This window comes from Antechinus flavipes, chromosome 4, assembly GCF_016432865.1.
Source record: "Antechinus flavipes isolate AdamAnt ecotype Samford, QLD, Australia chromosome 4, AdamAnt_v2, whole genome shotgun sequence".
Lineage (NCBI taxonomy): Eukaryota > Metazoa > Chordata > Mammalia > Dasyuromorphia > Dasyuridae > Antechinus > Antechinus flavipes.
In genome coordinates, this window is record NC_067401.1 from 181,330,674 (window position 1) to 181,402,762 (window position 72,089).

At 36.5% G+C, this 72,089-nt stretch overlaps 1 protein-coding gene and 1 pseudogene across 3 annotated transcripts; both read left to right on the forward strand.

The window, feature by feature from the left end:
* The first annotated feature begins 8,778 nt into the window (after positions 1-8,778).
* On the forward strand, positions 8,779-47,564 carry ZNF496 (zinc finger protein 496). Of its 3 annotated transcripts, XM_051995671.1 has the most exons (8): positions 8,779-9,474; positions 18,458-19,370; positions 20,317-20,560; positions 26,528-26,566; positions 27,454-27,539; positions 29,324-29,456; positions 30,033-30,173; positions 43,992-47,564. In XM_051995671.1, the coding sequence occupies exons 2-8, from the start codon at positions 18,981-18,983 to the stop codon at positions 44,780-44,782; spliced, it is 1,824 nt and encodes a 607-aa protein (XP_051851631.1). In that variant the 5' UTR covers positions 8,779-9,474; positions 18,458-18,980; the 3' UTR covers positions 44,783-47,564. The 3 variants fall into 3 exon arrangements, with proteins under 3 accessions (XP_051851631.1, XP_051851634.1, XP_051851632.1); XM_051995674.1 differs by lacking the exon at positions 26,528-26,566; XM_051995672.1 differs by lacking the exon at positions 8,779-9,474 and having other exon boundaries at positions 17,813-19,370.
* Positions 47,565-66,846: 19,282 nt separating this feature from the next.
* LOC127561411 (olfactory receptor 13G1-like) lies at positions 66,847-68,091 on the forward strand (annotated as a pseudogene).
* Positions 68,092-72,089: the final 3,998 nt, after the last annotated feature.

Here is a 72,089-nt window from a genome sequence, read left to right on the forward strand (position 1 = left end):
TAATCTATGACCCAGGAGAAGAAGTAACATCAGGTTTATTGATTTACACTCCTGAAATACAATTTGGTGATAGTTATTCAAACTTTGACTTCTGGCAACAGAATTCAGGGATATTATGGACTGCAGCTGTTATAGCTGAATGTCCTTTGCTCATTATCCATACGAAAGGCATACTTTTGAAAAGGTTGGTAGATACAGATGTAGATCGTATAGCTACTAGAGGTGCCAGCTGGTCTAGTCATTGGCTAAAAACTACAGCAAACATCTATATGTCTGGCATAGCCTGTCTGGAATTAGTGCTACTCCTTTGAGATGGGAATTTGATGATAAGAGAAATTTTTATTTCTTTTACAGTTGAAAGGATCCCTATCAATCTGTGAGAAAGAAACATCTTACAAAATGAAGAAATTCAGGCCTCATATCTAATATAATATAGGACAGGAGTAACTTAACCAAGGACATTTACAAACTTCTCTAAGTTCTTGAAATTCCCCTGAATTTGCTATAAAAAATAAATTTGGAGAATGGAGGATGCTGATTGATTTAAGAAAAGTAAATGGACAGATGGAGACAATAGGAGCTCTTCAGCTTGGGCTTCCAGCTCCTACTCAATTGTCTAAGGAATGGTCTTTTTGAATTAAGGATTATTTCTATTATATCCCTGTAGATAAGGAGGATATGAAGGGATTTATCTTTTCAATGCCCAGCATTAATTTAGCTGAGCCTTATAAAAAAAGTTGAATAGACAGTTTTGCCACAGGAAATGAAGAATTTCTGCTGATCTTACTCCTATAAGAAAAGCATCTCCAAAAATTATGTTGTTACCACCATTCTATGACATTTTAAGAGGAGACAGTGCTTTAGACTCACCATGCCAGCTTACAAAAGAAGTTTTAGAGGCTCTTAAAGAGATTGAATTGGCTCTAATATGGCAGAAAGAATAACTCAAAAAGTATTGAAAATATCAGTTTTTGCTACAAAAGAGGCACCCACAGCAGTCCTTCATCAAGGAGACAGTATGATGAAGTGGGTAAACTTCCCATTACAACCAAATCAAAGTCTTTCTCCTTACTAGTGTTTGTGGCTAGAACTTCATTAAAGGCCATTTAAAAAGTAATACAATTATCTAGGATAAGACCTAACAAAATATACACCTTTTGTACCAATACACAAATTTATGTGTGTTGGGAAACAATCCCAGAGTAGAAAAATTTATTGGCCACAGCTCCAAACCTTGCACATGGGTCTCCATTAAAGATAAACCAGCTATTATATAATTGGCAATGGATTTTTGATGTAAATATAATATTTGATTCGGCTTATTCAGTAGATGTGGTACAAAGAATTGCCACAGACCAAATAAAATTTGTAGTTTTTAATATATCAGCTCTTTAAAGAACTTTGAGAGCAAATGAGAAGACATTCAGATAAATATTATATCCTGCATGTCCATTTTCTTTCTTTCTTTCTTTTTTTTTAATTATAGCCTCTTATTTACCAAGTTATATGCATGGGTAATTTTACAGTATTGACAATTGCCAAACCTTTTGTTCCAATTTTTCCCCTCCTTCCCCCCATCTCCTCCCCTAGATGGCAGGTTGAACAATGCATGTTAAATATGTTAAAGTACAAATTAAATACAATATAAGTAAGTATACATGTTCAAATAGTTATTTTGCTGTACAAAAAGAATCGGACTTTGAAATAGTGTACTATTAGCCTGTGAAGGAAATCAAAAATGCAGGTGGACAAAAATAGGGATTGGGAATTCTATGTAATGGTTCATAGTCATCTCCCAGAGTTCTTTCGGTGGATGTAGCTGGTTCAATTCATTACTGCTGTATCGGAACTGATTTGGTTCATCTCATTGCTGAAGATGGCCACATCTATCAGAATTGATCACTATATAGTATTGTTGTTGAAATATATAACCTGCATGTCCGTTTTCATAGTGGACTTTCACATCCTACCTTTTATCATCAGGCTGCTAGAGCTTTACATTTACAATTTGGGATAACAAAAGAGGAAGCTAGGAGCATAGTAAAAGACTTGCCTTCCTTTCCACACTCCCATGCTCCCTCCAGGACAAAACCCCTGTGGTTTGAGATCTAATGCTTTATGGGAAATGGACATCACCTATGTTAAAAGGCAGAGCATCTATGTAACCATGGATATACATTCTCAATTCCTCATGGCTTCACTGAAATCCGGAGCATCAGTTAGGCATCTGATCAGCAATCTTTATCATTATTTTTTAATTGCAGTAGTCTCATCTCCCAGAGTTCTTTCGGTGGATGTAGCTGGTTCAATTCATTACTGCTGTATTGGAACTGATTTGGTTCATCTCATTGCTGAAGATGGCCACATCTATCAGAATTGATCACTATATAGTATTGTTGTTGAAATATATAACCTGCATGTCCGTTTTCATAGTGGACTTTCACATCCTACCTTTTATCATCAGGCTGCTAGAGCTTTACATTTACAATTTGGGATAACAAAAGAGGAAGCTAGGAGCATAGTAAAAGACTTGCCTTCCTTTCCACACTCCTATGCTCCCTCCAGGACAAAACCCCTGTGGTTTGAGATCTAATGCTTTATGGGAAATGGACATCACCTATGTTAAAAGGCAGAGCATCTATGTAACCATGGATATACATTCTCAATTCCTCATGGCTTCACTGAAATCCGGAGCATCAGTTAGGCATCTGATCAGCAATTTTTATCATTATTTTTTAATTGCAGTAGTCTCACATGCACTTAAGATATGTAATGGACCAGCTTATACATCTTCTGCCTTTTGATCCTTTTGCATTGAATTTGGCATTGCCCATTCCACTGGCATCCCATATAATCCTTCTGGCCAAGCCATTATTGGACAGCTCAAGATGCTCCTGTCTAAGCAAGAAAAGAAGGCCATACGACTCACGCAGGCCCACTTAGATGCGGTGATATATACATATAATTACTTAAAATTTTCACATTCCTTGGATCTCACCCCAGCAATATGCTTCTGGCACACACAGAAAGCTTGGCTAATAGATTGGCTAACAAGGACAAGAGCCCTCTCTCCACAGTGATGTGGAAGGGTTTAGATGGCATCAAGAAGAGCCTGGGTTGGGTCAAGGTTTGGGTCCTGGGTATGCTTTTGTCATATGTCTTTTTTGTCACCCAACAGCAGAGGAGTGGATCCCAACCAGAAACATCTATGACCTAGGGAACCAAGAAGAGAAGGACCAGACAACGAAGGTGTCATTGCCACTGCCAACCCAGAAATATCGGCCGAATGTTACCAGCCCTTCAGACACTGATGACAGCCATGTCCCTCCTGACTGTGACAACAGAGATGGCAGACATAGCACCAGTGTAGCAGATGAATTGGACTGTTCTGGGGGATGTACAAGACTTAGAGACTGACAGAACTGAGTAAGGACTTGTGCACTTCTCCCATGGCTATCTGACTCATATGGTGGCCTAAGGGAAAGGCTTTGCCCTATTTTCCACTTATAGACAATGCCTCTAAATTAGTGGGTGAAAAATCAACATACCCACCTGCCAAAGTTAATGAGGCAGTGCTATAGGACATGACTTTTCTTGTATAGACCTTCCTCTTTACCTCTTTACCAAAAGGTGTATACAATTGAAACCACAGACTTATGACATCCTACAAAATTGAACATGGCTTTCTTGAGTGGGTTAAACATCGCATTATCTTTGCTTGGTTGTGGCCCCTGTTGGGCCCAGTTCTTACTGTTTTACTTTTGTTTGCCTTTGTTCTGTTATATACACTCTATAATTTCATTGATCAAGAGAGCTATTGTTGCTGCTAAAGTTAGTTTGATGTGATGAGTGGTCCCCCACTTTACAAGAGAAAGGAATTGTAAGGGTCAGGAGAGGAGCCATGCACAATGCAATCAGGAAGTAACAAGGCCTTAAAACCTGAGATCCCCAGATGTGAATTTCTGTGATCAGCATGGACTGCCTTGTGGGCGGGAGCTTTGATCATATTGGGATCCACATCATCTACGGGAGGCATCTCCTCTAATTGGCTGTGTGTGTGACCTCATAGACCCTATGTAAGCTATGGGGACCAGGAAGTAAGAGGAGTTTTACTAGGAGTCCTACCAGGAGTTTTACTAGGAGTTGACTATGAGTGAGCAGGAGGTCAGAAGGGTAGGATGTGAACACGTGGAATAAAAGATCTTAAGCTTGCATGTGACTGTCCTTCAGTACTCTATTATACAACCATTGCTTGATCAAGTGGTGGCCAGAGATCTTTGAAGACCTCTGATTGAGGTAAGATTGGTAGAAGCATTGTACTAGACAGTGGCCAGAGATTCTTCAAAGGACCTGGGAATTAGGAGTGACTGATAATAGTGGTTTCTGAGGGAAGAGCCACAATTAGTGAGTAATTAATTGACTTGATTAAATGATAATTTACTAGCCTTACAATTACATCATTATTAATTACTTTGTATTTGCACCTCAGTGTTTTTTTTTTTTTTTAATTTCAGATACTTAATTTTAAATTTGTTGCATATTCTTAGGGCAAGGTAAACTTTGTGTTTAAATGTTCAATAACTTTTTAGTGCCTGATTTTGTCCAAACATTGAACCTGAACTAAGAGTTCTACCTCTAACAGACCAGGAAATGACTCTAAAAAACAGGAATTGAGTTAATTCAAGGAATCTAGGGAAACCAGGGGACAGAAATGTGGAGGGAGAGCATTCTAGACATTTATATCACTGTAGTTTGGAGTATTTTCAACTTTCTACAACCCCAGTTATTTAGTCAGAACATTGTTGGCTCCTATTCCCTAGAAAGCTCCCATGTGTGAGTTTCCACTGAATTTACCCTTTCCCTTCAAACCTCAGTGTTCCTGGAGCATCTCTGATCAAAGTGGTAGCAAACCTGTATTTATCCAAGATGATGCTAGCTTTGCTAGTGATCTCTCTCCTACTGACAACAAGCTTCTGCCTTTTTCTGTGATTTTGATCTGGATGAAGGCATTTACTATTTTGGATTTTCACTAGCAAGGAAATGTGGACTTTTAAAATCACTTTAAATTCACTTTTCTAACCACAATTTTTCTCTATAGATTTTAAGCTTGTTGATAACTGTTTATCCCCATTCTTGGAAGATTTATCAGTAAAGTTCATGTTCTGCCTGTTCTACCAAGTTGGAAAAAGTTACATTAATGAAAACCTGTGACTGGAGAGTCAATTTAATTAAATTTACTAAGAGCCACTGGACTTGGGTTTCTGTTTGAGTTGACAGTGGACAACAGGCTTTCTCCCACAAAGAGAGCAAAGAAGAAAAGGCAACTGTTTCAAGAAAATTACTTTCTTAAAGGGCTAATATAAGATTACTATAAGACTTGGTAAAAGAGTATGATCTTATCATTTTGAACTTGAATCTAATCTGATGTTAACAAATTTATTAAGATGGAAATCAGTATTGAAATTGTGTACATGTAGAATTTGAATATAATAAATCAAAGTATTTAAAAACTTGTCATTATTAGAAAAAATTCTTATTAATTAAAAAATAAAAATTCAGCATATGGAGTAATAGTCAATTTAAAGAGAATATTAGAATTAGGTCCAGCACAACAGAAATGGAAACCACGGCTAACTGACTCTTTCCAGTAGATTATGAATGTCTTAACAATTAGATATGAATAAAAATTTCTGAGAATGATACTTTTTGAAACTAGTCCTCATGAATGAGGAAATCAGATGATATTTCAAACAGTAGGAGATCATTTTATGGATAAAAGCTTCTGGAAAACTGAGGAAGCAAGAGAACAAACTTTTACCAGAATTCTGAATCTTCAGAACCACAGGTGTATGCTAAGCAGTCTCAACTATGAATTAAAGTTGAAGGAAAACTGTGAATATTCAAAAAATTCAAGCTGATTGTAGTCTATAAGGGAGATATAGGCCAAAATTTTATTTATAATTGTTATTCTTACTCTGATCCTACTATAAATTTTGCTAAATTACTAAATGTTCTTTAAAGTATTTTTTTTCCCTGAAAAACTGGATTTTTCTCAAGCTGCTAGGGTTTTCTTTTTTTTTTTTTTTTAACTACACACTTTGATTTGATAATATTCTCTCTTAGATATGCATGAACTTAATAGTTAAATATTTTCATGTGTATCAATCAATGTTTGTAATTTTATTTTCATTCTATAGGATATAGATTATAAAGTTTCCTGGCCCAATCCATTTCCAGGTCATTGACATTCTCTCCAACATTTAGATGATACTAGAAAATTCAAGTGGTTACGGTGTTATTTAACATTTAAAACTTGGGATTTTCTATGTGTACTTTTTTGAATGGAATATTCTTTTAGAAGTCTTGCATGTGTTTGAGAAATTCATGTATAATTTTTTGTTCTAAGTCTCCCATTCCATAATGTTTTAAATTCATAACTTAATTACAACCTTGCAAATTAAGGAAGTATATAACATGATAGATTGATCACAATTTTAGTTCCATTATCTCTTTTTGCCATTCTTTGCCTATAGCAGGGCTTGTTAAACTTTCCACTTGTGACCTCTTTTTGCACAAGAAATTTTTATGGAACCCCAAGTGTAGATATGTAAAATAGGTATACAACTCAAACATTTACTGATAATAAATCATAATTTCATGACTCCTCAATTCAGTTATGAGATCATATATAACTATATAACTTATATAACCCACAGTTTACGAAGCTGGGTTCTACATATTAATATTTAAAAATTTTGGATTTTTATATAAGATTTTCCCCTGTACTTTAAGGCATTTTATTTCCTAATTATTAGGAAAATTTTAGCTGTGTGTGCAGAAAACACTAATTCCTAAATTCACAAGTCTAATCATTAGTAGAGTAGATGAATTTTGTTTCGTCCCTGATTTATATGTGGTTAAAGATAATTGTATTAACTTGTAGCTTTAATCAGTCACAACTCAGATTTCATAAGCTAACCTTTTTAGAAATACGTATAATCTCCGTCTTAATTTTGTTAAGTCTTCATATGTTTGAATTCTAAAGAAAAGTTAAAGTTGTGAACATATGTTCACAAGTATGAGTTTAATTCTTAGATATGTTTGTACACATATATATAGAACTACAACTATATATATGTATGTATATGTATACATAGATATAGATTTCTCATCTGATATACAGAAGACACTTGCTCTTAAGGTTCATGGACCACCTAAGATTTTTTTATGCTTCAGTGCAAGCCTTGTCAATGAATTTTATTTATAAATAAGCTAAATCATCTGGATTACATTTCTGTAAGAACTGATTTCCTATGTCACTCTGACAAAATAGTATTTAATTCTTCTTACTGGAAAAAGACTCTATCTACTGTATATAGGAATATCTATTAATGTGGATGTCCAGGAATGGAAACAGACTATTTTTTTTCTTCCTCATATAAGTGCTTATTAAGGATTCTTTTTTCAAATGGCAAATATTTTCATGGCAACTTGCATATTGTAAACTAAAAATGGTTTTAAAAAACTGTGAAAACTGTATTTAACCTGTTTCAAGTTGTGCACTTGTGTATAATAAAAAAATTTAAAACAAGTATTGAACTATGTGAATGATTAAAAATAGTAATATTCTCAAAAAATATTTCACTGAGGTTAAAAAAACAGATCTACACATTAACTTTTATTACTATTATTCTTGAAGTAAATATTCCAACTTATTTTCTTTCCCTTACCTCAAAAACAGTATCATTACACCTGTAATAGCTCAAAAAGTGTTTTTGTATAGAATAGTCTTTACCACTAAAAAAGCACATGGCCAAACTGGTTACAGTCTGATTAATTTTTCAGCTGTTACAGCTCTATTCAAAACTGGAAAGAAGACTCCTAGTTCAAGTCTCTCATTTTACAGATGCTGAAACAGGCTTGAGAATGCTATATGACCTTTAAGGACACACAAGTAGTGGGAGATACCCATTGGTGAAAGCCATAACAAGGACTTCAGGGATGCTATATAGGGTCCCTTTGGGGGTGTATGGGGTCCCTATACCAGTGAAAGTCATACCAAAGGAGGTGAAAGACATAATAGGAAGGTAAAAGCCATTACAAAGATATAGCATACAACAAATAACGTTGTGTGTATTTGGGAACTTACTCACCAGTACATGGCCTTCAGTGTCTGAACATCAAATTACCTGCACTGGCCATGCACCTGAAATCTGGAACCAGGCCTAGTTCCCAAGCAACAAATAAAAACATTAGCCAAACTAAATTAATTTATGCATGATGCTCCATAGGTCCTCCTCTCTTTTTCTGATTTCTACAATTACCATGGGTTTTGGGGTATCTTTCTGGTGATCCACTGAATAAGCTGACCCATGCCTCCACACAGCCTCTATGAAAGAAACCCTTATGATTATTAAACTATTTATATAAACATAATGGAGCTCCCTGCCTTTTTCTTCTGTATAATTAGCTTGATTGGAGGTGGAGTGGTGAAAGCTCAGACTTCACTTGGTTGGGAATTTCACAACCCTCCAGGTAGTAAATACCACAGGATTTGAACCCATTTGAACTGTGATCACTATTCCTTTCAGTTTCCCAGCTAGTTGCCTCATCAGAGAACAGAGATTACTGTGCCCTGGTTACACAGTTAAAGTTGGAGGGATTTCAATTCAGTATCCTTTCTTGTAATCCAGAACTATCCATCATGTTTCACTCCAACTCTGAACTCTTGCGCTTAATGAATACCTTGTTTGTGTTCACCAATCTTCATTTCAGAAATGAAACTAAGGACTAGAGTCTGTGTCTTTCTACAAAGTCCAGCTTTAATTGCAACTAGACATCTAATAATGAATGATTAGCAATACTGTATAATAATCCTACATTTGTATTTTAGCATCTGATTGTTCGCTCTGTGCTTGATATCCAGATGACAATGGTAGAGAACCTGCAATATTTCTTGAAGCAGTGAAACATTCATATTCAGAAAGCTTCTTCCCCAAGACTGGGATTGAGAAGATCTAGACTCCTCAGCAAATAAATACTAGGGTTTTCAAGGGGGGAAAATGACTATTTGACTGCTTTGTGTTCTCCTTTTACCACCCACCAAGTTCTTCGAATCCCTTTCTTTTTCAAGAGACTCTTCTAGATCAGTCTATGCCAGTGTACTTCATGTCGAAGCTTCCCCAAACCGTGTAAATATCCTTCAGGAAGGATTTAAAAAGTGAGGCTTTCGGACAGGTGGGATACATTCTTTTAACAAACTTCTGTCTTCTGGCCCAGGACCTGCAGCTGGGCTGCGCCACCTATCGGGCAGAGATTTCTTCTGTTCCCAACTTTTTCCCGTGTGACGTCACCTTCCGAAGCCAATCAGCAGTTCTTCTCTGGGCTCTCCCCAAATCCTCACCAAGTGAATGGAGATGAAGTGAAGAAGCTCCGAGACTGAGTCCAAAGATTCCGATCAATCTGAGGTGGAAGGTAAGAAAGAGCTACAGGCAAAGGCGACCGTGTGCGCGGGAGGTGCAGTGAGGCGAGGGGCCCAGAGGAGGGGGAAAGTGGAGTAGGCCCGTGGCCAGCACACGCCGCCGCTACACCGAGGTAAATGGGGCCGGGAGGCTGGGCAGGCCCCACTGTTTGGGGGAGAGGCTGGGTTCCAGGCCGGAAGTGGCCGGGGCCCCGCCTCACACACACTCTGTCATTCCTGGGGACAACTGAGCGCGTTTCCAATCCCGGCCAGTGGCTGCTACTCCAGAGTCCTGGAAATTATAGGGGTCCTCTCCATTCCGGACCCCGGACCCACGCAAAGGCTGCCGGGCCTGGGTATCCGTGACTACTAGAGAAGCAGCAGCAAAGGAGGCTTCTTCCCACCATTCTCATCCTAACTCGAAAAACTCGGCACTAGCCCTAGCCGCCTCATTTTCCTCTGCCTCTGTGGTGCCCTTCCTTTATAGTGGTGCAGTGGCAAGATGACCATCGGACGCCTGAAAGCCTGACTTGCCCACTTGGTCCTGTGGCCTTAGAGAAATCCCTTTTTCGGTGGGCCTCTTGTTTCATTATATACAAAATAGCGTGTGTGTGTGTGTGGGGGGGGGGGGGGTCGGAGGGGGAGGCTGGATTTGCTGACCTCTAATGGTCCTTCTGACTCTAAATGTTTATCCCGATTCCTCTAACATTCGTAATGTCTTCTGGGATTTCCTGAAACTTAGCCTTCTCTTGTAAATATCAGATGTCTTTATATTCTTTCAAAAGCTCATTCCTTTCTTACTGCCTAGGAGGTGGATGAGTTGGCTTATCATTATTCTTCCACAAAACTATCTCACAATTACCTAGCAACCATCTTTAAAGATCTTGTCAGTTCAATTAGTCAATAAGCATTTATTAAGTACCTACTTTATTTCAGGCACTATCTCTACAAAGACCAAAAGAGAAAAACTCCCTGGCCCTCGAGGAACTTGCATTTCACCTGGGGAAACATGTTTACATATAAATAAATGTAAAATATGCAGAAAATAAACATAGGTCATTTTTGCTATTATCTATGGATTCACTGATCATAAGTACCTCTTTTGCCCATTTTGAAGTGGCTCCATAACCTACCCAATATTCCTAACTTCTTTCCCATTTTCCTTCAACCGTATACAAAAGATGTCAGAGCCAAGACTCTTCCCACTCTAATGTGCATCTACTTCAAATGTTAGAATTTCTGATTATGACTGTGTCTTGGATGTTTGTTGAATTGCTTAAGACCAAAAGGAATTTTGACCATGACATACTTGTTACTTTATCAAGAGAAGTGGAAAGAATGGGTTCTGCACCCTTCTGCTGTTTGTTTCTTGGTGAATGAAGCAATTTAGAAACAAAATCTAAAAATGGAAAGAACTGAGGGTAACAATGGAAATCCAGCAGGATTAGGAATTTTGTTACTCTTTGAATAGCTTGACTCAATCAAAGAAAGTTAGGTCTTAATCCAAGTCTTTCCACTACAAAAGACTGCTTTTCTAATGCATTGTAAAGTCCCTTCTAGAGCTAACATGATATGATTAAATCTTGTCTCTTCCACCAAGTCTATAGTTATTAATGGTCCTTTACTAATTCAAATGTTTGTATCTGCTTCTCCTTATCTTTTTTCTTTCCTGTCTTTCCTCAGTTTCCCTTCCTTTTCTTTCCCCATTTCCTCTTCTTTATTTTTATTGTCACGCTTAAATTATAACATGAGAAAAAATACCCAGTAAGTTAGTAATTATTTCTAGAACAATATTGCCTTGATTGTTCTCATTTCCCTCATCTCACATATGCAATCAGTTTCAAAATCTTGTTATTACTGAGTTAACATTTTTTCTAAAATACTTTTCTCGTATTTTCTTTTATTTCTGTGTATAACATTATTTATTCTTCTCTAACAGAGTTACTACCTTAATTCAGTCCCTTAACACCTCTAATATTCCAATAACATCTTATTTGGTCTCTGTGCCTCAGATTTCTCCCCATTTCCAAACTCTACCACAGTCATTTTCTCAAGTGAAGTACTTACCTTGTCAGTCCTCTTCTCATTAAAATCCAATGGTTCTGTTATCTGTAGTATCAAATATAAAGTTTTACCTGACATATACAGCTGTAATTAACCTAAGCCTTTTCTACATTTTTACTCTTAAGTATTATTCTCTTTTGCCTAATACATGCTCCAGTATTTCCGGAATGCTACCTTTTGGAATCTGTAGTTTCCTTCGAAATCTAGCTTAATTATTACTTTTTCTAGAAATGCTAATAATGGTCTTCTTCCCAAACTATTTTATATTCATCTAGTCTTTATATACTTTTATGTCCATTTTTCTTTTCCCCAAATAGAACTCAACTCCTTGAGGGCAGGAAATATTGGACTTTTGTCTTTGCATCCCCAGAGGTTAGGACTGTATCTGGCACATAGTAGGAAGATATTGATTGAACAACTGATTGAATACATAGGTACATGTGATATATAGGATATTGAGTACATAGGTACATAGGATCTGATCTATTCAAATGCAATGGGATTTGGAGCTTTAATTCAATGGGACTGGAGCATGAACTGAAAAAGAGGGGGATTAGATGGCCTCTAAAGTCTTTTCCAGCTTTAAATAGCTAGTTGCCAACTTTCTACAAACATTTTCATGTTTTCCCTTCTTCCTAACTTCTCTAACACTGTTGCTGTCCTTACATATCATTCAGACTGAAAACTTAGGTGCTTGTCCTTGATTCCTTATCCTCCCTTACTTCCCATATCAAATCTTTTCAAGGTTTTTGTTACATTTTTCAAATATTCTTCCTCTTTGACATTACTCCCAAAATGGAGAAAACACTCATCACCTCACATGGATTTTTTGCAATAACTGATTAGTCTCTTTGACACAAACCTCTCCACTCTAGTCCCTCTTCCACTCAGCTGTCAAATTGATCTTCCTGAAGTGCAGGTATGGCCATGTCAACCCCCTTCCTGAGAACCCTTCCATGCATGCAGATGGGCAGACACATACTTGAATACATACATATTCAACAAACTCCAGTGACTCCCTATCATCTTCAAGATCACAACATAAAATCTTTTTTGATGTTCTTTATCTTTTGTAATCTTCCCCCTTTCAATTTTTCCAATCTTCTTACATTTAACATGCTTGTGCCCCCAAATTCTTCACTCTGGTGATAGTGCCCTCCTTGCTCTTCTTCTATAAGACATTTCATCTCCTTTCTCCCAGGCATTTTTGCTGTCAGTCTAGGATTCATTCCCTCCTATTTCTGCCTGTTGATTTCCCTGGCTTCAAGTGCTGGATAAAATCCCATCTTTTATAGTAATCTTTCCCAATCTTCCCTTAATTCTAATCCTTTTCCTTTGTTGGTATTTTCAATTTATACATAGTTGTTTGTGTGGTGTTTCTCCATTAGATTGTGAGCTCCTTGAGAGCAGAGATTGTTTTCCCCCAGGCTTAGCATAGTGCCTGGAACCTAGAACATACTTAATAAAGATTATTGACTGGCTGATCCTATTGAGGAAAATAATATGTAGAGATGTAAGGAAATACAAAATAACTACAAGATATATACAAAATACATACAATTGGGAGGAGGACACAATCAAATAGAGATGGAAAATTGGGAAAATCTCCTTGAAAAACATGGTATGTGAACTCAACTTGAAGAAAGTTAGGGATTTGAAAAGATACCAATGAGATTGAAGTGCAGTGCCAAGAACTATGGATAGCCTGTACAAAGACAGTGAGTCTAGAGAAAGAATGCAGAATTCACGAAACAAGGAATAGATCTCTGGCTAGAAGCCAGACTGCATATAGGGGAGTAATTTGTAATAAGCCTGGAAAGACATGCTAGAGCTAGATTATAAGGAACTTTAAATATCAAACAAAAGTTTGTATTTTATTCTATAGGAAAATAGGAAGACTCTGAAACTTCTTTTTCAGGATTGTGGTGTGTCAGTATCTTCTTGAGTACCATCCAGGTAAATCCTATTCAGGCAGATACTATATACTCTTTAGTTTTGTATTATCCACATCTAGTTTGGCATATATTAGGCTCTAAATAAATGCTTGTTGAATATTGAATGAGTTGCCCACAATTTCTAGGAACTAGCATAGCAGCTCTGTAGTATGTAATTTGGAGAGAGGAGTTCCTTCCTACTCTAAATAGGTATTCTAATTTGAGAAGTTGTCAAGTGTTAATTGTAGTTGGATGAAATTAATCAGTAATTCATGCTAGGAATACTCACTCCATATCTCCACCTGTTGAAAATTCTACAGCCTATGTCAGGTAACTCATAGCTGGGACCTTTTCCTAGGTATCTTTTCTTTCTCTACTCTCTCCATCTCCAACTGTAAAAAATATCAGTCCTCTTAAATAATATTAATAAGAATGAAATTTAGAGGCAACTAGGTGGCATAGTGGGTAGAGTAACAGCCCTGAAGTCAAGAGGACCTGAGTTCAAATCCGGCCTCAGACATGTAATACTTCCTAGCTGTGTGACCCTGGGCAAGTCACTTAACCTTGATTGCCTCAGCAAAAAAAAAAAAAAAAAAGAAGAAGAAGAAGAAGAATGAAATTTATATTGGGTTCAAGGTTTATAGTTTATTGTCCCCTTAACTTAAATGACTGGAGGAGAAAGTGAGGCTCACAACTTTGCACAGCTCTACAACTCATCCAGTTCACAAGCAAGTCAAGACATCACCTTTATAATGTTAATTGGTCCTCTTCAAGATATAGTGATTTTTACAACACTCCTGTCTATCACAGTTGGAACATCTACTACATTATGTATGCACTTATAACATTTATAATGTAACATATTATACTCTCTATTAAATTCCTTGAAGACAGTTTTATTTTTGTGTTCATAACATGTAACATTGCACTTAGTAGGCACTTAATATTTATTTAATATATTTGAAGAGACTTGCATTGAGAAAGTTTGTTTCCATAGGAGGAGGTTAAATTAGCATTCACTCCATAGTGAATTAGAAAGTAAGGAGATTCCAGAGAGATGACCTTGGCTAATATAGTTCCATTAAGCCACATTTCTTCATCTACTAGATAGTAAGATAAGAAATGTTTGTGGTTCCCTGATTCATAAGAGTTAGAATAGGGACTTTTCAATTTGGAGTATTTGGCCCTCAGTGAAAAACAGCTGAATTTTCCATAGTATCTTGAAGCTTAGGCTGCACAGCTCCTCAAAGATGTGGATTGTACTGGAACCTTATTTTCTCACGCAAGGCCATAAAAACATAAAAACCAGAAGCCTGGAAGAAAACGGGCAGGCACACTTGTTACTAATGAGCTTCCTAGAGGGAAATTCATACTTTCTAGCAACTGGATCTGCGATTGACCTCTCTGTGGGGGAAAGGGATGAGGAGGGAGGGAGATAAAGAAACGGAATCTGTATAACTTGCAGAGTTTCCCCTCCCCACCCCCTCATCAGTTTTTCCATTCGTATTGTTGCGGGGGTGTTTTCTTCCTAGGAGTGGTGGTTGGGAATTTGGCTAGAGGATTACATCCTTCGTTGGCTCTTCTTGGGGAGCTGAGTGTAGATGCTGAGGTATCAGAAGAGCCAAGAGCTGGGAAATGTATTTCATTCACTTCATGTGGATTATGGAGTGAAGTCTTCCCTTCGTTCCTTCTTCCCGTAGTTTTCCACCTCTCCCATCAGATCTTTTCCCTTTCAGTTCACCTTCGCTCCTATCCCACGATAAGAAATTTGAAAAAGACTAGGCTGGTAAATTGGGGGAGGGGAGAATCATTCCTTTGACTATCTGATCCTTTACGCCAGTACTGTCTTTTAATGCCCACACTCCTTTCGGAAATTTTCTTTGGCTATTTCTTCACTGATCTGTGCAGATCATGCAGATTACTGATTTGTTGTTTCTTTTCCTTTCTTTTACCCTAATCCTCCTATAAAGTGAGGATTGTGTCTCTCCTCTGATATAATTCCTTATCCAGGGTATGAAGTTTGGGAGTACAGAATATAGATCCGACGATTTTGTCTGCTAGAAAATAAAGATATTTAGCACTTCCCCTCACCCGCATCTTCCAGGAGTATAAATCTGGCTGAAGAGATTGATCTCTCTTGGAATGTAGGGCGACTGAAATTGTAGTGTGAACGTGATGGAACTGGAGGTACCAGCGTCATTGTATGCTGTGGACTTGGGGATTTCAAATGTCATTCCCGCTCCCTTACCTCCAACCCACACCAAAGAGTGAGGAATGGGGTGGTGTAGAGGAAAACCACTGAGATGCTGAAACCTCCAAGGTCCTAGAGAGGAGCAGGAAGTGTCCCTAGGGAGGGAACTGGAGGACTCGCTCTGTTCTTTCCATCCACCGAGGCGGTGCACACGGCTCTGTTGACTGTGACTCTGAGATGGGGACCTGGGGCTAGGAGGTGAATCTGGCAATCTCGAAATCTCCCAAGCCGGCAGAGGAACTAGGAGACTAAGGTTTGGGGAGACTTCTTTGAGAAATTGATATGCCATCTTTCCCTTTCCTTCCACCTTCCTCCCGCCTTTCTCCCTTCTGCTACCCGTCTTAGTCTTTCCGACTTAATTTTTCTTTTCCCTAAGTTTTCTTCCCTTCTTTCCCTTGCTTTCCTTCCTTTCCCCTTCTTACATTTTCTCCTTGCTTCGAGTTATTTCTCTGTCCTCCCCCGTCTTATTTTTCCTTGTTTCCCCTTTCCCCCCTAAGTTTCTTCTATTTTTGTTTCTTTCTGCCTTTCTTTTTTTTCTCTTCTAATCAGTTTCTTTTTTTTTTTTCTTATTCTTTTTTCTGTATCTTTATCCATCTTTTTCTTTCTTCCCTCCTCTCCTCCCCACTCTTTTACTTTTATCATTCTCTCATCCACTAATTATTTTCCTTTATTTTACTCTTCCTCATTTTCCCTTCTTTCCGTCTTAAGTCGACACTTACTTTTTCTGAAACTTCCTGGCCCCCTTCCCTGTCTTTCTGTGGCCCTATCCCACTTGAATTTTTCTTCTTTTCCTTTGGTAGGGGCATATTGGATATTGGATGGAGAGGGGATAGGGATAATTAAAAGTCTATTTTGGAGGGAGTCTAGGTTTCCTCCAAAGTTTTCGATTGGAAGAGGAATCAGGCCTTTTCACTTTTTGAGTCTGGATTCAAAATGTAACTTTCATTTAACAGAAGAGGGCTTTTGCATAAAATAAAATGTAAGAAAGATTATCTTTACCTTATGATAAGCAGCTGTTCTTTATTTGTCCTGCAGTAAGAGAATTCAAATTAGGCAAATTCAGACACTTGCTGCGGATACAAAAAGAAATTTAAAAAAAAGAAGAAGAAAGAAAAAAGTTAATCTGCCTTTAATGAACTTACTTTCTATAGATCTGCAACAAGTTCACAAAATGTTGTTCAGTTATGTCCTTCATGACCTATTTGGAGCTTTTCTTGGCAAAGACAACTACTGTGAGTTGCCATTTACTTCCTCAGTTCATTGTTATAGATAAGGAAATCGAGGCAAACAGGATTGAGTGAGTTGCCTGGGATCATATTGCTAGTGTCTAAGGCTAGATTTGAACTAAGGTTTTTCTGACTCTAGGCTGCCCCTGTGTACATAAATAGATGCAAAATAATTTGGGGATTATAAGATTAATACCCTTTGGGGAGATCAAGAAAGGGTTTTTTTCGGGTTTGTTTTGTTTTCCGTTTTGGTAAGGGATGGTGCCAGTTTGATTGTAAAACAGATGAGAATGTAATGTAGGGGGAAATAAGAGTTTCTGGCTATGAAGTCAATAGAGCATATATTTAGAACTGGAATAGACTTAGAGACCATTAAATCAAATGCTCTCCTCTCCTCTTCACCCTTTAACATCTGAGGACCAGAAAAGTTAAATGATTTATTTAAATCATATAGATCATAACTGACATAGCCAGAATTTTAACCTGGATTCTTGAACTCCAAATTCAGTGTGCTTTCCATTCTTTCAACCTAACAATTGTAGCAAATTGTTATTGGAGATTTCAGAGAGTATAATTTTATTGATGGTATTGAACTGTTAGGTGCCATTAAGGAAGTCAGCTGCTTAATAATTTTGTGAAGAGGTGCCCTTGTTTACCTTTAGCTTCTAAGCCCTGTTTCCCTTCAACTAGCTACTGCTAGCTACAAGTAGCATAGCTTTGGTGGGCAACCAACAATATTAGGACAACAGTCCTGAGCCTTGTTTGTGTCACTGGAAGTCTAGTGAATCCTACAGGCTTCTTCCAATTTATTTTATGATATATATATATATATATATATATATACACACACACACATACATACAACTATATTAAAGTATTTTTTTTTTTTTTGAATCTGGGGAATGAGGTAAACTGTTAATTCAAACAAATTTAGAGTAAGATCAGTTTTAATTATAAATTATTTTAAATGCTGTCTAATAGTTAACAGTTAATAGTTGTCTGTTGAATCATCTTGATTTAAAAAAAGAAAAAAGAAAAGCCTGTTCATTTACTTTTTTATATCTACTCCTTGACTCAAGCTAATTATAATTTCCTTGAGGTTTGGAAACATTTCCTGTTACTTTGTATCTCCTATAGATCCTACCAATATACATAGTAATGTGCTCTTATCTTTAAATAATACTTATAATTACAAAGTACTTTCCCATTATGTCATTTGGATCCTAGCAAAAACACTGAATTAGATAGTATAAATATCTATAAAGCAAAGAGTTTGTGTTAAATTATTTCCCTTATCCCAGATTTATGATTTATGAACTATAATTTTTGCCTTGGGACATCCAAATCCAGTCCTTTTTCTTTATACACAAACTCCTTAAGGGCAGGTGCTGTCTTTGTATCTTCATTTACTGGCACATAAACGTTTGAATGCTTATTAGTTGTTATTTATTTAGTGATTGTTATTTTAAGTATTTTTGAGCTTTTTTTACCTTCCCTCCCCTCCCCCCCCTTCCCCCCCCAGTTCAGTTTCTGTTTGTAAACTCTTCGAGATCAAGGTAACTGTCTCCTACTGCCTGGAATTATACTACCTGATATAATAATAGAATCAAGTATAATGGTAAATGCATTTTAGACTCTAAGGAAGTACACAAAGGATATCTTTACAATATCAACTGCAACATAGTTCTGTGAAATGGACTTCAGGGACAGTATTACATCAAGACTTGAATATATTTCTTCTGGATTTTTCTACCATCTACTTCCTAATGTGGTGTTCAGTAAATGGAACAACTTTCTTTTTAAATGTTGTTGATTGACAAATGTCTTCAGAAGTAGGTGAAACTGTCAACCTCTGTCTCATATCTGAGCATCAGTTACTTTCATTCTTTTTTCACGTTGTATCTCGTTTTTCATCATTCCTGTGAACCAGTTTTGCCATCCTGTTCCTCTGAAATAAACACAAGGGACCTAAATATAGAAACCAGTGATTTTTGCTTGGAAGTAGGATTACTGCCTGCCACTACCCATCCATCTTAAAGTCTATCATGCCTACAGCCCTTTGCCCCAGAGTTTTGGCCCCAAAGGAGCGAGAGGAACCCATTAAAATGAGGAACCCCCGAGGGCAGGACCCTACCCCACAGGTAGAACTTCCTGGTCCTGAATCCTTCCGAAGGCTCTTTCGACGTTTCCGCTATCAGGAAGCTGCTGGTCCCAGAGAGGCTCTAAGACGGCTTCGGGAACTCTGCTGGGGTTGGCTAAGGCCAGAACAACATACCAAGGAGCAAATTCTAGAGCTCCTGGTGTTGGAGCAGTTCCTGACCATCTTACCTGGAAAGATCCAGAACTGGGTGCGAGCCCAGGAACCAGAAAGCAGTGAGCAAGCAGTGGTTGTGGTGGAAGATTTGGAGACAGAACCTGGGAGACCATGGCAGTGGGTAAGGAAAAGACTGCAATTAGTCTAAGTTTGAAAAAATAGAAAACATGATTTAAAAAAAAGATGTTGGACATAGAGAAGATTGTCTACTCTTATCACAACAGTGTTAACTGGCTTTCTGTATAATTGGGCTAGAGATTAGAGTGGGGAAGAGGCCGTCGGGATTCTTGAAGACAATCTTACCATAGAGCAGTGGTTCTCAAAGTAGGTCTAGAGAATCCTGGGGATTTCTGAAATCCTTTTAGAAGATCTACAAATTCAAAAATAGTTTTTATTTCCAATATGATAAATGTCTATAAATATAATCCAGATAAACAAAAACGCTTTGGAGAGTTCCTCAATAATTTTTAATAGGATAGAGATACTGAAAACAAAAGTTTGAGAACCACTGACATAGAGCATTAGGTGTCTATAAAAGAGGAGGCCTTAAAAGTGAATCCCAAATCATTCCTTTGACTTTTCTTTGGCTATTATAAGTAGTATTGTACGCACTTAATTGTTTTGTGATCTTTAGGATACTTAGTTATAATGAAGAGAGAAAAATAGAAGCAAAGAGAACAAGCAACTTTGGGGTTAGTAAATGAAAGGGATAGCTGTTCAGTGAACAAATAGTGGTGGAGCAAGCCATCAATTCTCTGAGCAATCCAGGAAAACTCCCTGGAACAAAGAGATAATATTGTAAAATGTGAGCACTGTGCTTAATGCATAGTGCTGAATTCATGTTAGTTATTACCCTTTTCTAGAGGAGAAAAGATCGTGTTAAGTTCTTTGATTTATGTGAAGGAAGTGAGTCTCTGGATAAGGAGATATGTTAACCATGGAGTTGATTAGGAAAGCACCTAACAGACAGAAATAAAGTGAAAAGGCTAGTGACTTTGTGTAGCTCTTTGCAGAACTACACCTGTCCCCAGAAATTGTTCCTGAGATTTTTTTCTCTGAAATTTTAGCTTCAGCTCTCTGAGGATCCTGTGGTGATTGATGATGGTGATGGTTCCCCTGTCCTAGTTCGGGGGCCAGAACAGGAAAGATTTTTGTCAGACACAGCATCCCCTATGGCAGCATCAGAACCCTACAACACCCTGGCAAAGAGGCATCCTTCATCCCAAGAAGAAGGACTGCGGAATCCAAACCCAAGATCAGAGCAACTCAACAGGGGTACTGATGAAGGGCCTCCATTCACAAAAGAATCAGGTAAGGACATGATAGTGTGGTGCAGTAAAAGGGGCATAGGACTGAAGGCAGGAAATCAAATTTTAAGTTCCTATTCTTTTACTGACTTTGAACAAGTTGCTTCACCTTTCTGGGCCTCAGTTTCTTTCTCTTTTAAGTAAGGGTATTGAATGAGATGATATGTGAGATATTTTCTATTCTGTAATTCCCTGAATTATAAGCCTTTTGGGGATTGTTAAGATTTCTATTTATAACTAGCAGCCTGCTTTCTAAGTTCTTCAGAATACTGCAAATCAGACCTATTTTTCTATTACCTTATTATATAATTCTGGGATAAATTTATCTATATTTCTGTCCATTTGGCCTTACATATTTTACTGCAGTCTATTTAATGCCCTGTAAACATGCTGTATATAGGAAGGCTAGAAAAATATCAAGAAATTTAAAAGAATTCTTTTGAAAATAGAATCTTTTTATAATTCAAATAACACCATTTTAATTTACCTGGCTTCCTCTTGCCCTCTGCTTTAGGTTTAGAAAGCAACTAGATATAGTCTATTATCGGCTCTCTCACTCTAGCTATGTGATCTTGAACAAGTCGCTTTGACTCATTGAACCTCTTTCTTTTGCTGTAAAATGGGTTTTATAAATGCCTGCTCAAGCTTACCTTACAGTATTGTTCTCAGGATCAAATGAATGTAAAAATATTTCACCAATTATATGATGTTGCATTTACATGTATAGTATGGCATACATGTGCCCTTGTGTAGGTAAAATTGATTGGTATTTAAAAAAAAAAGACAAAAAATGTTTATATTTCTGACATTGCAGAGCTGGCCTATCTGATTGGAATTTGTTATGAAATATTACTCCTAAGACATATTCTGGTAGTTTGAAAGTACCACAATTGATTTACGTATGTAGATACTTATGATATCTGTTGAAAGTACTTCATCTGTGAGGATACATTAGAAGGCATCCTATCTTTTTAAACTCGTCCTGTGCTATTAATGCTTATTACTTCCCATAAATCTTCCAAAGAGGAGTTCATGCTAGTTTTCCTCAAGGCATTTTGATGTTGCTTGAATACTAGAAGAGCTCATTGCCTCTGTTTGACTAGTTCTTTTCTCTTGCCAAATGACTTACCCTCTACATCGAACTGATGACATTTTTTTTTTAAATAATAACTTTTTATTGACAGAACCCATGCCAGGGTAATTTTTTACAACATTCTTCCTGGGTTATTTCTAGCTTCTGAATCCAATTCTCCCTGTGCAACAAGAGAACTGTTCGGTTCTGCACACATATATTGTATCTAGATATGCTGCGACATATTTAACATATAAAGGACTGCTTGCCTTCTAGGGGAGGGGGTGGAGGGAGAGAGGGGGAAAATCAGAACAGAAGTGAGTGCAAGGCACCTCCACCCCCTCCCCTAGAAGGCAAGCAGTCCTTTATATGTTAAATATGTCGCAGCATATCCTAGATACAATATATGTGTGCAGAACCGAACAGTTCTCTTGTTGCACAGGGAGAATTGGATTCAGAAGCTAGAAATAACCCAGGAAGAAAAACAAAAATGCAAACAGTTTACATTCATTTCCTAGTGTTCTTTCTTTGGGTGTGTAGCTGCTTCTGTCCATCATTGATCAGTTGAAACTGAGTTAGGTCTCTTTGTCAAAGAAATCCACTTCCATCAGAATACATTTCATAGAGTATCATTGTTGAAGTATATAATGATCTCCTGGTTCTGCTCATTTCACTTAGCAGAACTGATGACATCCTTTATGCTACTTCTACATTAATTCTTAATTGACACTTCGTTATAGCCTCTTCAGTCTCACTCTGGTCTTCTCTATTGCTCTTTGGATGTTTTTGGCTTTTTAATTATAGACCCTGGCATTCCATGATATTCAAAAAGAATATTATTAAAGTGGTCGTTTCTGGTAGAAGCTTTTGTGTTTTTTTTTTTTTTTTTTACTTTTGTTTGTTACTTTTTACTTATTTATTTAATATTTTTCCCCATTGCATTCAAAACAAATTTTTTACATTTGTTTCTTAAATTATTGAGTTCTAGGTTTGTCTCCCTTATTCCCATCCACAGTTAATAAGCCTTATGTGGAGTTATGCAAAACATTTCCATAAAAGTTAAGTTGTGAAAGAAGTTAAGTTGTGAAGCATAAATCTCCCACCCTAATGAAAGTAAAAACCCTCAAGAAAAATTAAATTAAAAGGAAAGAGAGAGAAAGAGACAATGCTTCAGTCTGTATTCAGACATAATCAGTTCCTTCTCTGGGTATGGATCGGATTTTTCGTTGTAAGTCCTTCAAAGTAGTCATGGATGATTATACTACTGAGAATAGTAAAGCCATTTATAGCTGGTCATCCCAGAACATTGCTATTACTTTGTTTACAATACATTCATTTTGCTTGAGTTCATGGAGGACTTCCCATGATTTTTTTTTTTTTCTGAGAATATCCTGCTGATCATTTCTCATGGAACAACAATATTCCACATACCAAAGTTTATTGAGCCATTCCCTAATTGATGGACAACCCCTCAATTTCTGATTTTTTTTGCCCTGATATTTTTTGAAATATAGATTATTTTCTATTTTTTCCCCTGCATCTCTTTTGGTATTCATGTTTAGTAGTAGTGGTGGTGTTGTTATGTCAAAGGACATGCATGAATTTATAACCCTTTGGGCACAGGTCATCTATTTTGATCATTTATCAATTGAGGTATAGCTCTTATTTTTTATAAATTTTTTTAATATATATGTGAACTGTGTGTGTGTGTGTGTGTGTGTGTGTGTGTGTGTGTGTGTAATTTTTTATAAATTTGACTGAATTCTTTCTATGTCTGAAAAATGAGGCCTTATCTAAAAATTTTGGTCTGAAAATTTTTTTTACAATTTTTACCAATTACTATTATAATTCCCCCCTCCCCCAAATTTATTCTCTCCTTTCATCCTGGCCCTTCTCAAAAGTGTTTTTATACTGACCACTCTCTCCCCAAATATGCCCTCTCTTTTATTACTTTCTCTCCCTTCCATATACTATTCCCCTCCTATTTTCTTGCTGGGTAAGATAGATTGCTATATCCCTATTGCATATGTATGTTATTTCCTCTTTGAGCCAGATCTGAGGAGAATAAGGTTTTTACTCACCCTCTTTCCTTCATTATAAAATCTTTTTCTTGCCTTCTTTTTTTAATAGCAGATAACATTTTCTCATTGCACTAATTTTTAATAGCAGATAATTTGCACCATTCTCACAATTTCTTAAAAGGCAATCCAGCCCATTCTTCTGTTTAGTGTTGGACCCATATGATTGTGCAGTTTCTATCTAAAATATATCTCCAGATATTTAAAAAAGAAAATCACCCAAGCACTTCTTTCTTGGTGACTTGTGGTACATGGATCATTTGTTGGTTCAAAAACCAAAAAGAATCTCTGTTTTTTCATAGATTGAAATCTAAGATAGACAATATCTCAAAAAGGATTAAAGAGAAAATACAGTTATCTCTTTCACTTTGGAGGAATGAGAAGTGCAGTGCCTTTGTAAACTAAAAAATCTGTATAAATTTTTTTTGCTGTCCCTTTATATCAGAGAAGTCTAAATTTTTTCTTTTTTCTTTTATGGGGTGTATACAGTACCTTATTGTAAAATTTGGATCAAGTGTTTGGTCATAGGCCTGGTATTGTCTGCTAGTTGTTGCATCATGACATCAACTGCAACTTCTGCAAAACTCCTCAAAATTTGCATTTAATTTAATTTATACCAACATGTGATATATGAAAAAAGACAATGAGGAAAGTCACAATATGAAGAGATAGGTGTAGTGCAATATATATTACACATACATAAATGAATTGTAGAAAAAAATGTGTTGCTTGTGATGCATTTTTTCCCATGAGATCTTTTGTGACATCTACAGCTAGAAGTCATTTCCCTTCCCTTAAATGTTTTGTGCTTTTCTGTTTAACCTTTCCTTTGCTTACATTATTTCATTCTTAGTTTTATTATGACTATTTGTATATTCTTATTTCTATACTATATTATGGTACATTTCTTGAAGGAAAAATCTTGCATCTTAGACATAAGCTCCTCAACCTGGCATTAATACCTCCTATAATATAGCAACTCACTTTCCCATGCTTTTTTCATATTCCTCCCTTTCTTGAATTGTTTCAGGCAAATTAGCTTTTCAGATACTCTCTGAATTCTATGTTTCTTGCCTATCTTCATTTGCATAAGCCTTTTACTCATGCTTAGAATAACAACAGTAGCATATTTATGTAGCTGTTTAAATATGTTAAATCATTTTATTCTCAAAAAAATTCTGTGAAATGGGAACAATTATTTTATCATTTTACAGATGAGAAATGGCGTCACAAAGAGGTTTGATGATTTGTACAAGGTCCTACAAAAGAAAGGTTTGAGTCTGGTCTTCCTGACTCCAGATCTAGCACTCTATCCACTCAATCACTTAACTGCATTTCTCATGAGAATTCTTTGTTCTCTTAATGTCACCTCTCTGAATTCTTAATCTCCCTTACAGGCTCACTCTAGTATTACCTCTTCCATCAAATCATCTGAGGTCTCTCCATTTATCTTAGTTTTTTTTTAACTCCTCCTTAAATTACTTTATTATGTATGTGATATCCATCCCTCCATTCCCTGACTCTTTTCTCTCCCTTCCAAACAATGTAAGATCCTTAAGGGTAGCAACTTGTGTTAGGTAGGGACTCAGTTAGTCAATTGAATTTCAATTATAGTTCTGTAGTTAGTGGCAGACTTAGGACAGAATCTCTAGGTATCCTGACTTGTAGTTTATGATTCGTTCTCTGATACAGCAGGCATTTTTCTTCTATAGAGAGTTCTTTTAAATGCAGAAATCCAGGTGGTATCATATATTTAGAAAATAACCTCAGAGGCCATATAGTATAATCCTCTCATTTTAAAGATAAGAAATTGAACGATAGGAAATTTAAATGACTTATTCAAGGTCACACAATTGGTAAACATCAGAAATGGGATTTTAATTTAAATCCTTTGATGCCAGCAGAGCCAAAAGGAGCCAGTGTTTTCCTTACTATATTAGTATCCATTTTAGTAGAAACTACAGCTGAGAAACAGTATGGAAAATACTTGAAACAATAACTGGGTCTCTTTTGGCTTCTACATCCAATCAGTTGCCAATTCCTTTCAATTACATCCCAGAAAGGGAGCATCTCTCCCTCTTTTTACTACTGCTGTCATTGCCATCGCTCTAGTTCAATCCTTCACCATTTGTCAACTGTATATTATAACAACCTAACTCTTCTCCTGGCCAACCTTTTTCCTTTCTACATTCTTTCTTCTATACTGCTTTTAAAGTAACCATAGTCTAACCACACTATTCCCCTGCCTAAAAGGATCTGGCTTCTCTTTCCCTACCAACCACATTTTATTCCAATCTACTTTTGTTTGGCCCAACAACACAGTTTGGCTTCAACTTACTTCCCCAGCATTTGTCATATTATTCCTCTTACTAAAGTTTACAGAGAACATTGGCCTTTCAGTTAAAAGACTGTTTGAATCTCTTTTCTGCTTCTCACTTGTGTGACTTGGGCAAGTCAATTTTTCTCTAAGGACATTAAATTTTCCTATCTGTAAAATGAATGATTTTGTACCATTTGAATTTTAAGGTCCCTTCCAGTACTGTAACTGTGATTATACCTGCATTTTTATGCTTCCCTCTCTTATTTCCATTCATTTTTGTTTATTCCCTTTATATTACTTTTGTTCTTTTCAAATATGAAAGAGTACCTTTCCCCATTCTTTTAATAATCTTTTAAGAGCATAATTAGAGGGAGAGGGGAGTGGCAATGGGAGTGGGGATAGGGGGATGACTGATTAAGTTTGGAATACTGCATGTGTCAACACATTTTGAATGTTTTGGTTACTTATCTGAACTTTTTTCTTTTTTCTTCTTTATTTAAGGGATGGCTCTCTGGGAGGAGGAGGGATATATTGGGAAAAGTAAGTGAAGTAAACAAAATCCTTTTTCTCCTCTAAGTCCCAGCTAAAGTGCTACTTGTCTCATGAAACCTTCCCCCTAATTAGAGATGATCTTTCATTTTCTGTGTTTCTTATAACTTATTTAATGTCTCCTATGTATTTAACACATTTTGTTCATCATTCGTGTCTCTTTTAGTTTATAAACTTCTTGAATGCAAGGACTGCATCATGTTCCATCTTTGTAATCCTCAATGTTTGATACAGTACCTTGCACATAATAAATGCAACATGATTGTTTATTGAATTGAAGAATAGTAACATTGTTTCTATAGCACTTTGGACTTTAAAAGGAACTTCCCTCACATTCCTGTGAGGTGGGTATTTTAAATATTATCTCTGTTTTATAGATGAGAAAATTAGTACTTTGAGAAAGTGATTTACCTAGAGATTATAAAGCTTCTAAGTATTTAAAGGGGGAATTTTGAATTCATATCTCCTCCTAACTTCTAGTTCTGCACTCAATTTCTTATGCAAGGAAATGCTTTCTCATTGGTAGGATACTAAGAATAAATTCTACATACTTAACAATTTTGGTAAGATGAACCCTGATTATCCCATTTGATCATATTGTATTTGCTAACTCTTGATTTAGATAATTATCTGAATATTCTCCTTGCAACTGTAGAATTCTGGGATCGATCCCCTGAAATTGTTAGTATAAAACTGTCTTGTCTTATCATTGATTAATTTGTCTTCATTTTATGACCCACATCTGCAACTAAAATGAACAGAGGAAAAGAGGGAGAAAAAAGATAATTTTAGCAGGGGAAATAGGGGCACCTACTTATCTGGTGATAGGCTACATTTTGGAGTGTATTGTTCTAATTTGTTCTTTTTTCTGGTTTCAGTACCTCCTGTTTCCCAAGTTCCTGTATTTCCTGAGGAGGAGAATTCTGAAGAACAGGAAAAAGTGACCTCACTCCATCTGTCCCAAGTGAGTTATTATTGCTCTCTTCCTTAAGGAATTGCATCTAATTGAAAAGCAGGTCTGTTCTAGTCATAGCTTTGCTGCCAACTAGCTGTGTGATCTTGGACAACAACTTTATTTCTTTGTGTTTCATCTTTAACTATAAAACAATAGTAAACTGGATTTGTAAGAACCATTCTAACTTAGTCACAAGAATTGGAAGACTCCTCAAAATTATTGAGTTTAACTAATAATAGGGACAAGAATTCTATGTAACATCTGATAAAGGCTCTGGAGGTGAACACCTCCAGAAATGAAGAAGTCATTACTTTATGAGGCAACACATTCCATTTTAGGACATCTCTCACTATTATTAATTTTCCCCTCTCATTAAACTGAACTTTTCTTTTTTGTAACTTCTCATTACTCTTCATGTAAAAACACCTTTTAGGTTAAACAAAATATACTTTTATACATAATAAGCCTTACAAATCTTTCAAGTCCCATCTTGGCAAACTTCTTTGGATATGTTCCTGTTTGTATGTGATCTTCTTAAAATATTGTACTCTGAATTAAATGTACAATACCAAATGTAATCTGGTAAAAACAGAGCCCATGAAGATAACGTATTCATGCTGGACATTTGCATTTGTTAACATAGTCTAGTCCTATATTGCTTTGTATCTAAAATTTCATTCTTCTTTGCCTTCTGCTAAATACATGACATAGGGATTCCTTACTAATGCCTCTCTAAATGAAAGGCTCTGGCCCTTTATCCCTTGCTTTCTGTTTCTTCTTCCTTTTTTCTCCCCCAAATAAGAAAAATCACAGTCCCAAATCTCTGACACTCCCAACTTATTTATTTTAGGCCATATCTCGGAGACAGCCATGACTTTTTAGAAAGAACTAAAAGTTAATCTGTATTACTTGACATCTGTGAGTTGTCTATGTTAATTAATAATTTAATTAATTAATAATGGTTGTCTCCATTTCCAAATTCTTCCAAATTTAGCATATTTTTGCTAAAATAAAACCTATTTTATTGGAATATTTTGATATTAATTATGGTAGAATATATATCTGTATCTAGGTTTCTAGATAGCATAGTGGAAAGAGGTATGGAGTCTGAAGACTTGAGTTCAAATATGACCTCATATACTTAATAACTTAATAATTAAGTCAGCCCTAGTATGCCTAAGTTTCCTCATATGTAAAATAGGAATAACAACAGTATCTTTTTTAGAGCTGTTGTGAGGATCAAATGAGGTAATATTGATAAAGTGCTTAAGAGTTTTATGTAGTTCCTTCCATGTACCTGGCACTTAGGCATTATTGCCGTATTTGGAAATACTTATTTCTCTCTCCCACTTCCCCCTTCATGTAGAGAAAATAATTTTGGTTATATCTCTATAGATTCTAGTACTCAATAAATTCTCTTGATTGAATTTTAAGCCAGTTTTGCTTTAGTTTCTGACTCGCCGGGGATTCCCAGAACAATCTATTATCCATAGCTTTGCCAGTCATTTGAGAAGATACCAGAAAGGAGTGAGGACTGTGGCAGTGGATAACATCCTTCTTTTACTACCTTCTCTCTGGTTTCATGAAAAATAGAGAAATCAAGAATTTTAATATCTTATTGATCTGTTTAATATCTTGTTGCTCAAATACTCATTGTCAGAAATAGAAATACCATTTTCACTAATCCAGGGCATTTGGGCACCTTTGCTTTTAGCATTAACTTTCCTTGGGTGTGACATCTGTCAACTTCTGTGGACTTATGGGTCCTAAGTAGTTGTTTCATCTTGTTTCAGAACCATGTGACACAGCTCAAGGATGTGATCCTGTGTTTCTCTGAGGAAGAGTGGTCTCTTCTGGACCCTGCTCAGACTGGCTTCTATGGAGAATTCATCATAGAGGAGGACTATGGAGTCTCTCTCGCCATGAGTAAGGGTTCAACTCCCTCCTAGGCTGGGATTAATAATCTAAGGGGCTTTGGGAGTGAATGACTACTCCTCTATATCTTCCCTTTTCCTCCCCATCATGTCTGGGTAATTTGTTCTTGGTTGGTTCTAAAAACAGTTGCTAACTACCTCAATATTTTTCCAAACTGCAGTTAGATTTAGGATCAGAGACTTAGCTAACTATCTGTATTTGCTCTTGTAATCAAAAAGAACATACTTGCTTTCCTTTGTGACCAGTAGTTTTACCTAGGCCATTTCTGTGCAGTCATAGTCATATTTCCATTCCCTTTTTGACAGATAGACCTAATGGGATTAAGAGGGAAATGTCTCTTATCTACAAAATGATAACCATCTCTACTGTCCTAACCCCAGGAATGGTATCTGCTTGTGCCCTATCGTATTTTTCTTTCTGCTTTCCATCTTTGAACTTATCAGGGACCTAGATAAAATAGTGTGCTCACCTCATTCTGGGAATAGCATTGTTTAGGCTGATGCTTCTAAATAGGTTGCTGGACAAATAGATATTCCCTTCCCTTCTTCTCATTGATATACTATCCAGGTCCCCAGCCAGTCCCAGAGAGAATAAATGAATTGCCCAAGGTCATGCAACTACCAGATTCACCGGTAGAAGAGGATGAGCCATGTGTTCCGGAATTCCAGAGTCCCCAGGATAAAGAGATCCCCAAAACTACTTGTACAGGTGAGCAATGAGGTGGTAAGTAGAGTGCAGTGCCTTCTGATGATGGAGGAGCACTGTGATCAGAATGCTCCCTCCTGTTTCTACCCCATCCTTGCTCCATAAGTTTTCTAATTTGGGACTATTAATTACCTGATTTAGTGTGGGTAGGACTTGATATTTCAGGTTTATTTCTTTCTATCCTTGACTTTTACAAGGATTTATAATAATAAATAATAAATAAAAAATAAAAAAGAATAAATATGGGGTCTCAGAAAGAATAAACATGGAATACATACTTTTGCCTAATCTAAAATCAGGGGTTTTCTAGAAAAATTCCTTATTCCATTTCCCAGTGATCTTTTGACATTATTTTGGGTCTACCTATATCCAGGACCTTCTCTCCCAACTTATTTGTAAAGATGAATGTTTTATTTGCTATCCATATTCCTTCACCTGATTGCCTTGTGAATTTATGAGATGATTGGCTAGGTATAAGCATGCAGTTTTTAGCCATTGAACAGAATAAAGCATACTCCTTTTTGTGAGGGTTTAACCCTGTCTAATTAGAGCAGTGTTCCATGCCAATGGGGTCTCAACATTGTTGACTGACTACTGTACACAGTTGCCTTTTTAAAAATCTTAGGCTATTGTATCTAATATTATTTGAGATATGATGGACGTATAAGATAGTTCTTTTTTCCTTTTCTCTTAGCATACTAAACTGGTTTCACTCAAGCAACAAGCATTTATTAAATACCTACTGTATACTAGGCATTTTGCTATTGGGGATACAAATATAAAAGTGAAATAGTACTTGCCCTAAAGTATCTTACTTTTTATTAGGGGATTATAGCAAATATTGGAAAATGATAACAAGAAAAGGTCCATAGTCACGGGAATTATAAATAGAGCCATAGGCAATAAATTGCTTTATATTTAACAATTATAATAGTTCATATTGATTTGATTATTTTTCCCTCAGCAATAGACAAAAACCAGAGTGGGTAGAGGACTCTTTATGAATGGATAGATGGGATGAAGCATGGTCTAGAGGCTCACTAAATTTAGAGGACTTAGGTAAGGACTGACCCAGTCACCTATATATACCAGCTGCTTGACCTGCTGAATAGCCATTTTATATAAAAGAAAATTTTAGTTTTGTATTATTAAAAAATTCGATGACTCCTTGGAGGAGGTCTCCCAAAACACCTAAATAGATGAAGAATGAGATGGAGGCAGATTGGAAATATAATCCAAGGACTTTCTGACCTACTCTTGATTTGGGACTCTAGATGTCATGATCCGATCCTGGTAAGAAATGTCTTGTGTAGTTTCCCCCTATCCTTTCTGAATCATACTCAGTTAACATCAATTCAGCAAACATTAAGTGATGGTAGGGAACTGGATCTTGGAGCTTACAACATAGGAGTTTGTAATTTACAGAGTCACTGATATTTTTATAACATTTTAGAGTCTGAAGATAGTTGTACATTTATTAGCTCATTCAGTCTTCATTAAAACCCTGTGAAGTAAGCACTACATTTTATAGATAAAGAAATGGAAATTTAGGGATGTCAAAGGACTGCTAAAACAACTTTTATATGTTAAAGGTAGAATTTCAACTAGGTCTTCCTGACTCCAATTCTACCATATATAATTATAACTTTAAAGTGAAATGTTCTTGTGACACACCACTGGCTGTTTGACATTGAGCAAACTATTTAAACCCTCATTGCCCTAGGCAATTCTCTAAGATCAGATGAAGGAGAATAATTGACCAATTGGAGGGGCATTAGGAATTTTTCTTACTAGGAAATCACCAGAGAAATCATAGCTTCAGAACAAATGCATGAGAGAAGTACTCCAAAAGCTCTATATAAAGACCAGAAAAAGAAAGACATTTCATACTGTAGGATCAAGGAAGGATTCATGAGAAGGTGATATTTAAAGTGACTTCTTAAAGGAACACTAGTATTTCAAAAAGCAGAGAAAGGCCAATGTACGTTCTAAGTATAAGGAAGAAACGTAGAACTGGAAGAATATATGATTTATGGGGGATATTAGGTAGTTTAGTTTGGCTAGAGCTGGAGCACAAGAATATTTGGTAGAGAATAGGGTTGGACAAGGTTCAAAAGAATATGGCATCATATTTCTTGAATGCCAGTCTAAGTAGTTTGGACTTCATACAATAAGCTGTAGGGAAGTAATGAAGAACTTTGAACAGAGAGTTAAGGTGATCATTATCCATGCAATTTATTGAGCAGTGGTATAAAGGATGGATTAGTAATGGTAAGGAATAGAGCCTGAAAGACTTACAATTATTCAAGTTATGATAATGAAGCCTTTTAAAAATTGTGACTGTAGTGATAGGAAAGGGATAATGATAAAATATATGAAGAATAGCTATGACGTGCAGTTTATTACCTTTAGTTGAAGTGAGGGAAAGTGAAGAGTCAAAGATGGGACCACAGTTTCTAATATGAGGAACAAAGTAATATTGGTGCCATTTGCTATTCATATGCCTTCACCTGATTGCCTTGTGAATTTATGAGATGATTGGCTAGGTATAGGCATGCAGGGAAAGGAACAGGTTAAATTTCATTTTGGAAATGCTGAGTTTTCAGTATTGGTTGAGAAGTCCAGAAGAAAATGAATCTGGAGGTCAAGATAGAAGTTTGAATTAGAGATATAGGGTATCCCAAATGGGAGAGGCTATAGATTAAGAGAATGAGCTAAAAAAAGTTTCCTGGATTTAGTACCTTTGAGAAAGATTTTTTATTTGACATTTTAAGATAGATAAAAAGTTAAATGATGAGATAGTGATGCTCAAGACAGAGTAATTTTTTAAAAAGGGTAGTTTGATGCCTGTTGTCTTTATTTAACAATTATTTCATACACATATTAACACAATTTCTCAAAAGTTTTGACTATGAAATTAAGTTGAGAGATAGATATATTGTAGCTCAAGTGATAGAAGAATCAATTTCAAAATTTTTTTTTCAAAATGAGTAATAAGTAGAAAACTAAGTGAAAGGACCCATAAAGAGGGGGAGGTTAAAAATTATAAGACAAGTGAGGGTTAAAGAACGCTGGGTTAGATGGATTTAGATGGATGGAACTAGATTTACCAAGTATAATGTCTTCCAAGAAAACAAAGGAGGAAAAGGAAGCAATCAATGTGCTGAAAAGTTCTGGGATATAGACAAGAGATTATGGGACAATAAGGTCTTCTCGGTGAAGGAGGAGATAAGGTAAGTGTGGGGATGGGTTTGGGTCTTGAGATCAAGGTAAAGTCTGTGTAAAGGGTACTATATAAATTATAATTATTGGTGATTGGTAAATGTTGGACAAAAAAAATTCTAGAGCAGCATGTTAAAATTAATATGACTTTTTTCAACATGCTTATTCAGCAACATGGCAATAAAAATAAGAGTGAAGAAATTAAGTGGTGGAAGTTATTAATAGAAAAGGACAATGGGAAAAAGTATATGGTAATGAGGTCCTAGAGTGGTAATTCCTGTCTCATTGTATTTTCTTATTGTGACACAGCATAGTGCTTATATGCAAGGGCTTAATAAATGCTTGTTAATATTTGTTAAGGCTGGGAAAGATAGGTAGTTGTGGCAGAATTTCAAAGTTCAGCATCTTATAGATGATTATATGTGGTGATGAAACTTTAGGTGTTCACCTATACAGTATAGTAGGTACAAAATATGCACGACTCTCCCCTTAGTATTGTAAATGTTATTGAATTTTTAAAGACTAATGTAATATATAGTGTGTGTGTTTGTATGTGCGCGTACGCACACATATACACACACTCAGTTTTCTATGGGTAGTTTTTCAGGGATGGATTTGTAATCCTTTTCTGGTATTTCCCAAGCCCTAGCTCCCTCCTTAGCTAGCTGACCTTGGACAAGTAACTTAAATTCTGCAGAACTTAAGTTTTTTTTTTTTTTTTTTTTTTTAATAACTTTGTATTGATAGACCCCTTACCAGGGTAATTTTTTACAGCATTATCCCTTGCATTTACTTCTGTTGTGATTTTTCCCCTCCCTCCCTCCACCCCCTCCCCCAGATGGCAAGCAGTCCTTTACATGTTGAATAGGTTACAGTATATCCTAGATACAATATATGTGTGCAGAACCGAACAGTTTTCTTGTTGCACAGGGAGAATTGAATTCAGAAGGTATAAATAACCCGGGAAGAAAAACAAAAATGCAAGCAGTTTATATTCATTTTCCAGTGTTGTTTCTTTGGGTGTAGCTGCTTCTGTCCATCTTTGATCTATTGAAACTGAATTATCTCTTTATCGAAGAGATCCACTTCCATCAGATTACATCTTCAAACAGTATCATTGTTGAGGTATATAATGATCTTCTGAGAACTTAAGTTTCTTTATTTTTTATTCTTAAAAACCCTGTTAGAGCTGAAATCCACTGGCACATATAGAAGGGAACTCAGAGATAATCTAATGGTCAGTTAATGAAAATACATTTTTATTCTAATTTTCCATTTAAAAATGGCACATGAACCCAGCAATGTGGGGATATTAAGAGGCAATGGATAAGAATGTGATGATTTGTATGAAATCCTAGACAGAGGATTCTCTCTTTCCATGAAAGGGGAATTTCTCATAAAGTCAAGATCACTTCCCTGTAAAATATGGAAGAACAAAGCATTTTAATATTAGCTTGAGCAAGAATAGCCATTAAGAAGAAAAATCAGCTGGGAATGTTTGGTAGAACTCCATTATGCTTGTGATGACATAGCAAACTTGTTACTTTATATAACTATCGCATATTCCATATTTATCTAAGTATAAGACCAGGGTGTTGATTTATGACTCAATGTATTTAAATTGTTATAACAATGAAGTGTGTATAATGAAGATATATCCCCAAGTAGAAATAAATTTTAGATTATCTGTTTTTGAACTACTGCACCATTCCATTAGTTGAGATAAATGAAATTTGATTCCATCATATTTTTCTGCCCTTCTGTAGAATATAAGCTCTTTTATGGTGAAGACTGTTTATTTATTTGATCCGTGTATCTCTAGTATCTCTTGTGAAATCTGAAACATAGTAGGTACTTAGTAAATGTTTGATTATTGATAATACTATCATATGCAGTAGGTAATTATTTTTGTTTTTTTTTTTTTTTCCCACTTAGTCAGGTAAGGCTTCTTGGAGAAGGCACTACTTAAAAGAAGCAGGTTCTAAATGGTGCACATTTGTGAGAAGATTTGGAGAAATGAGTGCATGAGCAAATGAACTTGATGTTGAATAAACAAATACCCTATTGATTTCATTCATACCCTGCCTAACCTTCTATTCCTTCATGGTATGTTTAGTTAAATTACTGGAATGAAGTTGAAGTTGTAGAAGAAATCTTATATAAGTTTTTAAAATTGATTCCAGATTCTGTTAACACTCTCCTTTCTCTACCTTTCCTGGATATTTCTCTGTTAGTGTATGTTTAAAGAGGCATAGGCATAGTAGTTACATTTCAGGTTATCTTAAGAAAACACGAGTTATTAATGCATACATTTTGTGTTCAGTGCACAATTTGTGTTCAATTTTTTGATTATATCAGTATTGGGAATTTCCACTACTAACACAGATCAGTAACTATTCTGTATCTTATCTTAGAAATGCCTAGAACACTGAGAAGTTAAGTAACTTGCCAAGTTTCACACAACTAGCATATGTTAAAAGTGTAACTTAAATTGGGTTCTTCTAAGGCTGAGGCTAGTTCTTTATCCACTATACTAACTTCCCTCTCTAATGAAAAACCCTAAAATACCCCCACATCATATACTCAATTATTGAAGGAAAAAGAAATCTCTAATCATTAATTATCTACCTTGATGTTGATGGTAACTATTTTGTAACTACAGTTTAAGTAGATTAGAGAATAAAGGGGGAATGTTGAGAATGAGGAAGGGGAACATGGCATCACAATAAAAAATTGGCTAGGGTGAAGATGAGGACAAATGGTCCCAGATCAACTTAACTCTTTCTGGACAGGTTCTTTAGAATTCTCTATGTTTTCTTCTACTCAGTAAAGAGAAGGACATAATCATACCTACATTTGAGAAAAATAATTTTGGCAACTGTGTAAAGGATATATTGGAAAGGGAAGATACAAGGAAATAAGAAGACTAAGTAGGAACTAATTGCAGTAACCTAGCTGTGAGGCAATGAAAGTCTGTACTAGAGTGGTGACTATTTAAATAAAATGGGACAGATAATAGAGATTTTGCAACTAATTGGATATGTGAGAAAAGACAGGAGTGAGGAGTCAAAGATGATGCTGAGCTTGTGAATTTAGGTGACGGAAAGTATGATGGTACTTTCTCTCAGAGGGTAGGAATAGGAGTGAAAAGTTGGGAGTTTGTGGGAGGGAGCAGATAAGGAGTTGTTTCAATATGTTGAACTAGAGATACCTATGGCATATGTAGTACAAGATATCCAACAGGTGGTTGATGTGAGAATGAAATTAAAGAGAAAGACTAAGGCTGAATATATAGGCCTAGAAGTCATCTATTTATAGCAAGATTTCTGAAACTTTTTTTACTCATGACCTCTTTACACTCAAGAAATTTTTATGCAATCCCAATTGCATACCTTTATACCTGGGATTGCATAAAAATTCACATTAAAAAATAAAATAGGTATACAAATCAAACATTTACTAATAGTAAATCATAATTTCATTACCCCCACATTCTGTAATGCCAACCCTATATGGGATTAAGACCCACAGTTTAAGAATCTTGATTTATAGAACATAATTGAACCCATAGGAGTTAATAAGAGCTAAGTGAGAGAGGGTAAGGAGAAGAGGGCTAAGGACCAGAGCTTTGGAGCACACTTACAGTTTAAATGCATAACATGAAGATCCAGCAAAGGAGAATAAGGAACAGTAAGGATGAGAAACCGAGTGATAATAGTGACACAGAAACTCAGAGACAAAAGAATATCCAAGAAGAATGGGTAGTAAGCAGTGTCAGATGTACAGAGAAGTCAGGAATGATAAGCTTTAAGAAAACATCATTATAGTCACTCTGCAAAGCAATTTGGAACCATGTCCCTAAAGGTGCTAAATTATGCTACAAAATTATAATACCCTTCAACTTGGGGATAGCACTAATAGATAACAAATTTAGAAGAAAGGGCTGCATACAAAAAAAATTATAGTAGCTCTTTTTATGTTGACAAAAAATTGGAAATTTAGGGGGTACCTTTCACTCGGGGCATAGCTGAACAAATTATGAGACATGAATATAATGAAATATATAGTGCCTCAAGAAATTATGAAACAGTTTCAGAAAACCTCTGAAGATTTGTATGAGTTGATTCAGAGTGAAGTGAGCAGAACCAGAACATTTTTATGTTATTATTTTATTAATTGTTTCAATAATAAACTATGATTCCAGATAACTGATGATGAAAAATGCTACACACATCTTGACAGAAGTGATGGACTACTAGGTAGAATGAAATATGTTATTTAGGAATTTGATCAATATAGGAATTTGTTCTCCCTATTGTTAACAGGGAATTTGTCTATCTGCCTTTCTCTCCCTCCCTGGTTCCTTACCTTCCTCCTTCCATTTATTTCTTCCTGCTTTCTTGCCTACTTTCCTTTCTCTCTCTCTTCCTTCCTTTCCTATAATGTTCTGGTTGGTTTTCTGGAGGTCTCTGGACCAGTTCTTGTTTCAGCAAAGTAATCACCACGAGAATAGCCAGGGATAAAGTCCAAATTCTTTATTATCTCCTTCACAATCTAGTTTCCTTGCCTGGGGCCCAGGCTAGCTTTCTTGGAGGCCTTCCAGAGTCTTGATTTCTATGGAGAAATGGAGGACAGGCCTGCCACCACGGTGGTGTGAGATGGAATGAATCTGTCTGGCTGAGTTTGTCCCAGCTTATGTGCTCTATTATAATTACATTATCATAGGTGTGAATCTTGTTGAATAGGTGTCAATCTTGTAGAACTATATTAAGTACTAAGTGCATGTACTGAACTAGAGAACTATTAATCACCATACTAAACTAGATTGTCTTAACAATTCCACTGAGTTAATACCTTGTAAGAATCCTTGTTTCAAGTACAGAGTTCTGGCCCATAACATCTACTTTCTTTATGAAAACCCCAAAAAGGAGGTGATCACGCCTTCCCTGACTTCTCAGAAAAAGGGTGAAAACACCTTAAAAGGAGGTCATCACACCCTCCTTGATGTTTCAGTAAGGGAGATGAAAATACCAAAGAAAAATGGGTAATCAGACCAGATTAGCAGGTTTCTGAAGGATCTTACTTGAAACAGGTATACATAAATCCATCAACATGGGAGTTATTACATAAGCACATAGTAACACAAGCTAGTAGTGATTTAATGAATCAACATGAGGAATTACACATGTCCAGAAGTCCTAGAAATAGTCCAAAACCAATCTGTTGTCCATTACTTAATGTGTTAGGGAATCTTATAATTCCTGCAAGTTTTGAAGTCCTGCAATAGTCTCATCCTGTATCAGGGAATCCAATGATTCCTGTAGATTTTGAAATCCTGTATCAGTCTTATCATGTCTCAGGGAATCCAATGATTCCTAGGGGTTTTGAAGTTCTGTAACATTCTCATTATCAGCCATGCTCCTTCAGTATCAGATGTTTCTTAGGTCTTCTTTGTTTTGAGGTTTTTCTCTTTTTTCTGACTCTCTCAAGGTGCTCATTGGCACCCCTCTGATTTCTTCTCCATCTGCAAAGATACAAGCAAACCCTCTTCCCCAAGCAGTTAACCTATCTGGTCCCTGCGATTCACCACTTTCTGGATCTTTCCACATCACCTGGAGATTATATTGAAGCTGCTTGCACTGAACACTGCCCTTCTGTCGGGTTAAAAAGCCTGTATTCTCCCCCATTGTAATCCCTTTCTCCCATCTGATTGCTTCTCTGCTGATTGATCATATCAGAGTCCTGAACTTCTAAAGACTTTCTGTATGTAACCTGGGCTGCCATTATGCCCCACGTGGGGCCCTGGAGCTGGACCTCATCTCTTATTTCCTTGAGTCAATCTACATTCTGAGGCCCAATGGAAGCCTCTGTTGCATTTTGGACATGGGGTCTTGGGTCTTGTTCTCCCATCCTTTTGTTCACTCTGTCTCTGTGCCTACGTTGAGTTTTCAGATGCCCTGCTTTACCACATTGAAAGCCTTGATGAGTCTTTCTGGAAGTCTCTTGCCAAGAAGGATCCCGTTTTCCCATGTTCTGCATCATAGCCTGGGTATAAAAGTCATTTGTACTCACTGTGGCACAGTGTCTTATGATCTCTAAAGGAGGTTTTTTTGTGTAGTCCTAGAATGATTCTTCTACAAACCTCATTAGCATTTTCTTTAGCAAGTTGTCTTATCATAATTCCTGTAGCTGCATTTTCACCAATGATTCTTGTGACAGCTGTCTGCAGACACCCCTCGAAATCAGCAAGGGGTTCATTTGGACCATGCTCTATTTTCATGAAGGCTTTTCCTCTATCTTGTTTTCCTGGGAGGATATTCCATGTTTTTATAGCAGCAGCAATTTGCTCATATGCGGTCAAAGGGTAATTAATCTGTGCTGAAGCACCTGCATAATGATCTTTATCTGCTAGCTGATCAAAGGTGATTTGTGTATTGACTCCATTCTGCCTGTTTCATTGGTCTTGTATTCTACATAGTTCACTATACTCTGAAAGCCACAAGAAGTTTTGTTCAGGTTCTAAACATGTCCTTGCTATGGATTTCTGATCACTAGGGGTTAAAATTTCATAAGCCAAATTCTCTATTACCATCTTAACAAAAGACAATGTAGCCCCATAAAGAGTGCAACTCTTTTTCAAATCTTTAATTTTTTCCAGATCAAAAGAAGTGTTTCTTCTCCTTTCTTGACCTGAAGATTCAAACTCTTGAATAACAGAGTATGCTTCTATTAAATCAGATATATCCTGTCCTTTTTAAGCTTTAATTAGTGTCTTTTGTAATCATGTCATAAGCTGCTTCATAGGTGGTGCTGATTGTGTCACTTCCCCTGCCCTCCTCCACCCATGAAGGGTTAATTGAGGGGGATAGATCAGGAGATGGGAATGCCCTACTGGCTCCTGCTGTGAAGCACCAACTCCTTAATTTCATCAGCCTTGTACTTAACTCCATTCTTGTCTAATTCTTTATGCTTTTCATCTAGTTTGTCAATGTCCTCCCCTTGCTGCACTTTCTTCTTTTTCCTTATTCTATAACTTAGGTAATTTCCTAAAGCCAATTGTATTAACTTATATGTATAGAATATTTCTTTAGGAATTGAATCAGGACCATTATCATTGTAATATTCACTTAATTGCTCTCCTATTAATTTCCACTTATCTGGCTCTAATTATTCTTCCTTATAGAACCAAGGAGACAAGTACTATAATGTTTCCAAAAGTCCAATGATCTGCTCCCAAGTTACAATTAAACCTTGTTTTTTTTTTTTATTTTTTTTTTTTATTAGTCTAACTATGTTTTCGACACATTTTTTCTTGCGGTGGAGAAGGCTCCTTTCTAAACATTTGTCCTGTAAGCTGAAATACTAGTTTAGCTCTTAACAAAGTTTCCTCCTTGTCTATTTTTGTACTTGCCCTAATTTCTGGGTCAAGGAGACTTTTTCACTGAACTCAGGATCAGAGACTTTTCCACTGACCTCAGGATCAAGTCAGTCTGGACCTTTGAGTGTAAATCCTTAGCCCCACTTTCAGATGCCAAAATGTAGTGTTCTGGTTGGTTTTCTGGAGGTCTTTGGACCAACCTTCATTACATCAGAGTAATCACCACAAGAATATCCAGGGATAAAGTCCAAATTCTTTATTATTTCCTTCACAATCTAGTTTCCTTGCCTGGGGCCCAAGCTAGCTTTCTTGGAGGCCTTCCAGAGTCTTGGTTTCTGTGGAGAAATGAAGGAAGACAGGCCTGCCACCATGGTGTCGTGAGATAGAATGAATCTGTCTGGTTGAGTTTGTTCCAGTTTATATGATCTATTATAATTACATTATTATAGGTGTGAATTTTGTAGAGTAGGTGTCAATCTTGTAGAACTATATTAAGTACTAAGTATATGTACTGAACTACAAAACTTTTAATCACCATGCTAAACTAAATAACCATTGTCTTATCAATTCCACTGAGTTAATACCTTGTAAGAATCCTTATTTCAGGTAGAATTCTGGCCCATAACACTTTCCTCCTTCCCTCCTTCCCTCTTTCCTTCTTTCCTTCCCATCTTTCCTTCCCTTCTCTCTTTCCTTCATTCCTTCCTTCTTTGCCTCCTTCCATCCTTCCTTCCCTTTCTCCCCTCCTGTCTCAATCTCTCCTCCAAGGAGGGGCACAGTTTGGGGCAGCTAGGTGGCATAGTGGATAGAGCACAAGCCCTGATCAGAAGGATCTGAGTTCAAATGTGACCTTAGACACTTAACACTTCCTAGCTATGTGATCCTGGGCAAGTCACTTAACTCCAATTCCCTCAAGGAAAAAACAAAAAGGAGGAGCCCAGTTTAATGGAGAAAAATATAAATGCTTGATAGTTTTGAAAACTTATTGGTAACTTTGGAGAGAGCAGTTTTAGTTGATTAGTTGGATCAGAAGACAAATTATAAAGGGGTAAGGAAAGAGGACATTAAGACAGTGATTATAAATGTAGCTTTTCCTAAAAGAAGATAATTTCCTAATGAGAAGAGAAAAAGAGTTAGTGGATAGCATCTTGAGGGTGTAGTAGGACTTAATTAAATGTTTTGATGCTGAAGGAAACTTAGATATGTTTGAAGGGAATAATAGATAGTAATAATAGTTATCATTTATATAACACTTTGTGGTTTTCAAAGTCCCCTTATGGTATGACTACTCTATGGTTTCCATTTTGAAAGATACCTACCAAGGTAGTTTTCTGCTTTCCTTTCCTCCTTTCCTTTTCATTAAATTTCCAAGATACCAGACAAATATGTTTTACTAGCCATTGCTAGGAAATTGCTACTTGGTAATACTCCATCTCCAATTTAAGGTCTGTCATTACTATCTTTTAATCTGTGATATACAAATTCAAATTCCATTTTAAATTACTTGCTTACTGACCAAAACTTTCTTTCTTCTGAGGTCCTTGCTGTTGAATAGCAATGATGAAAATACCACTTATTGCCCTTAGTCTTCAGTTTCTTTTCCAACACTTCATAATCTTTAGTAATACTTTTTAGATTATTTCTGGGGAGTATTATTTCTTTTCATATAAAGCCTAAGAAGTGGGTAGTCCATAATGGTCAGTGTTTTCTCTGGTTTACTCATCATTACAGCCTTAGTTTCTGAATGGGGACTTTGTGTTAGTGCGTGGATATGGCCCTTGCTGTGTTTTTTTAATGGAATTATAGGCTCTGTGCTACACTACTTTGGTCACTTAGGTTTCTGTTCTTTCTAGGAAGTCCTGGAGTTAAGCCATATGGATCTTTGAAGTTCAAAAAGTGGCTCTATGTGGTTAAGTGCATCTTAGGCATCTGAAGCTTTGGGATATTCTTGTGTGAGTGCAGCTATGTCTTCACTGTTTGGCTTATTGGAAACTATGGGTTTCTGATCACTCTGAGATTTTCTTCTGGAGTCCTCCATCCTTGCTGCTCCTGAACACAGGACATTTCTAGCTATATTATAACTATGGTGGGCATGAATGCTGCCAGCTTGTTTGTCTGAACTTGGACACTGGCTTTGTAGGTGGCACCCTTAAAATCCTAGCTGATTTTTATGAAGTTCTGGGGTATTGTTGTTTTTTATTGGATGTCTTGATCATTATTTGCCCAAATATGATTTTTAATCTAGCAAGGGTAGTAGTTGTTGGGGAACTAATCTGGCTTTCTCCATTCAGGCAGTCATCTTGGCTAGAAGTATACTTTTTTTACTTTTTATGTTAATAATTAGTTCTTGAGATCAGCTAAGAGACTTTCAAGTAATCAGATTTTAAGGGTTAATGTATTTTGGGAATTATTAATTTAACCTTATTTGCCTCTAGATATTCTTTATTATATGTCAGTAACAAAATTTAAGAGGAAATATAAGAAAGAAAAGTCTTACTCAGAATTACTGTAAAATGCATAAACTATCCAGACGTTAAAAACCAATAAATAAGCAAAGGGTATAAATCCTTACTCTTTGAAATATTTCCATAGAGTTGTAGTGCTGAAAGAGAAAATACTTGAGAAATCATCTAATTTAATCTGTTCATTTTGTAGATAATGAAATTGAATATCAAGTCTTATACAACTAATTAGTATCAAATAAAAAACCAAATTGTATCATGATAAACATAACTGACATTTACACAGCATTTTAAAATGTAAAGTGTTTTATATCCATCATCTCAGCTGAACTCCATTATTACCTTGTGAAGTGGTTACTATAGGTAATATTTTCATTTTACAAAAGAAAATAGACCCAGAGTAGATGTTTACTGTTGTTTAGCTAATGAGTATCAAAGATAGGATACCATCATATATAGTATCTTTTCTTCCACAGTCCTATAAGGCAGTAATTTCTGGGTCATGGATTCAAGAACTCTTTTTAGCATTGATTAATATTGGATTAAACTGGTAGGCATAAAGCAAAGAAACAGGAGTAGAAATGGAGCAGGGAAACAAGATAGTGATTTGGTGAGAGTAGAAAAGAGGAGGGTACAGTTAAAAAGTTACTCTTGTACTGGGGAATGGTAGAGTGCCAACCCAATTATATCAGTTAATATACTATTCTAGGTGTTGTAGTTTATCTCATCATGGTCTGGATTTTTATTTTTGTTTTTTAGGGGATAGCAACATGAACAAGAAGGAGGTACCTCAACAAAAAAATCTAGGAGAGGAAGTTTCTATTGAAATTGTATTATCCAGTTCTGGAGATGAGGATCCCAAACAGGGCCAGTCCTGCAGAGATCTTCCAAGCTCCAAGAGGAGGAAGCGCAACCCTTCCCTTCTCCACAAGAATAACATGACTGACTTCAGAGATGCTGTCCATACTCAGGTTGAGACAGCATCAAGGAAACCTTACACATGCCCTGAGTGTGGGAAGAATTTCCGCTGGAGGGCAAACTTCATTAGGCATCTCAAGAGTCGCAAAGAAGAGAAGAAAGTTCATGAGTGTCCTGTCTGCCGGGAAACATTCACTGAGAGTGAGGAACTCAGAGAACACCGAGAGACCCATGAAACTAAGAAGCCCTATGTATGTGGTGAGTGTGGGAAAAGTTTCCGCCTTAGTTCCCATCTTGTCTCCCATAGCAGAATGCATTCCCAGGAAAAAGGGCCTGATCTAAGCAAGAAAGAGCAGCAAGGGTCATCATCTTCATCTAGTCCATCAGAAGAAATTACAACTCCTAGCATCTTATTTGGAGAGAAGAAGAAAGAGCAACCACATAAGTGTTGTTTTTGTGAAAAAATCTTTGAGCAACATGACCAATTGGTCCAGCACAGCAGCATTCATGCAAAAGATAAGTCTTTTAAATGTCGGTACTGTGTCAAAAGTTTCTTTAATAAGCATGATCTCATTCGACATCAGCGAGTACATATGAAAAGACGCTCTAAGCAAGCCCTGAACTCATACTAATTTCCTTTTTACCCCAATATGCTGGGGATGTTAGAGAAAAGCCTTATGTTACTAGGTCACTGTGATCTCACTGTTGTGACTTTGTTAATAGTTGTTATTGAATTGTACCACTTTGTGTGCTGAGTCTCACATCAACACAAATGTATTTCTTATCTATTCATTCTTTCTCTCTTTCTCTCTCTCTCTCTCTCTCACTCACACACACACACACACACACACACACACACACCCATATGATCATTCCTTTACTCTGCAACAGTGCCCATATAGCAATACAGTATTTAATAGGCATTAAAAAAAATGAGTAATACAGTCAATTAGCTTCTCCTCTTTCCCTCCATTAATGCCAAATAATTGTTCCTTTCTCTTATCCTCTTCCCTCCTATCACATCCCCTGCATTCTCATCACACTGATTTAGAAATGAAATCAATCCATTGCTTTAGTATCTTATAGATAAATTCAGATAAACCTACAGGAGCATTTCTTTCTTGCCCTGTGAACTTCTTTCTAGTTAGAAAGTGCATTTCATACCCATACTTGAGTTTCCTATAGTAATCACAGCTAGAAGAAGGTCAGTAAATATATGCTTTACTGACAGAACCAATATGAAGCTCAAGTCTCCTAAGCAAAGTGGAACAACTTGCACTAAACCCTACCATCCTTTGATGCTACTATCTTCCTGTCCAAAGCAAGTCAAGCAAATCCCCATGCTAAGACACTAAACAGTATCAGTTCCTTGCTGCTCTCTTCATCCCCTTATTCTTCGATATCATCAATGCAAATGGTAATTTGTCTTCCTCCCCAATCCCCAGTAGTTAACATACATACATAAATTACCTATAAGGAAATTTTGAGTCCCGAGCCCATTTTGTGGCTCTTCAAACCTATTGTGTCTCATGTGTGTTATGTTTTTTATCTTCTACTAGATATGTGCATTCTAAATTTCATGTAACCAGACTACTTTAACTTATATTTCCATCTGGAACACATTTCTTCTAATGCTCCACATATATGAAGTATTTTTTATTTGTTTATATTTTGCTTTAAAAAGCCACATTTTAATTTGAGTAGATCAATTCTTTTCTCCCATCCAAAAGTTATATTGAAGAGACATAAATATGGCACTCACCTATAAAGCAGAATCTTCTGAGTAAACTTATGAACTGGAGCTAATGGTCCAAGTATAAATCAGGAAGCCGAGCAAATTATACCTGCTTATAGCATTCAATGGTACAACTTGGTACGGCATAAGCTTAGGAACATTCAACTATATATATACAAGTAATAATTTGGAGCCTAAGACTCAACCCTCTAGGTACTTTGGGACCTTGAGCCAAGATATTCTTTTCCTAAGCCTACATTTCTTTAGAGAGAAAAATTCCATCCATACTTGAATGACCAGTGAAGTAGTAGATAAAACTCTTTTAAGGCATGGGGATGAGACTAAGCACAAAGGTGTTGCATATATGGGTATATGTAATTGTATATAGCTTATTAAGCCACACCTAAAATAATTTTTATGCTTTAGGAATGTTGGATGATATATTATTCTCAAGGGGTACTGCAAGGTTTGGAAGGTAGGAACATGTTCTCTCCATCCCCATATAATTTTCATATATACCTTATAATGCTGCAGGAGAGATATAAATATTTTGTATTTAAGTGGATTATCAGTTTATTTTTTTAATCCAAAGAGATTTCTTTTTGGCAAGTTTTATTAGGTTTAAAATAAATACTATTAATTAATGAATAAAACCAGACAGCATTATCTTCAATTAAGGTACAGTCCCCAGTTTATTAAAAAACAAGACCTTAAGATGATTAGAAAAGTGAAAGCAGCATGTCTTGGTTATTGAAGGAACTAAGACACGATAGAACCCAAATAACTAAATGCTTTCCAAGGTACTATCTTAAGGATAGAGGGACTAAAAATCATATTACCTCAGTCTGATTTTTTGAAGTGTTCCTGATTACTTTTTTCTGGTGTTTTCCCACTTATGCCCCTTGCTCTGGGTCAGAGAATTCCTTTTTCCAACAGGGGAATATACTCTGGAGAATAGGTCAAAGGTAAATGAAATAAGACTGATTATAGTATTTTTCCATACTTAGAAAAACAAAAGTAGCAGCACAAAGCAACTTTCCATATACTTTCCCAATATTTATTGAAAGTTAAAATTTACTGATCTCCAAACTCCCATTTTCTTCCAGGCTTTTATTGTTCTTGGGATTCTTATACTGAGCTCCATAGCCTCCAAGAATCTTTAAATAGTATAAGCTTTATTCCACTTCCAGGAATTAGTCTCCCTAATACTTCCCAATTAGGAAGGAAAAAAAATTGTCCCAAGGGACAGTTAAAGTGACTTTGTCAGTGGTGGCTTTGATTTATGCAATGGGCATAAGTGAAAACCTGACTTCTAATAGTGAAAACATGATTTGTACTACACATGTTAAGAATTTCCTGAATTGCTTTATTTATAAAAGTACAGGGAAAGGTTTACTCCAGGCTAATGGGAAATGCACTGGCTCTGGAATACTGGTTTCAGTTTGGACTTTGGCTAAGTCACTTGCCTGTTTCATTCTTTGTGTATATAGGCATTCTTGCTTTATCAACTGGGACAGTATGAAGATATAAATGAAATTATAGATATTAAAGTATTTCAATAAGTTAAACATTATTATGCACAATTTTTAGTATGTTGATGAAAATTCAGAGATTAAATCCCCTCCAACACACAATCTGCCTCATCCCTAATAAAGTTATAAATCTTTTTACCTCCCCTATAGTGGACTTTTCAGTTGAGTTAATTTTCTGAAGTGGGGGAGGAGGGGAAAGGGAATAGGATTGGGGGATATGGATCTGGTTGCCTCAGAAGGATTAAGAATTCCAGAACTGTCCCAGACTTTTTCAGTGGATAGATGGTGGCATTCCAAAGTATTTGGAATTACTTTCTCAAAATCAAGCAGGTTGTATGGATTATATTCAAAGAAATCAATCTTCAGCATCAAGATTAAGTGTTTGATTTTCTCTAGAGCCTAAGAGAACCTGGTTATATCATATTATATAATATATTGAATATTTAGAAATTTCATTTTGGGGGAGGTAAAAGGGGAGGGAAAGGAAGAAGAGTACAAGCATACAGAGTATGTGACTTCCAGTTCAAACATTTTTAACCTGTCATTCCAAATGAAACTCATAGAATTTTTTTCTAAAAGGTTAAAAATATTTTTTATATATGAATGTTTACTTTATAAAGTAACTAGAAAGACCAAGATGTAGCATTGAAAAATGATCTCTTCAAAGCCAACAAAAACACAGAAATCAGACTCAAACAGTCTATCCTGGGAAGTTTTCAGAACTTGCGTGGAGCAGATTTTAGAAATGTTCCATTGTGTCCTGTCTGATCCTCACAGAATCAAATTCTCTCATCATTGCCATCAGACAATAGTTGGCAATATTGCACTTGTTAAGGTCTTTGACAGTGTGGATATATGTAATGTCCAAGTTAGCTTTCTGGAGGTTTTCCAGACAGGACTTGGTCTCAGCAGGATAGTTACTACAAGGATTATCAGGAATAGAGTCTAAAGTCTTTATTGTCTTCTTCACAATCTGTTCACTCTGATTGTGTCCCCAATTCTCTCAGCCCTTAAAATACCCTATTACAATTTCATCATTACAGTATACTGAGTACGTGCCAACTGAAGTGATATACCATTACATCAAATTAGAATAATTATATCATGCTATACATATGTGAACTACAGAACCATTATCTCATCAATTCCATGAGTTAACACTTTGTAACTATCCTTGTTTCAAGTATATTTCTCCAGAGTTCGGGCCCTCTGTATCTCCTACTTTCTTTTGTTTTAGAACACAGGTAGTCACACCCTCCCTGACTTCGCAGGAAGAGAAGTGAAAACACCAAAAAAGAGGTAATCACACTCTCCCTGACTTCTCAGGGAGGTGAGAATACCAAACCAGATATTATTAGTAGGATTCCTCTGGACTGAAGGGTCTTACTTGAAACAGGTATAAAAATCTGTCAGCATGGGAGGTATTACACAAGCACATAGTAATATAACAATATGTAACAATATGAATCCACATAAGAAATTATACATGTTCATAAATCCTAGAAAGAGGGTATATAAATAACAATCACACATACATCTCCTTCAGCAGCCAAGAGATAGTCCAAAACCAATTGCCCATTACTTCATGAGTCAGGGAATCCAATGATTCCTGCAAGTTTTGAAGTCCTGCAACAGTCTCATCATGTGTCAGGGAATCCAATAATTCTTGCAGATTTTGAAGTCCTGTAGTAGTCTCATTAACAATTTTTATTGTTCATTAGCACACGTAGTCAGAGATGGAACCAACTGATGTTTCTTGGGTCTTTTCCTTTGTTTCAAGGGTCTTCTCTTTTTCTCTCCAATGGACAAGGCGAATACGGCTTTTTGGCAGCCATCTGATTCCTTCTCCATCTGTAGAGATACAAGCAAGCCCTCTCCCCCAAGCAGTTAACCTATCTGGTCCCTTCTATTCACCACTTTCTGGGTCTCTCCACATCTAAAGATAGTGGAGCTGCTTACTTTGGACACTGCCCTTCTGGTGGGTTATAAACCTGTCTGCTGGAGCCAGTGCATCTTTATCAAAAAATCAAAAAATTTATAATTTAAAGAGCTAAATTTGAAAGTTCTCTAGGGTTACCTGTGGCTCACCTTTTGTTTTTGGAGAAGAGTCTTGTTTCTGTTTCTCCTCTCTAATATTGCCTGTCCTTGAGAATTAAAAGGTATGCCAGTGGTGTGTAAAATCTGATACTTGCATAAAAGTGTGCAAAATGTTTAGATGTATATGCAGGTCCATTCTGTTTTTATTGCTTGTGGCACATCCGTAATTACAAAAGCTTGTATAAGGAATTCAGTAACCATTTAGGCTGTCTCTTTTGCTGCTGGGGGCTCTTCCCTAGAGGAGCGTAAGAATGTAGAAAGAAAAGCAAACTGTACACAGGCTTTTACTACGCTCCTAGCTTCCTCTTTTGTTATTCCAAATTGCAAATGTAAAGCTCAAGCAGCCTGATGATATTTAGAATAAGATTCTTGGGCTGCCTGAAATAAAGGAATATTGGCTAACATGGTAAGAAGGCATTTCTTTGCCTTTGAATTTCCATAAAAAATAGGACCTATGAGTTCACTGTGAGAGTGGGGACATGCAAGATATACTTCTTACCTTGACCCTTTCTTACTTGCTCTTGAGTTCCTTACAGAGCTGATATATATTAGAAGCTACAAATTTTATTTGGGCTGTGGCAATTCTTTGTACCACACCTACTGAGTAGGCCAAATCAGATATTATATTAACATCTCCTGGATAATAAGTAAGAGCTAGCATGATCTCATACAATTCATTCTGCTGAGTGGACTAAAAAGGAGTTCTAATTACTCTCTTTATAGTTAAACCACAAGAGTATACAGCACAAATGTAATGTTTGGATGCATCTGTAAAGATACTTGGTCCTTTAAAAAGAACTTTAGAAATCTTTTCTTCAAGAATCCACTGTCAGTTATGTAATAGGTTATCTTTAATGGGGACCCATGTGTAAAATTTGGAGCTGTGTCCAATAAAATTTGCCACTCTGGATCGTATCTCAGATAATTGTACTATTCACTCAATGACCTTTAATAAAATTCTAGCCACAAGCACTAGGTAAGGAGTAAGGCTTTGTTCTGGTTACACTGGGAGGTTCACCCATTCTATCGCACTGTGTCCTTGATGAAGGACTGCTGTGGGTGCCTCTTTCGTAGCAAAAACTGATATTTCCAAGGGTTTTTGAGTAACTTTTTCAACCACATTGGATAAAGCCAGTTCAACCTCTCTCAAAGCCTCTTGAGCTTCTTTTGTAAACTGGCATTGTGAGTTTAAAGCAGTGTCTCCCCTTAAAATGTCATATAATGGTTGTACTTGGTAGGTAGTTAAGCCTAAGACTGGATGCATCCATTGTATATCTATCAATTTCTGAAAGGCATTTGTTCTTAAAGAAACTTTTTGTACTGTAATCACCTTAGGATATACTTCATATCTTAAATATTGAAAAGAAGCATGTCTTTGAATTTTTTTCTGGAGCTATATGCAATTTGAAGTTCCTTAGTGTTCCTACGGTCTTTTGTAGATATGCTTCTAACATTTGCTCCTCAAGTGCATATCCTAAGATATCGTCCATGTAATGTAACAATATAACTTTTGGAAATGCTTTTCTTATAGGAGTAAGAGCAGCAGCAACATACAGTAGACACATAGTAGGGCTATTTTTCATTCCCTGTGACAAAACTAAAGTCTTTATTGTCCCCTTCACAGTCTGTTTATTCTGGCTGACTTGTGTCTCCAGTTCTCTCAGCCCTTAAATACCCTATTGTAGTTATATCATTATAGCATACTGAGTATGTGCCAACTGAAATGATTCTATCATTATATCATACTAAATATGTGAATTAGAGAATCATTATCTCATCAATTCCACTGACTTGATACCTTATTGTAAGTATCCTTATTTCAAGTATACTTCTCCGGAGTTCCAGCCCTCTACAGATAGCTTTTCTTCTCCCAGTAAAAAGCAAAATAAGATGGAACAGTGTGAAGGCAATGATGAAGAATGTGAAGCATTCATTCTTCAACCCACTGATGGGCTTACCTTTCCTCCTCTATAAAATGAGGGAGCTGAATTAAAAAGATAAAACATTGATCTAGGAAGCACTTCATAAGTATTAGTGATACAAATATAAGGATCATACACAGTTCCTCCACAAGAAACTTGCATGCCAGTAAGGGACAACAAACTTAAAATGTTTTATTATTATTATTTATTTTCAACAACACAATGATGTGAAAAAAACTATATTACCCATCCTCAAAAGAAAGGGGAAAAAATTGGTTAGTTTTCAAAACTCAATTGCTGTCTCTAAAAGAAAACAAATGAAGGATTTCATTCAGAAAACCACCAGTTTTCCACATCTACAAAGTCTGAAAAGGGATTAAAATATAGCTCGACTATCTGGGTGCTGGAACAATAGAAGGAGCTTCAAGAGAAGGTTGTAAAATACCCTGCTGCTGTAGATTGTCAGTGAGAAGTGACATCTGCCTGTCCTGAATAGTTTTCATAACTACTGGAGTTAAGGAGAAACAACTTAGTTATTTCAATGTCTAAGGGTCTGCATTTTTGTATGCCACTCAAATGCATCTACTGCACTGAATGATCACTAAGACTTGATTAGCTTTAGCAGGAACAGAAGAGAAATAAGTGTAATCTACACCACTGCCACAACCAAGAGAAAAATAATTTGTCTAAACTATTCCCAATCTGATCTGATTCAGATTTTGGAAACAGGGGGAGGGCTGGAGAGGACTTTTTATACTTATTTTTGACAATCCAGTATCCTCTATACCTTGAAAGCCATGCACTACTATCAAGATTTGATGGTTAAAATCTCTGTAGTGATCTGACACATTAGACTCAGACTTTTAATCTCTTGAAAATTTAAGTCTATGAATTGTGGCAGTGAGAAGAAAGTGGAAGGATGTTCACCAAAGGAAAGAAAAGCTAGCAGCAAGATGCCAGGATTTGCTCAAAACAGCTTTGTATTACCTTAAGTGTCAAAATTGAGAGAGGAGTACTCAGAGAAAAAACTCATTAAAAGGAATCTCAGAGACACAGGAAGATTCCATTCTATAGATAGATAGATAGATAGATAGATAGATAGATAGATAGATAGATAGATAGATAGATAGATAGATAGTTATAAGTATAGGTATATCAATTTAAAGATATTTAGGATAAGGATAAGGAATTTAAGGATAACAGCGACTCCAGTCCAAACAAATTATAAACAGAAAACTACGAGGCCACTGGGATTAATTTTGGGGAAGCCTGCAACTTGTGTAACATCAGAGGTATTTGTAATATAGACAGGAAGGGTAAAGAGTTCATCTGGTATGCAGAATAGAGATAAGAATTAATGATTCCTCTGAGATCATTAACGGGGCAAAACTAATGGGAAAAAAAGCAGAATTAAGTTTGTAGTTCCTACTTTGCAATAGTGGAGGTATATTTTACAAACAGGCCTTTTGCTAGAGTAAATATTGTGTTTGATGTGCAATGATGGTGCTATTAGCATAACTCAAGGGTTCTAAGCATTTTTACATAGAAAAATGACAATATTGAATAATGAATCAAGTCCTAAATTTGAAATCCAAAAGATAATGTTCAGATTCCAATTGAGTTATTAGTTGTGTGACCCTAGAAAAGACATTTAACTTTCTTTCCCTTAATTTTTTATCTGTAAAATAATAGTCTGGACCTGGTGACCTCTAAAGATTCTTTCAGCTCTAAATTTATAATCCTATGGCTATAAGGTCTTGGAAATCTGAAAACCTGTGTTGATTCTGTCACTAGTAATGTATAATCTTGAATGTCTCTGTCTCAGTTCCTTCATTTATGCAATAAGTATAAATGCTAATGTGTTCATCTCAAGATTAGGATCACATGAGTTAGTCATATATATGGGTCCACTGGTGAGGTTTCATAAATTACAGTTTAGGAGAGCAGGCACTGAGTAGCTTATATTTTCTCCCTGTCTTTTCTACTCCCTCCACATTTGTACAAATAGGAGAGCAAATGCAGAAAATTGAAGGAAATATAAGTAACAATGAAGGGAAAGTCATTCCTGTATTCTTTCAGGAAGAAGGGAGCCTGCAGAAGAATATGCAATGAAACAAAGCAAGGAAGGAAAAGCAGTATGAGAAAGTAGGAAGCCTTGTTTCATTGATGTGAGAGGGTATCACTGATGACTATTCTTAGAGATTTTCCAAGAAAGGAGATGAGGACCTTGCAATGGGTCTGCTCTGCAGGGATCTGGTGCTTAGACCATTCATATAGGAGTTCCTAGAAGGGTCTGGACTGAAAGATAAGATTTTGAGGTAAATGGGGGGGGGGGGGGAAGACCAAGGTAAGGGTAAAAGTCAATAATGCACTGAACCATCAAGTATATAAGAAGATTCCTAGCATGGAATAATATCCTCTTTATCACCTGAAGTAGCTAATATTTCTAAGACTTCAGCACATTATAAGAAATGAGGCTAGAAGGCAAGAACTTATAGAAACTGTTTAGAAAAGAGAACCCAAAATAAGTACCTTGAAAGTTTTAATTCCACAAGGAACATGTTGTCTTTTAAGAGCTCAAAGCATATAAGCCCTTTGATCTCAGAAGCAAAAGGAATGAGGCAGGAAACTCACAGAGTGTGAAAAGAACTCCAGTTTATTATGCCATATACCCTTGTTGATGTACATTTTTGCTAGCGTGGTCAGCGCGTGAACAGTAAGCAATCCCCAATCCATTCAGAGAAGCAGCTCATGGGCTTTGCATATGCATGGTATCTGCCAGTGGGAGGAAAGCCAGTTCAACAATTTAGCAATTCACTCACAGGCAAGAGGCCCTGTCAAAGCATCCCTGCTCATGAGCAACTAACTAGCTGTGACCCTCAGCTTACTCATTCCTATGATCACAAATCATTGCTCCTTGCTCAACAAGGGTGTTTCTTTCTTTCTTTCTTTCTTTCTTTCTTTCTTTCTTTCTTTCTTTCTTTCTTTCTTTCTTTCTTTCTTTCTTTCTTTCTTTCTTTCTTTCTTTTTTTTTTTAAGTTATTACAACTTTTTAGTGATAGAATACAGATAGAGCCTGGATAATTTTTTACAACATTATCCCTTGCACTCACTTCTGTTCAGACTTTTCCCCTCCCTCCCTCCACCCCCTCCCCCAGATGGCAAGCAGTCCTATACATGTTAAATATGTCACAATATATCCTAGATACAATATATGTGTGCAGAACCGAACAGTTCTCTTGTTGCACAGGAAGAATTGGATTCAGAAGATAAAAATAACCTGGGAAGAAATACAAAAATGCAAACAGTTTACATTCATTTCCCAGTTTTCTTTCTTTGGGTGTTCAACAAGGGTGTTTCTGCAACAAGGCAAAAAACTTATCGTGCACTAAAGGTGGAGGTGGCCTAGGTACTCTCTCTTGGCAGGGTCCAATAACTCAGCAGGAACACAACACAAAAAAGAACTAAGTACAAAGGTCACGAATCAGAGACCAGAAATCTCTACAAAAGGAAAACAAGAAAATGAGGAAAAGAAAAACATTTTTAAAGGTACACAAAATGAAAAATTTAAAACTAACAAAATAAAGTGAAAGAAGTGGAGTGGGTTTCTATCTACTTAAGGGAAAAGGGGGAAAAAGAAGGAAAGAACTAATTAGAAGCAAGAAAAGGGAACTAGCAAAACTCCAAAAACAAAGGAGGAATGAATTAGAAGCACTCAAGAATGAGAGGAAGATAGCTTGTGGAAATGGAGTCACTTTAAAATAGGTTGAGCTAAAATAACTGAAAGGACATAATACTGTGTTTATAGCAGAAGATGGGAAAATCCTAAATTGAGGGAAAACAAAGACAAATGGAGTAAATTATGAACCTAATTCCTAACTTTAAGCATGAATAAATTAAATAACACATGCATGGGGATATGTGAGGGGAGGCAAAAAAAAAAAAATCAATGCATTCAGAAAATATGTGGAGTGTTTAATAACTGTGAACTTTTCACTTCCGGGAAGAAGGGAAAAAATGTCAGCATAACTATATACTACTCAGAGGCATCTCTCTCACAAGAGATGATTCCTATTACTATTACTACCACTTTACTCTCTGTGAAAATACACCTAATCTCAGAACATTGAGAAGAAAAGATTCCTGTACAGGTATGATCCACAATATTTGATAACATTTCAGTTGCCTTAAATTTTGTCTCTTTAAAAACTGAATCATGTTTGAGAAAACTGATCTCCCATTTTGGTCATGTTCTATGAGAAATAAAAATAAATAGGCACAAAAAGAAATACATTCTTAACTGACCATAATGCAATAAAAAATAGTAATCTTATCAATCACAAAAAAAAACCTAAATGAAGACAACCAAATCTTATGTAATGAAAAAGTTAAAGAATAAATTGTAGGAAAAATTAATAATTATATGAATGAAAATACTAATGATGTAACAATATACCAAAATTTCTGGAATGTCACTAAGCAGTCCTCAGAAAAATCATATCCCTATGTGAACAAAATAGAAAATTAGCCAAAATCTAAACAAAATTTAAGTAAGCTAAAAATTAAAGGACAAATAAACTGGAAAAAAAATTACTAGAAATAATAGATAAAACTAAAAGCTGATTATTTTAAATGATATAATAATCCAGCATTTGATAAAGCAGAAAACATTTCTTAGGGGGGAAAATCCCATATTTGATAAAAAATTTTCTGGAAAAAATGGAAAACAGTGTGGTAGAAATTAGTTTTAGATCAACACCTTATACTTTATTCCATAATGCATTTTAAATAAATATACAGTCTTAAAAATTCAAACAAAAAAAATCTTATGAGAAACAGAACATATAAATCTCATAGCTATATGTAGAAAATATATTCATAACCAAGCAAGGGATTAATTCTAATACAAAATACAAAATTTATCATTTTGATTATCTTAAACCTTAAAGCTTCTGCACAAACAAAATTAATGTACTTAGGATGAAGAAAGAAACAGGAATAAGCAATTATATAAAGCATACTACATTCCACACATTGTGCTAAATACTTTTACAAATATCTCATTTAATTCTTATAATCCTGTGAGGTGGTTGAAATTATTATGCCCGTTTTGCAATTGAAGAAACGGAGGCAAAAAGAAGTTGAATGATTTGTCCAGGAACATATAGGTGGATAAGTATCTGAGATTAAATTTGAACTCATGCCTTCCTGACTCTAAGCCCAGAACTTTATCCACTGCATCACTGGCTGAGAAAGGAAGCAATTAAATTGGAGGTGGGAGGAGGGGAGTCTTTGTATCAAATTCTCTATTAAGAGTTTGGCATATATAAACAATGAACAATATGGACAATGACTGCAACAATATAAATCAAAAGGATGATGACATATTAAAAAAATCAAAACTGAATGTTACAAAATTAGAAAGAGTAACCATGACTCAAAAGAAGAGATATGAGAAGATATATTCTCCTCACCCCTTTGCAGATGAATGAGGTTAATAAGAGTTGCACATCATATATATTTTTCTTTTTTTCTTTTTTTTTTATTTTATAATAACTTTTTATTGACAGCACCCATGCCAGGGTAATTTTTTACATTATTCCTTGCACTCACTTCTATTCCGATTTTTCCCTTTCTTCCCTCCACCCTCTCCCCTAGATGGCAAGCAGTCCTATATATGTTAAATACATCATATATATTTTTAGAATTTTTAAATATTTTGATCAGTATTCTAAATTTTTCTCTTACTTCTTTTGTCTTAAAATAGTTTTTTACATGGTGTGGATCTGTGGGAAAGCAAGGGAAAGGGATATCAAGGAAAAAACTGTGATTATGGATATCAAAAATATATTTTGAAAAAACATTGATTACATTTCTATTATGGGTCAAACATATAAGCACTAAGGATATAAGGGAAGACAAGAACAAATCTTTAAACCAATTTATTCTTTCAAGCAGTTCACAATAAAATGGAGACAACCTGCAAGCAACTTTATACAGAATTAGTTAGCCTTTACTAAACTCTTTCTATGTTGTAAGTACTATGTTAAATTAAAATTGGTCTATGCTCTCAAGGAGCTCACAGCATAATTGGAGAAACAACATGCATGTACCAAAAATATATGCACAAAATAAACCAGAGATAATCAACAGAGAGAAGGCACTAGTATTAGGGGATGGGAAAAGTTTCTTATATAAAATGGGATATTAACTGAAAGATGAAGGAAGCTAGAAAACAGAGATGGGGAGGGAGAATGATCCAGTCATAGAGGACAGCCAATGAAAAAAGAATTAGGAAATGGAATTTTCTGTTCAAAGAATAGCAAGGATTATTGGATTGTTACTGAATTTAAAAATACATGGAAGGAAGGAAGATATAAGAAAGTAAGGCAGCTACATGGCTCAATGGATGTGGTGTTCTCTTCTTTAAAATAATATAATCGTTCTCTCTGGGAGCAGGTTTCTTGGGGAGGTTTTCTGGAGGCAGCCTTAGTTTTGGTTAAAAGTAATAATCACCTCAAATGCAGCCAGGTGTTAAAAGTTCAGATCTTTTATTGCTTCCTCCAAAATAGTCCAGTTAGTTTTCTTAGAGACCTGTCTCTCTGCTTGGTTCCAAGAGCTCCCTCCAAATATCTCCAAATCCAAAGGCTTGTCCTTCAGCCTCCAGCCAGCACAAAGGTGGAAAATGGAATTAATCTCTTGTCTCCTTGCCTGGGCAGCTTTCTGGAGAGCCTTTCAGACCAGCCTTGATCTCAGTGGGGGAAGTGCAGGAGCCCAGCCACCACAGTGGTGTGAGATGAAGTGAATGAATCTGGCTGTATCTCCGAGAGTGGGCTTGTGAGATCCGAGAGTGGGATTATGGGTTTCCTCTCAGAGTGCTCTCTGGCCCTAAGAGTTTCTTGCTTACATAAGCTCTCTAAAAGTATGAACACAGGCATTGTTTCTATCAGTTTCACTTAGTACCTTGTTTCTTCTAGCCCATAATATCTCCTTGTAAGATCAGATCAATCATACTGACCCATGCTAAATTAGATAATTTTTGTCTTTATCAACTCTGATGACTTAATACTTTGTAAGAATTCCAACAAATGGAGAGAGAATTGGGTCTGGACTCAAAAAGAACTGAGTTCAAATTCACATACTGCGTGACCTTGAACAAGTCACTGGAGAAGGAAATGGCCATCCACTCCAGTATCTTTGCCAAGAAAATTCCATAGACAACAATGTTGTCATGGGTTACAAAAAGCCAGATAAAACTTTTAAAAGTAGGAAAGTGTAATGGGCTGAGGCCTGAGTTGATGCACTGAGGTCCCAAGCACATGAGGCTAAATAGTAATTGGACCATACTCTATTAATATGTAAGCTTGGAGAAAGAAGGAGAGACTTGGAGAGACTTTTGGGATTGAAAGGTTGTTGCAATGGCAATCCCAAAAGTCTCTCCTCCCTTTCCTTTTCCACTCCCCTGCTTCCACCCACCAAAATCGTCATTTCCTATACAACACATCAGGACTTGCGCAAAGAGTGGGTGGGGGCCATTCTTTCTCCAAGCTTACATATTAATAGAGTATGGTCCAATTACTATTTAGCCTCATGTGCTTGGGACCTCAGTGCATCAACTCAGGCCTCAGCCCATTACAGGAAAGAACCAAATTTTATAAACAGAGGACTTTATATTTGGTTCTGGAAGTGCCACTGAGTCACTAGAGTTAATTAGAAGTGATGGGGATGTTTACACTACCAGATTAATTTGACAACTGAGTAGAGAATGGATTAGAATGTGAAGAGATATTTGTAGGATACAAAAATAAGTTGGAGAAGTGGCTTTTGTACTATAAAGGACAGAATCCAAATGGCTAGTAAGAAATAGATGTCCAATGTAAATAAGGAGATAGTAGCACCTAACTACTTTTTCATTTGTGGAGAATGAAATACCTTCTTGAGTCCTGAAAGGTCTGACAGATTCTTGAGCTACTATTAGTGACATTTGAAAGCATATGGAGAATGGGAGAAGCTATAGAAACTTAGAAGGAAAACTGTTTTTGTAAGAGTCAAAGGAGGAGTCAGGAACTGCACAATCAGGAAGTAAACAGAGGCACAGTAGCCTGAGATTCCCGGATGTGATTTCTGTGAATTGTGGTATTCTCTTCTTTAAAATATAATGGTTCTCTCTGAGCAGGTTTCTTGGGGAGGTTTTCTGGAGGCAGCCTTAGTTTCAGTTCAGAGTAATAATCACCCCAAACACAGCCAGGTGACAAAAGTTCAAACATTTATTTTCTCCTTCCAAAATAGCCCGGTTAGTTTTCCTTAGAGGCCTATCTTTCTGCTTGGTTCCAAGAGCTCTTGCAGTTGTCTTTTGCCTCTGCTTTCTTCAGCCTCCAGCCAGCACAAAGGTGGAAGATGGAATGAATCTGACTCCACCTCCGAGAGTGGGCTTGTGGGCTTCCTTCCAGAGTCCTCTGTATCTGTCCCAGAGTGCTCCCCTCTCAATCTTTTCAACTGAACTTCTGACTGAGCCTCTGTCAGCTTCTTATATATAATCTCTTAAAGGTTGACTCTTCCTCTGAGGGAGGGATTAAGGGAGGTGTGAATTCACAAAGTTGCAAAGTTAACTTTGTGAATCTCCCATACTTGTGAGCTCCAATGAGTACTTAAATACATTGGTGAGTTAGAGAATTTGTTAAGTACCATGCTAAATTAGGCAACTGACATCACTTTGTAAAGATTTGCTCTAATGTGTGAACCAATAAGCATTGTATCAATTCCATTGAGTTAACACTAGGATTCTAACATCTCCCTTGAGTTATCACCTTGTTTCAAGTTCTGGCTCATAACATGAATAATCAGGGACTGCCTTGTGGGTGGAAACTCTGGTGGCATTGAGATCTGTATCATTAAGGGAAGGTGACTTCTTCTCTGATTGGCTGTGTGTGACCTCATAGACCCTATTTAAGCTATGGGGACAAGGAAGTAGGTCTCTTTGACCAGGAGCTCATCAGGAGTTCACTAGGAGTCAGCTGAAGGTCAGCCAGGGGCAGGATGTGAACACATGAATAAAAGATCTTGAGTTTGTTTGCAACTGTTCTCCAGCGCTGGATCGTACATTTAAACCAATATTCCATGAAATGGTGGCCAAAGATCTCTGAAGACCTCAGACAGAGGTAAGCTTGGCAAAATTGGTTTAAGCACTGCAAAAGACAATGACTGGAGATTTCTCTGAGGACCTGGGAATTAGGAGAGACTGGCTACAGTGGTGAATGCTGAGTGAGCATTAGCAAGGGTATTCACAAGAGTAGTGAATGCCATTATGGCCATTCAGAAGTGGCACCAATGTGGGTGTATAATGCTGGAGAAACTGAGCAAGATAGAGATTAGAGAACAATTTAGTAATTTATTTAATAGAAAGATTTACTGGGACCAAATGGATCCATGGTTTGGTCCCAGGACTGAATGAGACTATTGTCTCAAAGAATCTAGCAGCGAATGTCAGATACAAAATTCTTTTATAGGATGACAAGAACAGTGACATAATGGGGGAGGTACCTGGATGGGGATGACTTAATAGGGGGAGGTACCTAGGATGAGGATGACATAATGGAGGCAGGCACCTAGGAAGACATAGTGGAAGGAGGTACTGGAGAGGCTCCTGATATTATAATGATGTCTAAAATGGATAAAGACCTTTATCCCATCAAACATTAAGAGGGAATGATTATAGCCTAAAGTCTATGATATAAGATCTTTATCCTAACATTAAGAGGGAATGATTATAATCAGAGGCAGAGTAACGGGATAGGACAATTAAGGAAACTGGGTCAGGACATTAAAAGGGAACTGTGGCACAATAGGTGCATTGTAAATTGCCAGACCCCCTTTAATAGGTAAGGTGCTATAGTTTCCCCACTGGGAAGGAAGGCAGTGAAGCAATATGGATCTAGGTATAAGTCTATCTATGATCAAACTCGAGGATACAGCTATTCATGTAGCTCAAGTAAATAAGTTAAAGAGCCAGATGGATGATCTTTTAACAAAGATCACCTCTGAAGAAGAGCAGGGAGCTTGCTTTCAAGCTCCAAGGTTTTACTCCCACGCCCATTAAATAGAGTTTAGCAAGGAAAAAAATCTAGAGATAATAGAGATGGTTGAGGGTATAGAGCAAAAAATACAAGAGTTAAAGGTTGAGTTAGAGATAAAACAAAAAATTACATTACAAAAATAGAAATTAATGTAAAAAATTACTTTAATGTGTAAAAAATTACACATTACATAAAAAAAGAGATAAAAGAATTATAGGCTGAATTACAGGCTGAGTTAGCGAAAGGACATAAAGTTAGGTTATAGCAGTTAGAACAGAAAGAACAAGAGTTCAGCCTACTGGCTACAACTGAGAAGGAAAAATAAGCTACTATATAGCAGTTAATAATGGAAGAATCAAATGAATACTGTGAGTTAAATAATCCCATAAATTTTAAAACTAGGGAAGAGTTTAACTTGAACAGTTAAACCAGGAAATATAAGGAAAAAAACAAGCAGAAAGTTGGTGAGCATACCATGTAGAAGTTAACCAGAGAAATACTCTTTAGTTTAGCATTTTTATTTATCTCATCTGCTACTGCCTTAAGGAATCTAAGGGGTGTAGTCATTTTCCTGAGAAAAGAACTACCCTTTTCCCCCGATAATAAGACCTATCCCGAAAATAAGCCCTCCCCCGAAAATAAGCCCTATTGAGATTGCTACTGTAGTGAAGGTGATCCCCTGCACTACACGCTACATTACCATCCCCTCTGTATGCACCGTCCCTCCCCCTTCCCCCCGGGTGAAATGCATGCCAAGCTCCAAGCTGCATCCAATCAGAGCTGCAACAGTGAGCGCGTCATCCTGTTCTTCCTTTTTTTTTTTAAATAACTTTTTATTGATAGAAGCCATACCAGGGTAATTTTTTACAGCATTATCCCTTGCATTCACTTCTGTTCCGATTTTTCCCCTCCCTCTCTCCACCCCCTCTCGCAGATGGCAAATAGTCCTTTACATGTTGAATAGGTTACAGTATATCCTAGATACAATATATGTGTGCAGAACTAAACAGTTTTCTTGTTGAACAGGGAGAATTGAATTCAGAAGGTATAAATAACCTGGGAAGAAAAACAAAATGCAAGCAGTTTATATTAATTTCCCACTATTCTTTCTTTGGGTGTAGCTGCTTCTGTCCATCTTTGATCTATTGAAACTGAATTAGCTCTCTTTATGGAAGAGATCCACTTCCATCAGAATACATCCTCAAACAGTATTGTTGTTGAGGTATATAATGATCTCCTGGTTCTGCTCATTTCACTCAGCATCAGTTCATGTAAGTCTCACCAGTCCTCTCTGTATTCATCCTGCTGGTCATTCCTTACAGAACAATAATATCCCATAACGTTCATATACCACAATTTACTCAACCATTCTCCAATTGATGGGCATCCATTCATTTTCCAGCTTCTAGCCACTACAAACAAGGCTGCCACAAACATTTTGGCACATACAGGTCCCTTTCCCTTCTTTAGTATCTCTTTGGGGTATAAGCCCAGTAGAAACACTGCTGGATCAAAGCATCCTGTTCTTCCCCAGTGATTTGCTTGCTGGCGCTATTGAGAGCAGTGCTGCGGAGGAGAGCTGAGGCAGGACAACATAAAAACCTGCTATGTGAGTGGGAGTGAGGGGGCATGATGGAGGATAAAAGAAGAACTCAGGGGGTATGATGGAGGATAAAAGAAGAATTCAGCCAGCACTCACCGTGCTAAAGAAATGAAGAACTTCCTTGCAGAGAGAAGAATAGATCAAGTAATGATTCCTGCAGGAATGACTGCCTGTCTCCAGACCCTTGATATTGCAATAAACAAGCCATTCAAGGACCATTTGCGCATGGAAGTCAATGACTACTTTGAAAATAGAATGGAAAGAAATCAGCGTGGAAACTTTGTGAAGCCCTGTCTGCAAGAAGTCGTGACTTGGGTGAAGAAGTCATGGGATAAAATTACTGACAGCTGTGTCGCCAAGGCACTACGAGCAGGTTACCTGGACAAGACATGTTCATTTAAAGAGAGCTATATTGCTGGACATGACAGATTGGGTCCACTTCTTCTGAAGGAAATAGAGGCGCAAGACATCCAGGATGGAATTCAAGGTATGGATACTTATGACAATGTTGTTGAAGAAGATGACATGATCATTATTGAATAAAGGTACTTTTTTTTGTTCACATTTACCTGTTTGTTAAAATTGCTGTCAATGTTCATTAAAATAAGCCCTCCCCTGAAAATAAGCCCTCTGGTGTTTTTCTGTCTAAAAAAATAATAAGACAGTATCTTCATGGGATTATGTGCCAGGCATTGTGTTAAATGCTTTGCAGATTGTAAGGTTCTTATTTGGTTTTCTGAAGGTCTGTGAGCAGCCTTCCTTTCAGTAGAGTAATCATCACAAGAATAGCCAGGTGTTAACAGTTCTCTTGTTGCACAGGGAGCATTGAATTCAGAAGGTAGAAATAACCCAGGAAGAAAAACATTTTACATTCATTTCCCAGTGTTCTTTCTTTGGGTATAGCTGCTTCTGTCCATCATTGATCAATTGAAACTGAGTTAGGTCTTTTTGTCAAAGAAATCCAGTTTGTTGCTTCCCTCCTAATCTTGTTTGCATTAGTTTTGTTTGTACAAAGACTTTTTAATTTGATGTAATCAAAATTTTCTATTTTGTGATCAGTAATGGTCTCTAGTTTATCTTTGATCACAAATTTCTTCCTCCTCCACAAGTCTGAGAGATAAACTATCCTATGTTCCTCTAATTTATTTATAATCTTGTTTTTTATGCCTAAATCATGGACCCATTTTGATCTTATCTTGGTTGTATGCTCTTTTTTATGGTGGGGATTGAGTAGGTGGAGGGTTGTGAGGACCATTCCAAGATAACAAAGGGTTTTGTAAAAACTTATTGTCTGATACTTTCTTCACTCACATAGCCATCACATTAATTGAAGCTTTTTCGAACTCTAACCTGGACCTATTTCAATAATCTTCTAAATTACCTTTGCTTCAATTTTCTCCTCTCTTTCCCTTCCCCACCTCCCCCATCCCAGTCCATCTTCCACTTAGTTGCCAAAGTGATTTTACTAAAGGCTAAATATGCTTATGTCATTCCTATGCTCAATAAATTCCAGTAGCTCCATATTACTTTAAGGTTCAAATATATCCTTTGTTAATCAAACCATAATCTGATCCCTTCCTATTTTCCAGTATTACATTTCTCCCCCCTTCTCCATATATTCTTTGATTCATTCATACTGGATTGCTTGCTTTTCGTCATAATGCTCCATCTCCCATTCCTGTAATTTTTCACTGGCTGTTCTTCCCTTCTCCCTGTACCTGAAATATTCTCCACTCCTCTGCCTTTTAAAATCCCTGATTTAAATAGCTCAATTGCTACTTTCTGCAGGAGGCATTTCCTAATCCCCTAATTGCTAGTATTTTATATACTCTGTGGGTATCTTTCATCTATTCTCTGTTCATTTCACCGCATAGCATGTCCTCCTGTAATATCCTGGTTAGCTTTCTAGAGATCTCAGGACTACTAGCTCTCTGGAGGCCTCCATTATGAGGAAAATTAGATCAAATAACTTTCTTAGTGTCATATCATTAATAAGTATGAGAATCAATATCGTAATCAGATTATCTACTTTAAAGTCTAGTACCCTTTCTCTAATAAATTTACACCATCTTTTCTCTAACAAAGAGCTTTGTAGGAAAGGTAGAAGCCTGTCTAGGGGATTCTAAATTAATAGATTATTCTAATAAATTCTATAAAATATTAACAAATTGTTTTTCCACTAGCACTTGAGTCAAGCAACAAATCAATTCACAGGGGAGAAAATCAATTAAAACATTATTTGACATTGTACTGACAAAAATATTTGTTTTATTTACTTATTTTTATCTTTGCATTTCAAATTCTAGTTTCTGAGTCACGTTATATGTCAGTAAAGAAAATTAATATCCACATGATTTTGTGCTCAATAATTTTGATTATTTTCTCTCAATTAATTGGTCATATAGCTACCCACAAAATTCAAGTGATTTTTGATTATTTGAGGTTAAAAAACAACAGTACTAATTATTTGAAGTGAATAAAGTCCATAAAATTTGTAGGAGTTTACTACTTTAGACAAGGCAGACAATATCATAGGAAATTATAAAGAGTTTTGATAAGTTTGATAAGGGTGATGGATTATTTCTTTTTTTTTGGGTAAATTTATTTATTTTTAATACATATTGCTTTATGAATTATGTTGGGAGAGGAAAATTAGAGCAAAAGGGAAAAACATGGGAGACATTTTAAAAAACAGAAAAAAAAATAGTGAGCACAGCATGAATTGCTTTACATTCAGTCTCTTTAATTCTTTTTCTGGATGCAGATGGCATTTTCTGTCCAAAGTCTACTGAGATTGCTTTGGATCACTGAACCACTGAGAAAAATAAAGTTTTTCATAGTTGATCATTGCACATTCTTGCTGTTATTGTTTATATTCCTGGTTCTGCTTGTTTCACTCAGCATCAAATCGTGTAAATCCTTTTATCTAGAATCAGCTTGTTCATCATTTTTAATAGAACAATAATATTTCATTACCACAACTTGTTTGGCTATTCCCTAATTGATGGGCATCTACTCATTTTCCAATTCTTTGCTATCACAAAAAAAGCTGCTACAAACATTTTTGCACATGAGTCCTTTTCTCTCCTTTATAATTTCCAGTAATGGCATAGCTCCAATCATTCTCCATAATGGTTGGATCATTTCACAACTCCAGGGTGGTGAATTATTTCAAGAATCATTTTTTCTCAATTCACTAATACAAGTTTGTTACTTCATAGAAGAAAGTATGATTAGAATTTCTGTGAACAAAATAGCCAATTGATTAAGCCAATTCAATTAATGAGCTTTTCCCATTCAATGTAGGGAGAAAAAGAAAAAAAAAATTGTTTTTACATAGAACCATTAGTCAATCCATCAGTTCCATCAAAAACCTGAACAATTTAATCAAACAAACAACTTTATCTCTCTTCTAGCTCTTCTAATTGTGACTGCAAGAATCAATAGACTCAGTGGTCATAAAAGTAATATTCTCATTTCATTTATCACTTTCTATGACCATTAGCAACTTTATTACTATGTGTCTCTAAAATTTTCCATAACTAAGAGAGACACAAATATAAATGCATCTGATGCATAGAGTATATGCATTTCTTTATCAACTAATATACTATCTACATTCAGTTAACTTTTATACCAAAATGGCATTATTATAACCATTGGTTTTGTAATTTAATTCTTACTTAATTTTTTTACTTCGTTACTACTGTGCACTGGTATTATTGTAAAAGAGCATGAAGCTGAGTGAGACATATTCAGGGAATGATGAAGAAAGAAAGAAAGAGAGAATCTCACAGTAAGAGCATTTCTAACCCAGTATCTAGAAACCAGATCTACATCTGATCTAATAAAATTCTCATCTCTGTCTCTGATTTTTATGAATACTTTATCTAATCATTCTAAAACTGGATATTGTATTGTATCTACAATGCTGACAAGGCAGGATCAATCATAGCACCATTATTGAGTTTGTAGTGGTGGGGCTTTCTGGGCAGCCTGAACACCAAGGAATCTTCTTACCATTTTCCTCTTTATCTATCTAGTGGCCCTATTGGGTGATGTCATCATTGTTATTGCTATCATTTAAAACAGCACCCTTCATTCTCCTCTATATCTTTTTCTGTTGGCACTGGGTATGGTGGATATTATCTGTATCTCTACCCTCATCCCAAAGATGCTGGAAAACATGCTGATATTGGGTAAGACCATTTCTTATGAGAGTTGGATGTCCCAGCTTTTCTTTTTCCTTTGATCTCTAGGAGCTGAAATGGTTCTTTTCACTGTGATGGCCTATGACTGCTATGTTGCTATCTGTTTCCCTTTGCATTATAGCATCATTATGAACTGCAATATGTGCATGACACTTCTCTGCAATTGTTATGGTCATAGCTACTGCCAATTCTTGGGTACATACAGGTCTCATCCTCAAGCTGACTTTCTGTGGCCCTAACACAATTGATCACTTTTTCTATGAAATCCTTCCATTACTTGTATTGTCCTATAGCCGTGTGAGGACAAATGAGGTTATGGTATTTATGGCTGATGTCGCCCTGGCCATGAGAGACTTCATCGTTACCTGCATCAACTATAGCTTCATCATTGCTGCCATCCTTCATATTCACACCACAGAAGGGAAAAAAAAGGCCTTCTCTGCATGCTCCTCCCATATCTTGGTGGTGTCCCTCTTCTATTCCCCTGTCATCTACACTTATATCTGTCCAACCTCCACTTTTACCTTTGAACGGAACAAGGTGGTGGCTGCACTGTACACTCTGGTGACTCCTACTCTCAACCCACTTGTCTATAGTTTCTGGAACAAGGAGAACCAAAGTAGGATCAAGAGAGTATTTTCTTTCTTGAATGTCATTAAGGAATGAGATTAGTCCTCCATTCCAGAATCTTGTAGTATTCTGCAGATTATATCTATTCTTCTAACTTCCTTTCTTTTCTCAAAGACAGATCTACTCAATACTTTCCTCTTCCCCCCACCCCCCAATTATTCTATTATCTTGATATCCGCAAGATAAACAAGAATCCTCCCTAAGGAAGGGAAAACACTTCTAGGTTTTCCCCCCACTATGTGGAGTTTATCTATAACTTTACATAGCCTTGACTATATCATTCTGTTTCTCAATAGGTGATATTTTGCTCTAGAGTCCACTAAACAAATACCACTAGATTTAATCTTGAACTGATTTAAAGTGAGTAAAACTTTGAAAGTTTGTTGATTTTGATATCTACAAACTAGACTTTATATATTTATTTTTCATGTAAAGGAGAGCAACTTAGTTACTGTCAAAAATCTTTGGGTTTATGGGTTTAAATTCACACGCTTTCCACTATCCTAATTTGTAATAAAGAGATGGGAAGAGCTATAGAAAATACATAAAACCTAAAAGAAGACCATTATTTCTCCTACTTATATACTCCTATTCCTTACCTTTCACATATAGACAAAAGAGGGAAAATCTGAATAGGTGCTGACTGTTAGGGTCAGAGGAGGAGCTACGCATGAGTGCAATCAGGAAGTACAAAGGCTTGAAGCCTGAGATCTCTGGATGTGGTTTTCTGTGACCAGCAGGGACTGCTTCATGAGTGGAAGCTCTGGTCACATTGAGATTGTGTCATCAATGGGAGGCATCTCCTTCTCTAACTGGCTGTGTGTGTGACCTTATAGACCCAATATAAAGAGTGGGGAGGAGGAAGTAGGGCTAAGGTAGGATGTGAAGACATGGAATAAAGATCTTAAGCTTGCATGTGGCTGTCCTTGGGTCCTCTGTCAAATGTAGAACCATTGCTTGGTGAGGCAGTGGCCAGAGATCTCTGAAGACCTCTGATTGAGGTAAAATTGGTAAGAAACACTGTGTGGAACAGTGGCCAGAGATTTTCCTGAAGGCTTGGGAATTAGGGGTGACTGGTAACAGCAACTGATGGGAGGAGTTACCATTGGCGGCCCAAACAGGGGAAGCACTATAAGTTATTAGACCCCGTAATTGGGAAGGTTTGGCAGCCCCCTATTGGGAAAGGAAGGCAGTAAAGCATTATGGGTCTAGGTATAAGTCTACCTATGACCAAGCCCAAAAGTACAGTTGTACATTCAGCTCAAGCATATGAGTTAGAAAATCGGATGGGTGATCATTTAACAAAAAACATGCCCAATGAAAAGCAGAAGGTTTGTCCTTTAGCGCCCAGGCATATATATATCCTTCATTAGCACATCTACTGGGGAATATGCCCTTAGATGAGCAAGATAGCAAAAATGAAAAGAATACATTAAGAATTGAACAACAGGAAATTTGCCTCCCATACCCATTAAATACAGTTCTTAAGAAGGGAGCAGATAAACATATTTAACATATATAGGACTGCTTGCCATTTAGGAGAGGGGATGGAGGGAGGGAGGGGAAAAATTGGAACAGAAGCGAGTGCAAGGGATAATGTTGTAAAACATTTACCCTGGCATGGGTTCTGTCAATAAAAAGTTATTATAAAATTAAAAAAATTAAATTAAATTAAATTAAATTAAAAAAAAAAAAAGAAGGGAGCAGTTAGAACAAAAGGTGCAGGAACTTCACCTGTGGCAGAGTTAGAGGACAAACCAAAGAGTACCTTAAAACAATTAGAACAAGAAGTGCAACAGCTCATCTAAAAACTGAGGCAGAGAACAAACAAGAGATTATTTCATAGCAGAGAGAACTAGAGATGTGAGAGCTAAGCCTACAGGCTGAGCTGGAGAAGAGACAAAAGATTACAAAGACCTGTTGCTTTTCCAGTAGAACACAGAAAAAGCCAACCCCCCCCCCCCTTCCTCCCTCCCCCCCCCCCCAAACACACACTCCCGCACAGTTTTACAGGAAGCTTTGATAAGGGCAGCTGCTAAGGGGAAGAATGTAATTCCATGGGATTCCAATTGGAGCCTCCAGACCTATCCAGTAGAGGATGACAGGGCCAGAGGTTGGATACATGTCCCGATCCCATTTAAAATGTTGAAGGAAGTAAAACAAGCTTGTGTTAATTATGGCCTGAATGCTCCTTATACCATACAAGTGTTATAGCTGTTATCAAGTAGGTATGCTCTCACCCTGAATCAGAATTTACTAAAACAGCTTGGAAGTCTGCTGTGGCCAATGATCATCAGGACCCAGAAGAGTCTGTGTTTGTAATTACTGGCACGGCTGCTATTTCACAACTCAGGCTCAGATTTTATATGATGTGACTGTATTTCTACCTATTGCACAATGCACTATACGGGCTTAGGAGAGAATAGACAAAGAGGGATTAGTACAGCAATATCTTACTTCAATAAAACAGGGCCCCTGAGAACCTATTCAAGATTATGTGTTCTGATTAAGAACAGCAGTTGACAGAGTTATAGGGAAAGATGGCACTTCTGACCTTTTCAGGCAATGGTTAAAAGAGGGAATGAACAAAGTGTGCAGCTGTATAGTAGCTGGACTTTCTAAAGAAGTTCCTATATCCAAGATTATAGACAAATGTTATGAAGCAGATTATGAGGCTGTTAATGCAGATGCAATGGCCTCAGCTATAGCCCAGAGAATCACACGGGATGAACAGGAAGGATGGAGGAAAGAAATGTGTCAGAAAAGGACATTTCCAAGCCCAATGCCAGAAGCAGCCACTAAGGAGCAGAAAATTCTTTTGCTTTGCTTGTGGCAAGATAGGACACATTGCAACATTTTATAGGACCAGAATGAGAGTCCAGGGAAATGGGCACAACGGTCCCACGAGGGCCTTGAATGCATACCTGATAGATCAGGAACCTTCACAAAGAGGAGTTACAGGGTTCAAAGAGACTTATCAAACCCTGATGAAGAATATGGACAGCACTTGGTGAATGCAGTTGAGGGTTTTGATATCAACCCATGGACCACTGCACATGTTGAAATACAACCCAAGGCTGGAGATAGATTAGAGGGTAAACTCCCTAAATAACCCATTCTTCTTCTGGATAGTTCCAATTCTTTGGGAATTTTTCTCTTCTTAATTAATATGTTAATTTTCCCTAATTATATGCAAAACCAATTTTTAATTTTTTTTTTTAAATTGTGATTTCCAAATTCCTTTCTATCCTCTTCTCTTCACTCACTGAAAAAACAAGAAATTTGATATAGGTTATACATGTGCAGTAATTCAAACTATCTTTCCATATCATGTTGTGAAAGAAAATACAGACAAAATTCCCTAAACAATCAAGTTAAAAAATTTTCATGTTTAGAGTTGCATTCAGACTCCATCATTTCTTTCTTTAGAGATGGATAATATTTTTTATTATAACATTTAAGGAATTTTTCTTGACATCCTTCATATGTTCCTTTTTGATTTCTACCTTTTACTCTGTTTTTGCCCTCTGGGACCAAACAGAACAAATCTAATTTAACAAATCTATTATACCCATATGATAACAATTTATATACTTGAAGACAGTCATGTCATTTGCCTCTCTAAGGATCAGTTTCTTCATCTGATAAATAAGCATAATACCATATATTTCAATGTGTTGTTTTAAGTTATAATGAGATAATGTGTGTAAAATACTTTCAAAATCTTAAAACACTATATTATAAATGTTATCTGTCTCCTCCCACTAAGATGGAAACTCTTTGATTTGGGGGTAAAGTGGAGAACTGTTTTTGTGTTTCTTTGGATCCCAGTATTTCTCATACTATCTGAAATATAGTTACATGTTTAATAATTGCTTGGATAGATTTAGAATTAGAAATTAGATTTAGAATTAGAAAGTTCTGGGGTAACACTGGAGTATTAGCATATTCTTGAAGCAATCTATAAAAAGCATATTGTACTTCCTGCAATGAGAAGGCATATCCATCATTACTTTCTTCCAACCATGGCCATAAAAATCATGTCAGAAGTGATGGTGAGGGTTCCTTCATTGGTTTCAGTCTTGGCATTGTTTTCAATAGTCCACTGTTATAATGTTCTTGTTTGGTTTTCAGGA

Excerpts from the sequence above, each read along its gene's own strand:
- ZNF496 (XM_051995671.1), top strand. The coding sequence starts at position 18,981 with ATGCCTACAGCCCTTTGCCCCAGAGTTTTGGCCCCAAAGGAGCGAGAG. Across the intron at positions 26,567-27,453 it reads GGAGGGATATATTGGGAAAA|TACCTCCTGTTTCCCAAGTT; the intron begins GTAAGTGAAGTA and ends TTCTGGTTTCAG. Across the intron at positions 30,174-43,991 it reads CCCCAAAACTACTTGTACAG|GGGATAGCAACATGAACAAG; the intron begins GTGAGCAATGAG and ends TTTGTTTTTTAG.